This window comes from Pollachius pollachius, assembly GCF_949987615.1.
Source record: "Pollachius pollachius genome assembly, chromosome: 7".
In the NCBI taxonomy this organism is placed as follows: domain Eukaryota; kingdom Metazoa; phylum Chordata; class Actinopteri; order Gadiformes; family Gadidae; genus Pollachius; species Pollachius pollachius.
Window position 1 is genome coordinate 6,465,270 of NC_136940.1, and position 72,089 is coordinate 6,537,358.

Below are 72,089 nucleotides of genomic sequence, written 5' to 3' on the forward strand. Positions count from 1 at the left end.
TATCACCTCATTTAACCAATAAGAAACTTGTATCGTTAAACCTCAATGTACGCCAAACTCCAAAGAAATGGAAAATCAACACCATTTCACCATAGCATTGATCGAGCAACATTAGAGAGATTTAGAGGGAGACTATCGCAGATACGATGACGATCAGGTGTGCTGATGGCCTTTAGTCTTCCACAAGCTGTGTCACTATCAGAAAGTTATATAAAATACTGATTAAAAAGAGGGCGATGGCCTTGTCAAACCGTCCCGATTGGTTCATTTTAATAATGCTTTGGTGAGTTTGCCTTCTGTGACGATGTGATGGGCGGAAGGTCGCCATGACCCACGGTCACTCCGCAAAGTGATTTCACTCTTGACACATAGGTCCTGTAACAAACACACATAGTGCTAATTATCTTGTCCAAAAGGCACTTAGGCAGCCCACAGGCTATTAGAGATGTAAAATGGCCCACAGTGGTGTGATATAGGGCCCCTCCTTCCATTTCCTTTGGTTTTAAATGAAATCTCTCTCTCTCTCTCTCTCTCTCTCTCTCTCTCTCTCTCTCTCTCTCTCTCTCTCTCTCTCTCTCTCTCTCTCTCTCATTCAGCCTAACACCATCTGGCGAGATCAGTGCGGGTAAGAGAAACAGAGACGGAGGTAGTTAGCACACCACTCGTTAGTTACCGCGCGGTCATTATGTCCCCTTTGGCTCTAAAGGTTTTAAATGAACATTTGGCACCAGGCAAAGCACTTTCTGCTTTGGAAATGGCGCTTGTGTTCATTACATTGCACTCAAATCGTCATACACATAAGCTATATTGCTTATTTGCACAAACCACGTTGCGAAGGCCGTTTAGAGTCCGTCGAGTCGAACTGCCTCAGGCGTAACACGGGGTTCGAGGGTGAGGTTATGGTGACATTGAACACCGCCCAAGGTGGTTCGATCGTACTGCTCAGGGGGTCAGTTTCACCGACACACAAACAAAACTAAGCACACAAGGGCAGGTGACCCCGACCATGTAAATACAACTCTCGGCCCGCAAAGGCCGGTCAAACAATACACACACAACGTCCCGCTTTTCTTTGTCTTGACAATCCATAAACACACATGGCCCCAGCCGCCTGATTACCGTGCCTATTTACCATGCTGGGGAAACCAAACAGAAAGAGGGAGAGGAGGCCTTGGCTTTGGATTTTGCTCATTACCTGCTTAAATGGTGGCAAACAGGAAACAGCTGTTACCGCGTATTGCCATTCCAAAATCATGGCGTCTCGCACTCCCACTCGAAATCCACTGCAATGTACTCTGCGCTATTCTGTGTACTGCGTTTATAGGATGTGATAATAATCCACACTTTGCATCAGACTCCATAAAAGGCGGGTATTTGCTTTTTGCGATTTAATCGGGATGTCAGAAATGATACCATTTTATTCATCTAGAAGTCTGTCTCTGCTCTCTGCCAAAGAGGGGTTGGAAAGATTTGAATAGGGCTGTTTTTGTGTTGTGAATTTGTTTACCTTCAAGGCAAATTCTCTGAACTATGTCGGTCAGCGATAATATCGGTATTGGTGAAAACATTTTGGAAAATACCTCTAAAGAGGTGGAAAGCTTAACCAACTATGAAGGACAGTGCGTTATCTATGGCTTGCAGACAAATCTGAATCATTGACTCAAGCTGAAATGGAGCTCACTACTGTAGCCCAGAGAAAGTTGAGGCGGTACGGTAGTGTTCCACAATATCAGTTTCAAAATGGTGTGAGGAATCTGGAAGTAATACAAAGCAAACAATTGCTGCGTTGCTGCATTTTAATTTCATCAAAATAATTTCTTTAGGTGAAAAATCAGAAATGTATGACCTTGCCAGCCTCCTGGAAAAGCACATTTGGATAATTGTTGTTTGCGTGCATCTATTTACAAACTTGATTGATTGTTGATACATTTGAGTCTTCTATTGCAGTGTCCTGATTGAGACTTTCATTGGATTCTTGTCATTCTGCAACATCAAATATTCAAGTCAAAAACATACAAGGCACTCTGCTCAGACACTGCTTGCATGCATCTGGAGGAAAATTAACACAGATCACATACAATGCTTGGAACACACACACACACACACACACACACACACACACACAATCTGAACCATTTTAATTGTAAAAACACACAAACATGTATTTGTGCTTGCATACACACACAAATACACACACACAAACACACACAAACACATTTGCAGTCTGTAACATTTTAATTAAGATTATATTTCAATTAAGATCAAGCAGGCAGGTTATGAGGCTGACGTTTCTTATGCGTGGTTCTGTGTTGTGTTCCCAGTAGCCTCAGTCGCCTGGAAGTTTGCCACCGCGAATGGAGTGGAAATCGCCTGGCGGTACACTGTGTACTATTTCCAGAGCAGAAAACATAGATACAAAAAACATGAAGACCAACACCATACAGTACAGTAGGCTTATTTAGCATTGCAGTCAAGTTGCTCATCATGCTTGTTTTGGGAAGTGCGTTCTCTCCAACCCTACCTTGGGGAACCTCACGCTGACGTCAACGCTGTCGGCGGAGGCTACGACCACCGATGCAGCCATTTCCTGTTTGTGGTTGCTGTGGTGCTCCTCCTTGAAGGCCAGCAGCAGAGCCACGCCTGGGATGTATCGGTCAATACTGGGCGGGTGGACGGATTGGAGGGGTGGAGGATATTAGCCACATATGAGCACATCGTGCTGAGCCACTCGCTAAGACCTGAAGAATCATAGTCTACACACAAAGTTTATTTTAGCATTTTTATGATAGAGCTAGGTAGGAAGGTATTGGAGATAGAGGGGAGGAGCTTGCAGCAAACGACCACAGACAGGAATCGAATCAGGACTAAGCCTTAATGGTACGCGCTCTACCCGGTGAGCCACCAGGGCATTCCATGCTTCTCTTATTTTAAGCTGCTTAGAACGACTGTAAGATGAGGGGACGAACCAACGAGGAGATGGTCCTGCCTATTGTTTCGTTGTAGCAATATTGTTCGTTAGATAGTGTGTATTACACTTTGTTTAAGTTATACTTTCCTTGCCATGTGTATGTAGAATTGACTCCGGAGTATGAATGATGATGGAACATACCCCCTTGTGATTGTTAACCTCGCACTCTTGTAGTTGCTCCATTCCACGAGGTTAAGTGAGTGATAAGCAACACTGCATGAGAGGGTGTGCTTTACCATCATTATACGGGCACACGGTTAAGAATAAGGAGCTTGAGCAGAGCTATGTACATGCAAGCATCACTGAACTGCCGATAATGACAAGAAAGCAAAGAGGGAAATAATTTATTATTGAATTTAATATTGATACTATACCACAGTTTCCGAGGAAAAAATATATACAATCAAAAATAAAGTGCTAATGTAGGGCCATTCGTTCTCAAAACCAAACACTTACTGCGAGTTGTATTTATTCAGTTTCCCTGAATAATTACCTTAAAACAATCCGTACACGCCTACACAACCCAAAAGGTATTTCACTACTGGATCACATTCTGGTCTGGTTGACCAATCAGGACGCTTGGTCTGAACTACCTGTGCTATAATTAGACCTTTAATCAGTGTTGCCAGATTGGGCCAGATTTCCCGCCCAATCTGGCAACTGGCAATTGCCTGGCCCGATGGCCCTGGCCCAATCTGGCAACACTGCCTTTAATCCCAAAACCCTGCCCTTGGTTTCCGCCAATAATATCCCACGATGGCTCCTTCCTCCCCATGGGATCCGTGTCATGCTCCTCACCTCTTGCCCATGGCCACCATGTACTCCGGGACCTTGGCCCAGTGCAGCGTGGCCTTCAGAGCGGGCCTGGTGCCGTGCTGGTGGGACGTGCCCACCTGCATGGACATCGAATAGGACTGGCATTCAGCCCCCCACCTCACGTGGGCCTGCTCCACACACACACACACACACACACACACACGGATATTCATGAAGTAACACGCAACAAGAAGAATGACTCCAAATATCCTACTCACACTCTCGTACTCACACTAGGGTAGGATGTCTCTTTGTTCAGGCTTTTTGTATCCACATAACCATGTCGCTGGTTCTCATACACACACGCGTACTTGAACACACACACACGCACACACACACAAACATGCTACATCTTGTACCCATTGATTACAACTTGTGTTTTCACCTGCAGCTATTTTTTGGGATCAAAATATAAAAGCGACACACACACACACACAAACACACTAAACAGACCGAACGCCAGTCACCTGGTGGGTTCAAGGGTCCTTACTTTGGCCAGGGAGTTTGCCTTCTGCACCACGGCGTTGGTGCACAGCTTCCAGTTGGCCGCCTCGCCCGTCTGGGACACGATGAGCTGCACGTCCTCCAGGTGTGCCTTGGGGGTGTAGTAAAGGGACGCGTCGAAGCCCTCCGGCTTGATGCCGCCCATGGCCAGCGCGCGCACGTTGAAAACCGCTTCCGGAGACGCCTCCAAGATCTGAGGCCATCGAAAAGGAAGCTGTGAGACACTGGTTTGTGTGTGTGTTTGTGTGTGCGTGGGTGTGTGTGTGTGCGTGTGTGTGCGTGTGTGTGTGTGTACGTGTGTGTTGGGTAATTCAGTTTGAAGGTCAACCTCCCTTGCTGTGGATTTCATTGGGGCTCAAAGATTCTATCAAGCTGATATTTAGATTTATAATTATACAGCTTGCTGGCTTAAAGGTCTCATGGCAGCTGCTTGTTTTAAACGTATAATGCCTTTTAAAACAAAACTAGAATAGCCAATTATTAAAATATGGAAATGCACAAAACCCCCTTGATTCATTCATTCAAGTATTAATTACGAAACCAGTTTCACTTTCATTTGGTAACCACTTTAACTTTCATTTCATAAGATATCATGAAAACAGGGCTACCTCTGTGACAATATCACGTGGCGTCTGCGGGAGGTCCTCTGCGCTGCTGGACCCCGAATCGGACCCCAGATGATCCAGGGCCTCCTGGGGAACACAGGACACAGCACACGTATTAGCCCGGGTCCCCGTCCACAGAGGGGGTGGTGGACGTGTGCACGGGAACCAACGCAGAGGAGGTGACCTCGGGCGGCGGATACCTTGGAGAGCCTTCTTAGGGTCTCGAGGAGCTGCCTGGCGTTGATGGGGTGTCTGCCGGGACCAGCGTTCACCTCTAGGTGGATCTTCTCCACGGGCTTGATGGGCTGGACTGAGGAGCAGAGGGGAGCGAGATGGTTGGGAATACAACGAGGAACGGGATGTTTGCTTACGTTGATCGTCTGCTTGGTAAGATCCAATCTCGCACTGGAAAAGAAACATGCCTTCGAGGTGTTTGATATAGGTAGGTTAAAAGGTCAGGATGATGAGTTAATCCCATGAGGAAAAGTGTCTCTGCCATTTCGATCAGTGCTTTGTTTTCACTGTATACAAATATATAACAGTATTTACAATTGTGATAAGATCTAATCATTCTGTTTTAACTGTATCATACTTCATGTGAATTCATCCTTTCGAATGTAAAACAGACATGGCAGTACCTGGGACGATGTTTATGGCGAGGTGCGTGTACCCCAGGAAGTAATAGAGGGGGTACTCTTCCTGGAAATAGGCTCTCTGTAGCTTGGACTCCACGCACACGCCCAGTCCAAACACCGTACTCTCAGCACACCTCTTGGGGGCCGGAGTCCACAGGTTTGGGAACACTACCTTTTAAATGACAGAGAACATTTTCTTTAAAAAAAGACAGTGTAGGTCGGATTTAAGAGACGTAAAGAGAGACAGCAGAAAAGAGGAAGATGGTATAAAAAAATAGAAACCGTCCCCTCGTTCCTCTCTGGTCCCCCACTTCCTGCTCATCTGTGTTGCATTCGCGCACCTGTGAATGACAGGCGAAATGGAGTCTGCTAACCAGAGGCTTGAGATCAGGAAATTGATGCCCTGATTCAGCATTTCACTCCCTAAGAGCTGGGGACAGATTGTAAATTACACTGAAATGATAGCTCTTAAATCTCACCTACAGCACTTTTCTAACAAATTACACTGAGATTATAGCTCTTATATCTTACTTACCAGCGCCATTAATTCTGGAATCTCCCCAAAGATGCTTATATTACCGGTCACAAAAAGCCCATTCAAAAATGGAAAGAATTTTCCGCCAATATATTTGTATGGGCTTTAGTGCATTCACGGACCAGACAGCGGAGACGAACAGAAAAGTAGGTTGAAAAAGACGGGATGAAACGTAGCATAGAGAGCCCTCGAGCCACCGAAGTCATTCCATGAAAGGGCTTCTTAACGGTGGTCATACCTGCGGCTCGCTCTTTACAATGGCGGAGCCGTTGAGAACGATCTCGTCGTTGGAGTCCCTGGCGCTAGGCATCATCGGGGTCATCTTGGCCAGAGCCGGCGTCTCAATGTTCCTGGATACCGCGTACACGTCGGATCTGCGAAACAGCGATGCAGTGGTGAGGCTGTGTGCCTGAAGGTCTACCTTGAGGCGTCATCGAGCTAAGCGATCACCTGAACTCACCTGAGCAGGTCATTAAAGGTGACATTGTATACCACCAGGTGTGAGTGCCCTTTTGAAATTCTGCCTCGTCAGACAACACATATGGGCGTGTCCACCTAGATGTGTGCTGGATAGATCAGTCTACCAGCCTACCCAGTGGACTGTAGCAAACATTGCTCATCTATCCCTCATACATCTAGGTGGACACGCCCACTTGTGAGGTCAGAAGAGGCAGATTTCTAAAACGGCATGTAACAGCTAATCACACTTACGTGGTATAATATATCACCTTTAACGGCATGTATCTAAAGTTAAAGACAACTCTAAAGTCGCATTTGGGTTGACATTGAACATGATGTTGTGTATGTTAAAATCTGTATATTCCAGAACAGAAGCTTCAATAAAGGGAGTTGAAAGGATGAAATGCATGGATGCCTGCACTCACTTGACGGAGACGAGTTCTACAGGTGCTCTGCAAGGGGGGAAGTCCAGCTCAAACTTCTTCTCGGCGATGTTCATTTTGGCTGAGAACTTCCATGGGATGGAGGTTGGGGCTTTGGTCTTGAGCTCTGTACCGAACTGGAACAGCTCAGTGTTGATCCCGTGGAACAACCATAAGTCTTTGGTGGAACTGAATGTTTTTGTCGTTATAAACACGCACACACACACACACGCACGCACAAACACACACACACACAGACACACAGACACACACACATATAATTCATGTGTAGTTACAGTAGAATACATATCAGTTACTTTTTTTTTGTAATGTTAAATGTCCACATGTTCTTGAGTGGAAACGTATCACGTGCCATAAAGCCGTGTAAACTTAAAACATTTGGGGAATAAATATACCCGATGAAACCGTCCGTCTCCAGAGAAATGTCAGCCGTCAGGAGTTGTCCGAGATGGTCCGTCACTGGTGGGCTCACTGCCGCCTTGACTGCAAACCAGACCAAGCTTATTATGGCAGGGCTAGGGTTCAGGTTAGGGTTAAGATTAGGGTTGTATTTAAGGGTTATATGTTAGGTTTAGAGCTAGCGATAGGGTTAGAGTTAATTTTAGGGTTAAGATTAGGGTTGTATGTTAGGGTTTTATGTTAGGTTTAGAGCTAGCGATAGGGCTAGAGTTAAGGTTAGGGTTAAGGTAAGGATTATGTGTTTGGGTTATATGTTAGGTTTAGGGCTAGAGATAGGGCTAGCGTTAAGGTTAGGGTTAAGATTAGGGTTCTATGTTACGTTTGGGGCTAGAGAAAGGGCTAGAGTTCAGGTTAGGGTTAAGATTAGGGTTATATGTTAAGGTTTTAGGTTAGGTTTAGGGCTAGAGAGGCTAGCGTTAAGGTTAGGGTTAAGATGAGTGTTATATGTTATGTTTTGGGCTAGGGTTGGGACTAGTGTTATATCAGTGGTTCCCAACCTTTTGGACCCGTTAACCCATTTCTGGCTTTGAAAGTGATTGCAACACCAACTTTATCTTTCGTGGATCTGCTTCCAAAGAAAATATTTTTTATCTAACAAGATCTGCCGGTTATGTCAATGTCCAAGTGACCTTAATCGCAGTCGCTCTACTAGACTAAGTAGACTAAATGATTGCTTGCAACTTGTGAGACCTTCCAAAACAAAACTCGGTTTTCTAAAACGGATCAGCAAAGATCTATACCTTATGTTAGCAATCTCCTGCCACTCTAGTCCTGCTATCACTAGGATTAAGGTTAGGGTTATTTGTTAGGTTCAGTACTAGGGTAAGGGATAAGGTTAGGGCTATATTTTAGGCTCAGTAATAGGGTAAGGACTACAGTTAAGGTTAGATCTAGTACTAGGGTTAGGACTAGGGGTCAGGTCAGGGATAGCTGTTAGTCTTTAGGGTTAAGACTTGAGTTAGTGTTAGTGCTAGCTGTTCCGGGTCAGGGTTAGGGTTTGATATACATCCATTTAGTCTCTAAAAGCGGACAGCTTCCTTACCATTAGTTGTGATGGCGTTGACTGATTCGTAGTATTTGCTGATCTCTATGGGGAGGCCCAAGGTGCTGGCTTGGAAGTAGCGGGTCTCGAAGATCAGGAAAGCCTTGGTCATATGCGATGAGTAACCTTTCTTGAGGTCGTCAATGATTCCAAAGATAGGACTGTCTTTCAAAGCAGTGGGACTGAATGCCTGTGTACAAAAATAGCAAAACAACATTATTGATTATTATGTTCCGTGTCCTGACCTTTGCAGAATCAACGTTGGAGTGATTACAAAAATGTTTACTGTACCGCATGAGTAATTTTCTGCTGTTCAATTTGATCATAATTATTAATTAATTATCATTATCGTTTCGTATCTATTTTCTTACCTTGATCAAACTCTGGACAACCTCTTTTTTTAAATCAGCAAAGAACCATTCTTGACCAGAGGCCCGTGTGAAAAATGTCATTAGAGGCTTATCACTTGGTAACTTCTCCCAGCCTTGGATCTGAAAAACACAGTCACAGTCAGGACTGACACATAGTCCATCTTTCACATCTCACCGTGGTGCTCACACACTGGACAATTACACATTCTTCTATTCATGTGATGAAACACATTTTGTAAGAATCACATTCTTTGTTGAACATCAGTGAGCATCTCACCACTTTAAGAACCGCCTGTAAGTCAGTCAAACCCAAGTCGCCAGTGAATCCAGGAATGTCAGCGCCAAACAGCTCCTTTATCCCTTCAGGTCGAATGCCACACTTTAGTGTGAACGAAAAGAAGGGAAAAAAACCACAATTGATCATGAAGCGCTGAGCTATAGAGGGTGCAGTCTCTTTCAGCCTCGAACAGGTTTCATTCAGATACCTCCAAGAGCTGCAGAATCCTGCCGATAAAGTAGTATTTCCCTTTCAGCGTCATCTCAGCGGGGAAGATGTCTGCTTTGTCCTTGAGCATCAGGAACTCGGTGGCGGTGCCCATCAGGAAGTCATCTGAAGGGATGTTAAAGGTGATATATTATACCACCAGGTGAGTGTGAGTGTGATTAGCAGTTACAAGCCGTTTTGAAAATCTGCCTCTTCTGAAATCACAAGTGGGTGTGTCCACCTAGACGTATGAGGGATAGATAAGCAACATTTGCTACAGTCCACTGGGTAGGCTGGTAAATTGATCTATCCAGCACACATCTAGGTGGAAACGCCCACTTGTGATGTCAGAAGAGGCAGATTTTCAAAACGGCTTGTAACGGCTAAAACACCTGGTGGTATAATATGTCACCTTTAACAAACAGGGAGGGAATCCCGGTGACCTCAGTATATCAAACACTGCGTTTCACCTTACCAATAATGATATTAAGTCATTGAGCGTCCCTTTAATCCAAAACGATTTACAGTATTCTACATTAAAGAGTGAGTAGGTCGCTCAGGGATGACTACTGACAGACTGAGGACATTTGGGTTTAAACACTGAACCTTCCTGCGGGAATACACCTTGCCCTTACAGCTCGACTATCCTGCGTCCCAAATGCACTTGTTGTTAAGACTCCGTACCGCTGAACCAGTCCATGGTGATGGCCTTGCTGAAACGGAAGCTCAGGCGACCGAATTTGGGGGCCAGGATTTTGACAGCCATGTTGCAGGTGGTTGAACTAGAAGAACAAACGCGATAGAGAGACAGAGACAGAGACAGAGACAGAGAGAGAGAGAGAGAGAGAGAGAGAAAGAGAGTTACATTTGACACTAAACATACACATTACTGGCTGACGTCTGGAGGTGTACAAGAAACGGAATGCTTAGATGGTTGAATGTGAGGCATGGGATGTGATTAAGTGATAATAAATTCAGCATTTTACACAAATAATGCTGGTTTTGTAGCGCATGACATTATAATGTTCACATTTATCTACCCACTCAACTTTAAAGAGGAGTTATTCATAAAAGCAATATTTTCAGCCAATATTAAAACAGCACAATAATAAAACACTGTTGAGGGTAAAAAACTATACACTGTACACAGCTATACGCTCAGGCGCCTCACGCACAAGTAGTGGTTGTCTGATGCGGTGGAGCGGGCGCAACTCTTCAGGTAGGAGTAGGCGAAGCTGGCCACCTGCAGGTCCGTCTCCTCCATCAGGTGGGAGGTCAGCATGGAGACCAGCCCCGTGGGGGGCTTGGTCTGCAAGAGGATCGCCAGGATCTGCATGCGCAGCTCGGCCGGGACGTCCCTCTGCAGAAACAGGCTCAGGCCGATCTCCTGGACCTGGGGGCGAGATTGGGGGACATGATGTCAAGGGAAGTCCACTTTCGATTGGATGGACCAACGTTGGCCATGGCGGACATCTTGGTTCCAAATGGGCTGAATGTGGATTTCCCGGATGAGGCCCGTAGCCCTTTCATTACAGTGAGAGTCTACAAAGGCTTCACAGGCCCTACATTATACAGCCACACCCACTTACCCCACCTAGGCCATCTAAAGGGATAGAGAAAACCTCCCAAAACCCCGAGGGAGGGAACCCAGAAGAGGGATCAGTTCGACAAGTGTCAGAAAATAAAGGTTAAGTATGAAGCTGTTGGAAAAAACGCGGAAGAATCCACAAGGGAACATGTTGAATGGTTTGAATTTGTCGACTTATCATTCAAAGTATCAGCATTATTTGATCACAGCATAGCGGTCTAAGGTGCATGCTTTTAACGACTGACAATTTATAACGACCTACTTTATGACGAATTAGAGTTTATAACGTCCTACAGTTTATAACGTCCTACAGTTTATAACGACCTACAGTTCATAACGACCTACAGTTCATAACGACCTACAGTTTATAACATCCTACAGTTTATAACGACCTACAGTTCATAACGACCTACAGTTTATAACGACCTGCAGTTTATAACATCCTACAGTTTATAACGACCTACAGTTTATAACGACCTACAGTTTATAACATCCTACAGTTTATAACGACCTACAGTTCATAACGACCTACAGTTTATAACGACCTACAGTTCATAACGACCTACAGTTCATAACGACCTACAGTTTATAACAACGTAGTTTATAATGCGACACTCAGAGAACTCGCATTGAATTCTTCAATCTGATAATCACATCAATAATCATATCAACGGTACGGCGGTCCCCGGTTACCGTGTGGGGGTCCCGGGCGGCGATGAGCCTCAGGGCCTGCACGGCGGCGCTCTGCACACGTGCGGGGAGCGCCACGGGGTTGGCCGCCACGGCGGGCAGGAAGCGCAGGACGGTCTTGATGCTGGCGGGGTGGCCGGCGTTGCCCAGGGCCTTCAGGGCCAGCACCATGTCCGCCTCGCTGGCCCTCGCCATGCCGTCAAGGGCCATGTCCAACAGAGGCTGAGGGCCCCCCCCCAGGACCCCAGCCGATGGGGAGAAGGTTACTAATGCACTTTTATTTAACGTTGCCTTTATACATTTATTTTTTATTGTATGCCTATGTTTCAATGTGAGGCCCTTTGAGTGTGCCTCGTGTATGAAAAGTGCTACATAAATAAAGCTGCCTGGCCTTGCTAACCGTTTACAATGTCGATCAATGAGATGTATATATAAATTGATCTGAGAGCTGTAATGAATGTGACGTCACAATAGTAATGTATTAATACACCATAGTATAATATGTATGTATGTGTTATAGAATAGACAGACAACATAAATGTCATTTGTTTTATTGTAAAATATCAATTTTATAAATTAATTAACACATGTATCATAAATGTATAAATTATAAATCAAATTGTATTATATGATATGATGAGGTTTAAAAATATGCAAGTATGTTTTACCATGCCAGGAATCAAGGACAGAAAGCTAGCAAAGCTGAACGATTTGAAGATTTGGTTTGATTTCCCGAATGTGTGGGTTTACCTGCACAGCAGTGACGGGGCACGGTGTGTGGTAGGCGCAGTGTTTGTACACCAGGGATCCATACGAAAGCACCACGGTGTGCCACACAAACTGGTCCGACTTACTGAAGGGAATGGTCAGGAACCCCTGGGTGAATCAAAAGAGAAAACACCCCACGCGTCGTGTAAAGGCTCAGTTATGGTTCCGAGTCGACGCAACGCAATGACCACGCAGCCGCTTTTGGTTCTGCGTCGGGTTTTAGTGAGTGGACCAATCACAGCCCTCGCCGATGCGTTGCCTCGATGCAAGGTTCCAATTTTTTGGAGGTGCACGTCAGGACGCAAGGAGGGTCCACAAGGATGTAAGGGGTCCGTAAACCCCCTTGCGTTGCGTCGACGTAGAACCATAACTAAGCCTTGAGCCGTGGTCCTGTGTTCAAACACGGTGACGACATGGTCGAGATCTTACCTTGGCCATCTCGATCAGCTCGGGCTGGACCTGCAGGTGGTTGAAGGCCAGCACCAGGGTCTGCCAGGCCTCCATGGAGCCCAGGTCTCCGGCCTTGAAGCGCACCTCCAGGAACCGCAGGACGCGTGCGTCATTGACCTCCACCACCAGGTTCAAGAACCAGCGTCTGATCCACGGCGACAGATGGACCAAGTCATGGGAATGGGTGGGTGTACAGTTTTAACAATTATTTTCTAGGAACTGCAGGTGGCTTAAGATTTTGTGTTTCCGACTTGTTAAACTGAATTCTTGATATGACGTTGAACATCATGGGAAAGGTTGGGTGCACAGAAAAGGGAGTGGGGTATTCGCTTCGGCTCAGACCGTCTTTTTTTTTTTTTTTCAAATCGATGCATTCTGAAGCTTTCACAATTATTTTCGAGGAGGCTGCAGGTTGATAAAGGTTTTGTGTTGTCCACTAGTTCAGTTCAATGCTTGCTGTGACATTGAAGGTGGGGTTGAATGTCTACCTATGTTCAGCATTTCCTGCAAACTGCTTCCACATGGTGTCTAGTCCCTCGAAGGGGACGACCCTGAGGAGCTGATAGGCCCTCATCACGTCTTCAGTAGATTCGCTGTCCACCTGGTAGAGGTTATTCGCAGCCAAACGCTTGACCAGCTCCACAATCTAGGAGACAGATCAAATAGAAGATACATGATGTAATAAATGAACAAACATCACACAAATTGGTATATTGTGATATACGCCTGTTATGATGCCTGTTTTATTAATTGAAAAGCTCTCATTAGAAATAATCACACTTTCCATTCCAATCCGCCCACCTTTATTCAACATATATTAAGTCAAATGATTATGATCAAAATGTCAGATTTGTTCTTTAGCTAACTCCTCCGGCATTTTGACACTTTTACCCTGGCCATACTGCACAATACAGTACATCTCCCAGTTTATCCAGTTTTAATTTTATATATATTTACAATATTCATAATTTCTATTAAAACGTACATTGTATTTTATTTTATTCTATTTTTATTCTATTGTATTTTATTTTGTTTTTAAGCACAGAAAGTATGTCACCCAAACATTTCACTGCACATCCTGTATGAGATTGTGACAAATAAAAACCTTTGAAACTTGAATCTAACTCTGTCTTTAGTTAGATTCAATCCATCATCACCTAATCCATCATGAATAAATAGCATCCTGCTGTCATATGTAACATGTTGACATCACCCAGACGTCGCGTCCTTACCCTGGGTATGGGGTTGTCCAGGTTCTGCATCATAATGGGGAGGTTCGCTTGGTCGTTCACAAACTTGTACACAATGTTTCCCTTGGGCTCCATGGCACCTGAGGTGAGGGCCTCAGTCGTGTTCGTCACGCTGATGAAGACCAGCTCCTTCCTGCCAGAAGAAGGACACTGAGAAGCACGTATATCTCGAAAAAAGGAACCACTGTAGAACGGGTAGGCGCACCCTGAGATCTATCTCGTCTTACGTCGCCAGCATCTTGAAACTGCCGCCCTTTACGTTGAAGGGGGTGAAATGCTGTTGCTCTAGGGCTGTTGCCTTGGTGATCACCCCCCCAGCCACCGTCGGTTTGACAGCGTGGACGTACTTCACCGTCGCCATGATGGATTCACCTTTCTGGATTCAGGAACATTCACACAGAGAACTGAGAAGATCAACCATGGCGGTCTACACGACAGCGTGGACGTACTTCACCGTTGCCATGATGGATTCACCTTTCTGGATTCAGGAACACTCACACAGAGAACAGAGAAGATCAACCATGGCGGTCTACACATAAACCTCCCTTACTTCCGCTGAATTCACATGTATTTGGATGCTGCAGTGTATATATACTGCATCTTCAGTTTATATACATTAGACACTGTTTTTATGCGTATGTACAGTTGTGTCTACGGGTGTACTTATCTACAGGTATATTATAGCTATATCAAAATATTATTCAATAAAGGACGGGCAGGGCTCTGACCACCAATCGTGGCAGAAGATTAACTCCCTGTTTCAATTTCATGTTCTTTTGTTCGTTCTTTCTGTCTTTCGTTCAACACTTTTTTTATTTCTTTCTTCGTTCAACACGATAGCTACTGTCTGTTGCTATTCTTCTTGTTATGTGTCGGTTGGTGAAGTTTGAAATGTAAACACCTCATATATGCACTGAAATATGGATATGTTGTTCAGACATACGGTCCATCAGGAGAATATCAGGAGAATATAAGGATTTACACGTATATCTGAAAGCAATACGTGTAAGTCCTGATGTGATTCAGGAGTCCTCATGTGATTCGCTGGGGGGATATTGATACCTCTTTTGCCACTTGGTCTGGGACAGCGGTGGCCATTCCGCGGTAGAGTACAGCTTTCTCCTTGCAGACAGTGATGTCAACGACCTGTGTGATGATCATCTCCTTGGCGGCGTTCTCCTCTACTGCGTAGTTGCTCTGACACAGCCCGTGGAGCCCCAGCTGTATGGAACAAACAACGTACAGCGCTTAATGCTATGCCTTACTTTAATGAGCTGCCTTGCAGCCTTACATACACACACACACACACACACACACACAAACAGAAAACTACCAACAAACACACACAGTCACACACACACACACATACCAATTAACATAACAACAAACACACACACACACATACCAACACACACAAACATAACAAAAAACACACACACACACACACACACAGACCAACACACACAAACACAACAACAAAACACAGCAACACACACACACAAACACGGACACAACCAACAAACACAAAATAACAAAAACACACACACACACAAAAACACACACACCCACACACACACACACACACACACACACAAACACACACACACCCACACCATTAAGAATCTGCTTGTCACGCTTTCATGTTCTGGAACGGTGAATCTATAATTAACACATCCACAAGATCGGGGGTTCGATACCCGCTGGGGCCTGTCATGCTATGAGTTTCAGGTTTGTTATCAAACGCTTAAGCAGCAGTTCAATAGGTGCTTTAAATCAAAGCCTCCTCATGTGAGAACAAGAGGTGAGATCAACTCTGTGATGCATCGTCAGGAATTTAAAGGGAGCGTTGAAGAAAGCCATCCACCAAACAGCATATTACGATTATGTTATTATGATCGTAATGAATGTTATTATAAAATCATTGTAAAATGTAATGATTATGATTCCTAAAAAACATAATTACGATGTACTTTGATCCCCAACCTCCTCAACGGTGTAGAGGTTCTGGGTGGTCTTCACGGTGAGCTGGAAGAAGCCCAGTATTCCTCTCACGATGTTGACCATGGTGTCGGAGGTGCCCGCCGGGGCCTGAATGTTCCCCACGTGGCCCCCGGCGTACTCAAACATGAAGGGCTTGGCCAGCTGAGCCGAGATGCGCGCGGCCAGCTTGGGGGCCCCGGCAAAGGCGCTCTTACCGGGGACGCCGTTGAACTCCTCGAAGGCCACATCGGAAACCTGTGAAGTAGAGAGAGAGAGAGGGGAGAGAGAAATAAAAGAGAGAAGTAGAGAGAGAGAAAGGGGAGAGAGAAATAAAAGAGAGAGAAGTAGAGAGAGAGAGAAGTAGAGAGAGAGAGAGAGAGAGAGAGAGAGAGACAGTTAGTTGCAACAGCCCTTCCATACCATTCCAAGTACATGCGGTATATATCAGGTCTCTATGTTTTTTTTGTTTCATGTTCTGTGCTATGGATCCTTTGAGATACAAAAGGAATGCATGAATACATCATTTATTTGGTGAATGTGGTGTATTTTTGATACATGTTCTCTATGGCCAACAGCATTAGTCCACAAGTTTAACAGCTTCTCATCCTTCATCGCTGCTCAAAGCAATAAACTATACAATTTGATGTTCTTGGATCAATTAATCCTGCAGGTAAAACTGACTTCAAACAGTGCTAGAATCAACCACAATTAAGAATTCCATTGAAGTTCAAGGCTAAATTACTATAAGTGAATATGTGATATTTGAAAAGGTCTTGAAAATTCGATGGTAAAACTTTTGACATTAACATGATAAAAATTGGTTATAGTTTATTGTATACATTACCAACCCTGATTGTAGCAGTGGGTGTATTACCTGGAGCATGAACGTTTGTGCAGATGCACTGAAGATCTTCACCTTGCACGTCAGTCTTACCCCGGACTCAGCAAGATGCGGCAACCCTCGTCCAAAATTCACCAGGCCTACATATTTGTACTCGTATGTTTTCTTCGGTTCCAAGCTCAGATCTAAAAATCCGCATAAATAATATTATTGTGGCCTGCTGTTTGCGTAATTCATGGGTTTGAATAATGTTCTGGATAAATCAACATGGGACTCACCATAACGAAGACTCTGACTTGCTAAAAAGTGTGAAAAAATAATTTTTATATATTGCAATCAAAAACAGATAAATAATGAACAATCTTGAATATCTATGCCTTAAAATAAGGTTTATAATATTTTTTAAAAGAAAGATAAAATGTCTAGGCTTCCAACTTTAAACAGAAAATAAATTAATATCAAACTCATAAAGCACCTACCGGCCAAAGCCACAAGACAACAGAAGATCCAGCCCCACATGGTGAAGATCAGGACCTGGCCCTAGTCTTCCTCATGTCCCTTCTTTATATACACTCTCATCATTCTCCAGTGGAGGCTCAGTGCATGGTCCCCTTCACAAGCAGTTAGCAGCTTTGCGTCGAAGACAAAAAGTAAACAGATGGGGGTACACTGGAGGGGACACTGCCTGTCGGCGAGGTTTGATATGTTGGACGAGACAGGATGACCGGTGAGAGTGACACAAACGACCTGGTAAATAAACAACACTCCTGTTAAGCAGTTGCACAGACCAGCGGCATGGCATCATCAGACACGTTGAACTTATAGACTTGCACATTTTGTAGTGGGCCCTAATCGTTTTTCAGGAAGCTGTAAGGTTAGAAGAAAATTCGTTTTTCTTTGATTATTTGAGTTACCGCGATAATTTGAGTTACCGCGATAACTTGACTTTTCCCCCAAGCACAACAAGCCCCGTTCACTGTAAACTAAAAAAGTGAAAAACAACTAATGTCTAAACGTTAACACATAGCTGGATACACGCAACCTATATTCATGCATCTATGAAAATGGCTTTCATAATATAGTTATTATGACTATTATGAAGCTAAAAAATGAAATCTTTTGTTTTGTTTTAATTACTCAGAGCATTGAAGACACACTTGTCACTACTAGTGACAAGTGTCTTCACTACTCTGAGTAATTCAGTCACTTTGGGGAAAGGATAACAAGCCTACCTTGATGAATCCTTCATTATGTTGTGTGTTCATTAAATGGGTTGGTTCTCTTTCTACTTTTGTTTACTTATTATTGTGATGTGTGTGCGTGTCGGTCGTGGACCTATAAAGGTGTGTGGTGGATTCATCGCCCCCTAGTGGTTCCACATGCAACAATACAGTACTAAAACATGGCTTTGATAAACGGCCTCATGTCTTTCTTTAGGTCATTTATCAAAGAGGAACCTGTATATTCAACAAACCACCAATAAGAACCAATGCAAAAGGGTTAAAATGTACCACTATATATAAATATATAAAAAAATCTTCAGAAAAAAAAAAAGAATTGTTATGAGCTGGAGCAGTGAATTTCTGTTTTTCTATTTCTTGTTTGACGGTTTCAATTAATCTGTTCAAATATTTTATTATTGTTTTGTCCAAAAGCTTTGATTTGTTTTAACCGACGAGCTGAAAATCATAATAAAAAAAATAGGTATTATTTGAACTGTATTATCTAACCCTGTATTTGTTGCTTAGGATCCTGAGGATCCCATGTGTTTGCTTTTATTTTATTACTTGCATTTTACTTTACTCAGCCTTCTTGTTGCTCTTTCACGGGTAACATTAAAGTTTTCTGTCATTCTTGCTCCGGACTCCTCGATTCCTCATACTCTCTTATTTAGTTGAAGTGATAGAATTAGGACTTTCTACCACACTGTCAAATAGAATAACTGCACATGTCTTGTTGTGCTCAGATAATTTTGCGCTTGTGTTCATTGAGTGTCCTCCACCTGGTCACCCGTGTGAGCTTTGAGTGTAGGGAGGAGGGTGCTGGAGAAGACATCCCTCTCCAAAACTGTGAATCTGTGTCTCCAGTACACATTTTAAACCCTCTGTGTCAATGCTACATCCACATACATTTAAAGAGTTTCTTTCACATGTACCACGCTGCCTCCTTTTATGCAAATAATGTATCAAAACAATTACTTTGTGACTTTTTTTTTTTTTCCTTCTCTGCAGAAGATGGCGATGCCTTTGGAGACCGTAGCACGCAGTGCGGCGCCACCCCAGAGTCTGGGTGTGGACGCCCCTGGCTCCTCCCACATGTCCAGTCACAACGGGAGCTGAAGCTCCTGAGCGTCTACGGAAAAGGGGAGGGCCCACTGGCGGTGGACGGCCATGACACCCTCTTCACCCGCGTCAGAAGTGGAGGGCCCGAACTCGCTGTCTGCGGACCACAGCGTGGCCTTTACACTGGCAAATGTACCTGTCTTATGCCCACCTTTTTCCCTGCATGGTCTGCGTGTTACACTGACCAAGGTAATTTCCCGGCTTGATTTCGCACCCCAATTTACCCTCTCGGACCCTACACATATTGGTGCTTTTGTTTAGATGAATGAAATGCAATTAGACAGCTTCGCGGGAGTGGCACTTGGGTGGAGGTGTTGCTGCGTTGTCGCTACAACGGAGACAACGCAGTGATATCAACATGAGTAGTTCTAACTGGAAAGACGGTGAAATCCGCGAGCTGTTGACCATCACGGGAGAGAAAGTGATGCAGTCGCATTTAATGAAGACGTTAACGAAGACTAATGTGTCGTTAGTGGGGATCAATAAACTATTCTGTGCAAATTAAAGAATGTCTTGTGTGTGTGTTTCCTTCTTTATGTGGAAACCAGCAGACCCCAGACACCATTTCAATCAAGGTTAAAGAGGATATTGGTGGAGGCCTGCTCGCTGTAGGTTAGTAATACACATTGCATCCATGCAAGCAAACGACCTGGATCAACTTAGAATGTACTCGATTCTACCTGCGCTCAAAAGCCTGGTCCTCTTTTGAAAAGCATCATGACCAGAGCCCTGCTAACAACACGAGGACTGCTTATACAATTTATAGTATACCGATTTACATCTTCTTCATGGCAGACAGGTGTCTGGAATGCTGAATCCGCTCTGAATCCCAATATAACTACAGTATTGGTAACACAGGTGATGGGGAAACAACAGGTGACCTTGGTTGTGTCTTTATGACCTCCCCACATCCTTAAAAGGCGGAGACGTGGCGGTGCCTTCTCAGCTGGAGCCTTTGACCCTTGACCAGCCCAAGAGGACAAGGAAAATGCATAATCAACAAATAGAAGTTAGAAAGAATGTCGAAATATAATTCTTCCAATACACAAGTGTTTACAAAGTACATACTGTATCCCTTTGTGCAAATAATGACTAAATACCATTAACTTCTCTCTGTCTTTGTTTTCCTCTCTGAAAAAGACGGCAATGACATTAGAGACCGCAGCACGCAGGGCAGCACCACCTCGGAGAGTCTGCGCATGGACCCCCCTGTCTCCTCCCACATGTCCAGTCACAGCGGGGAGCTGCGGATTCTGAGCGTCTACGGAAAAGGGGAGGGCCCACTGGGCCAACTTTCATTTCTTGCTCCAGCTCTTCGATGAGGCCTTCAGCTTGTTTCTCTTGAACCGTTTGGTATAAATCATCCCGGCACTTTTCAATGCAGTGCTTCAGAGCAGTGTGGACCTGACTGGCATCAGCTATCTCTCTGTCTGCATATTTGAAAAGTAAGCAATCACTGGTAGTAATCAGTTAACTTCAGTAAGCTTACAGCTGAGCCCCTTGTAATGGCCAGGGGCTCCCCGTTTTGACAGATAAAAGCCTGGCTGTCCCATGAATAAACCGGGTCACAAAATTGTTTGCAGTTGCTTCCCCATCAGATAGTTGTTTAAGGATGCCTACTGCTTGGAACTTTGGGTAGCGTAATTTGCAAAGTCCCAACATGGTATTTCAGATCAGTTGTATTTACCTGCAGAATCACTATCAATGAAAGAATATATGCTGCTCAATAAATAATTATCCCTCCACCACCTCTCTTGACATCTAGCTTGAGAGTGAGGCTGGGGAAGAATGCAAGGACATTGAGAGCACCATTGCTGAGGTAAGTAATGAAAGGGATTTTACTGTTTAGGAGCACTTTTCTTGTCACTTTGGGTACCTTTTTCAAAGGGAAGTCACCCGGGAAACAAAAAGGGATGTAGGGAACTAATAAGGAAAACAATGAAGGAGGATCTTTAAATCTTTGAACTGTTACTGGAAAGAAATTCCAGGTGTGCTGCTATGGTAACCAACAGAGAGCTGAGCTCTGGAGAAACTGCTCAATTTTAACTGAAGAAACGACAAGTCATCGGCTGAACACACAAGAACATTCAGTTGGCTCACTGAGTTGTTTAAGTATAATAGTGATACCAAAAAATATATATCTTTATTCAGTTTAAAGTCATTCACAACAGGAACATCAATCATCAGTCTTTCCTAAAGGCTACATGCATTTATTAACAATATCAAATCTGCTTTAAATCATGTTCCATTTTCAAAACATATTACCTTTTCATTTTGTGAATCCTGCTTAGGTAACCCTATGATGATCTATCATGCTACACTTTTCAGAAGCCAAATAAAATGAAGCATTTGGAGTGGATGCAAGTATTTAATCAACACAAATAGTGTTGTATCTCTCCGCGGGTCCAGATGCATATAATCCAAGATAACTGGTCCTCACAAACAAACGTTTCATGATAAACTTTTAAACAACCCCCTACTCACTACTATATTACTATCACTATGTGTGTCTGCCAACCTTAAGCTACTGCATGTTTCACTCAGAATGAAATGATCAGGAAAACTTCTAGAAAAATAAGTATCGACGTAGTAAATTAAATCAAGTTATTCCAAGAAGCAACGATTTTCACATACAAAAAGTCCAACAGCAAAACAAAACCAGGCACCAGGAACAGGAGTATTCACACAGGTTACGATCTAACATAAGTAAACCAAAACTTGTACAAAAAGAAAGAGACGGTTATTAAACACAACAAAAAGGAAAACAAACAAGGGACTCTGCATCGTTACACACGATCTATACAGGTTAATAAATAACAGACTTAAACCCCACAGCAAATTAAGTAAATTAAATAAAATAAGTCGAAATAAACAATATGTGTAACATAAATCCTAGGGCTGGTAATAGAAACTCTAGCTACCGACAGATATTTGGTGGGGGTGGAATTCATTCATATACAGAAAAGCTATTGTGATTATAGGAGCGAGCAGGCAATCCCGACCCGAGACGATATAGGAAAAGCGATTCTTTGCATAGCCTTTAGTTTTAGCCCTGCTGCTCTGCCCAGTAGTTCAAATGCGAACAGGAAGGAAACAATCTCAGCACGGCTTGGACTCCTTGCCAGATCGTTGCTGAGGTAGTGCGAACCCAAATTCCTCCCAGGGAGAAAACCCCAAACTGATTTACGCCAAAGAACACGAATCCACCAACAACTGCTCGGACATCTTCGAGACAGTTTTCCAACTTTGCGCTTCCCCTGGTAACAACTTCTGTTTTCGACTGCCTCGTCCACGAACCCGCCCCTAACAAGACGTCACCCTTTTAAGGTGATTGACACGCACGCACGCACCCACGCACGTGCGTGTGTGCGTGTCAATGTCAATGCCAATGTAAGGCCACACAAAGACACTGAGGAACATTCACCCCATAACCCTAGCACAGGGAGGAGGTTCTCTGTGGATGTGGACTTGAAGGTGTGGATGTGTGTCAGTGTTTCTAAGGACCCTGCTACATCTCACACTCTGTAGAACAGGGGTCAGCAACCTTTTTGACTTGCAGTGCCAGATGACAGTTTCCCGTTAATGAGTGTGCCATTAGCAACAATATATTGAATATTAAGCTGAATTATGACACAGCGACCACAAACATTTCCTGAAGACCTGGGATTTCCATATAGTCCACAATCATGCATCAACATTATAAAGATTTCTTTTGTGTGTGTGTTTTAATGTGAGTGAGTGAGTGAGTGAGAGAGTGTGTGTCACTACCACCAACACAGAGACACAGAGGATCCAGATCTCCCATACCAAAACCCAGGGAGGAGGTCCTCCTGGGTGAATGTGGAATGGAAGGTGTGGATGTGCGTCAGTGTGTCTGAGGACCCTCCTACATCTGGGGTCACTCTGTAGAAGGACAGAGTGCCAGCGGGCCGGTCTAGATACACTCCGACTCTGGTAGAGCCAGCTGGGGGGAGATCTATGACTGTACTACTGTTGTTGTACAAGGCAGAGTAACCATCAGCAGAACAATGAAGACTCCAAGACCTGTCGTTTCCTCCAAGCTCGCTGTGAGGACTTAATCCTCTCGTGATCCCTCTGTATGTCACTCCTATATAAACATCTCCTTTCCATTCTACCTCCCAGTAACAGCGGCCAGTCAGACCCTCTCTACACAACACCTGCTCACAGTCGTCAAATCTCTCTGGGTGATCAGGATATATCTGTTTCTTTCCAAGCTGTTTCACCTCTCTGTGGTCCTCAGACACAGAGAGATGTCTGTGGGCTGTGTTCGGGTCCAAAGCGAGTTCACAGGCATCTGACGGTAGAACAGGACATGATTAGGCTGCTATCCCATTATTCATCATCACCACTACATTTTTTGAATACCTCTTATTCCCTATCTGCCACTTTGTTGCTGATGATGTATCCGCACAAACATTAACATAGAAAAAAAAAATCATCTGATAGGTACTGAAATGGACTTCATAAGCAATAGTTCAAGCAATTGTTTTTTAATCCTTACCAGATACCGAACCACCTCAACTGTACTAATATTTATAATAATAAGCCTAAAAATTGTTTTAAAAAGATTTTAATGGACATCACCTACTGCTGTATAGATGGACTTCCCATTTCAATAGTTTGTGTGTGTTGTGATGAATCAAACTAAACAGACACTTACACTTCTTTAGACCTGGTTTCAGCCTCCACACTCCACCGTGCTCCACACTGGGGGTAAACAAAGTGAGAGCAGCATGTTTCTTTAAACATGGAAACATTTACATTCAAAATCTGCTCTCATAGCTTTCTACACAACATGGGTTACAGCTTTGGAACCACTTCATACTTATTGGAGACATTGTCACTGAGTGTTTAGCTGTCCTCCCCATACCTGAGAGTGTCCAGTCTCCAGCGTTGATCCTTCAGTCCAGCAGAGAGCAGCGCAGCTCCTGAGTCTCCTGGGTTATTATAGCTCAGGTCCAGCTCTCTCAGATGGGAGGGGTTGGAGCTCAGAGCTGAGGCCAGAGAAGCACAGCCTTTCTGTGTGACCATGCAGCCAGACAAGCTACACACACACACACACACACACACACACACACACACACACACACACACACACACACACACACACACACACACACACACACACAGAGTTAATATTAGTTATTCTAATGAATATGCTATATTTAGGAGTTTGTTTTAATTTGTATGGATTTAAATCTGTTACATGTCCTCTGATATGGGACTTTTTTATGTAACTGTACACACATTGAGTAAAACTGACCTGAGAGTTTCCAGGGTACAGTGTGGACTCCCCAGTCCAGCAGACAGCAGCTTCACTCCTGAATCCTGCAGATCATTGGTACTCAGGTCCAGCTCTCTCAGACTAGAGGAGTTGGAGCTGAGAACTGAGGCCAGAGCTTCACAGCATCTCTCTGACAAATGACAGCCATTCAGCCTTCCCACAAAATAAGCAGGAACATGTGAGGAACTGTTTATAAACAACGCAAGTCTTTTACTCTTTTTTTCCCCATAATGAATACAGAAGCAGTTTAGCCAATGTAAAAAGATATATCTTCAAATGGTAATAGTTAGCCGTCAAAAATATGTACAAATATTCAACAAAATGATTATACTGACCTGAAAAAGCCTGTTTTAGGAAGAGGCTGTTATAAAACTTTACTAAACAGCTGTAAACTCCACATTACTTTTCATGACTACATGGTAAAGAGTAGGATAGGAATAAAACAACAAACATCTTACATCGGTAAAATATAATTAAAAAACGTAGACCTAATACTTTCATGGCAACAATAATAGAAATGTGTTGAGTTATTCCTATTAAATTATATATTGAGCTGTCGGAATAAAATGATGATGACTGATATGGAACCATTTAGTGTAACTGTTTGCATATTGAGTTAAACTGACCTTAGAGTTTCCAGTGTACAGTATGGATTCCCCAGTCCAGAAGAGAGCAGCTTCACTCCTGAATCCTGCAGATCATTGATACTCAGGTCCAGCTCTCTCAGACTAGAGGAGTTGGAGCTGAGAACTGAGGCCAGAGCTTCACAGCATCTCTCTGACAGCTGACAGTCAATTAGCCTTCACACAAAATAAAAAGGGGAATGTTAGGAACTGCGTTGAAATGTTTTATTAGAACTAAAACAGTTTAACGAATAAATGTGATATTAAAAAGGTTAATTTTGCATTGTAATAAATATAATAGCTTTGTGGAATGTTTTCTATATAATACTGCAATGAACAATTAATATTTTTCGGTTGTGTGTTTTGTAATACATGTTATAAGGGGACCTACAGAGATTTTATATTAGAATTATATATATATATATATATATATATATATATTATATTCTAGAATTATGTATATGGTGTTGGGTGAAATGTACTACATGAAAATAGTAAACCTACAGAGATATTTTGGAGGCTTTGACCACTGGCATCAGCCTCCGAAGACCCTCCTCTGAAGCAGAGTATTTCTTCAGGTCAAAAACGTCCAGTTCCTCCTCAGATGACATTAAGATGAAGACCAGAGCAGACCACTGAGCAGGGGAGAGTTTTTTTCTGGAGAGTCTTCCTGATGTCAGGTACTGTTGGATCTCCTCCACTAGAGAACTATCATTCAGCTCATTCAGACAGTGGAACAGATTGATGCTTCTCTCTGGAGAGAGATCTTCACTCATCTTCTCTTTGATGTAAGACACAGTTTCCTCATTGGTCTGTGAGCCACTTCCTGTCCCTCTCAGTAGACCTCGTAGGAGCATTTGATTGGTCTCTAGAGAAAGGCCCAGAAGGAATCGGAGGAACAAGTCCAGGTGTCCATTCTTACTCTGTAAGGCCTTGTCCACAGCACTCTGGTAGAGGAGGAATTCATCATCCCTAGAGGTTGGTTTTTCTTCTGAGAGCAGATTGATCCCAGTGTCGATGAAGAACAGAAAGACATGAAGGGCAGCCAGAAACTCCTGGAGGCTCAGATGGACAAAGCAGAACACCTTGTCCTGGTACAGCCCACACTCCTCTTTAAAGACCTGGGTGAACACTCCTGAGGACACTGAGGCTTCTCTTATATCGATGTCACACTCTGCCAGGTCTGCCTCATAGAAGATCAGGTTGCATTTCTCCAGCTGGTTAAAAGCCAGTTTTCCCAGGGAAGCGATGATCTCCCTGCTCTCTGAACTCCAGTGTGGATCTGTTGCAGCTCTCCCATGGTACTTCCTGTCCCCCTGTATTGACTGAACCCTCAGGAAGTGGCTGTATATCTGAGTCAAAGTCTTGGGAATCTTTTCTCCTCTCTGGGATGTTTTAAAGCAGTCCTCCAGAACTGTAGCACTGATCCAACAGAAGACTGGGATGTGACACATGATGTGGAGGCTTCGTGATGCCTTGATGTGGGAGATGATTGTGCTGGCCAGCGTCTCTTCTCTGAATCTCTTCCTGAAGTACTCCTCCTTCCGTGGGTCGGTGAACCCTCTCACCTCTGTAACCATGTCAACACAATCAGCAGGGATCTGATTGGCTGCCGCCGGTCGTGTGGTTATCCAGATGCGAGCGGAGGGAAGCAGGTTGCCCCTGATGAGGTTGGTCAGCACCACATCCACCGAGGTCGGCTTTGTAACATCAGTCCAGATCTGGTTGTTCTTGAAGTCCAGAGGAAGTCGACACTCATCCAGACCATCCAAGATGAAGACGATTTGGAACTGATCGTATCTGCAGATTCCTGCTTCTTTGGTTTCATTAAAGAAGTGATGAAGAAGTTCAACCAAGCTAAACTCTTTCCCTTTCAGTAAATTCAGCTCTCTGAAAGTGAGGAGAAATGTGAAGTGTATGTCGTGGTTGTGTTTGCCTTCAGCCCAGTCCAGAGTGAACTTGTGTGTTAAGACGGTTTTTCCAATACCAGCCACTCCAGTTGTCATCATTGTCCTGATTGACTGATCTCGTCCAGGTAAGGGTTTAAAGATGTCTTCACATTTTATTGGTGTTTCCTCCTTTGCTGGTTTCCTGGAAGCTTTTTCAATCAGTCTGACCTCATGTTCCTTGTTGACCTCTCCACTGCCTCTCTCTGTGATGGAGAGCTCGGTGTAGAAGTCATTCAGACCCGTTGGCTGTCCTGCTTTAGCGATTCCCTCAAACACACACTTGAAAATCTTCCTCAGATGATACTTGATTTTATGTTGGCACTCGACAGCAACAGTTCCTAGATTAGAAAAACCAGTACACATATTCAAACACGATATTTCCTCATCAATATCATGCAATGATACATATTATGAGTCTCATAACATGCTAAGCAGTGATATCATTGTTGAGTATCAGAAGAAAGTGACTTTCTATGCTGATATAACAAGAGTGTTGCATCTCTTCCAATGGGTTATTCTGCTGCTGATCTGCAGTTTATTGTTTAACATTCTTTAACCTGAGAAACCAGACATTGGCAACTGTTGACATGGGTCACTTAATACGGCCCGCGGGATAGTTGATAGTGAAAGGACGCAAATTAACATGATCCGTTGTAATTACTACAATCGACCAATAGAGCGCGCTCTTGAACAACAAGTGCTTTTGTAACGTTGTCCGGCCTGCACATGCTCTAATGTTGTGGCAGCAGGCATAGTACAGCTTTAATTAAGTTATACATGCATGTAATAAAAGCATTATTAAATGCATTTCAATGAATAACTTATCGTACATGCCGATTTGAAAGATGTCAGAGGCATGTGGAGATGCAGTTAAAAACCCTTCATTATAACTTTTGTCAAACTTTTAGGACACAATAATACACTGAAATGCATATTTAGCACTCAGGGATGTGGATTTTTGTTTGTTAATTAGTATCGCTTTATTTAAGTTCATAAATAGTAAGTAAGTAATAGAAGCATCACTCAAATAATTTGAAATTGAAATTACACTCAATAATAATTGCTAATGTATTGTATTATTATTATTATTATTTGGAACTAGCAGAGGCAATTTGAGTGGTGGTGTTAACAGTATCCTACTGGTGAGAGGGCAGGTGCGCAATCTAGTGGACAATGTATGAAACTTTAGTGGCCCTCCCCACTATTAAAGTTGCCCACCCCTGTGATTGACCCATAATAACTCTTGATCAAAACATTTAAACTGATAACCCCACAATAACCATACCTATCTGGATCAAACCATTTCACCTGATACCTCCACAATACCCCTGCATATCTGGATCAAACCATTTAAACTGATACTCATGATAAGAGTGTCTTACCTCCCCACATCATCTGCTCCACTTTCTTACTATCCACGTCTTCTCTCTCTTGCTGGACTCTTCAAGAAAAACAAGAATGTAAGGTGGATTGATAGATGCTGTGTTTTAATAATCTTGGATGAATTCTTACCTTTTCTCAACACACACACACACACACACACACACACACACACACACACACACACACACACACACACACACACACACACACACACACACACACACACACGTATTTCTCCTGACCTGTAAACATCAGTTCCAGTAAAGTCTGATAACAACAAACTGATCTGTTTAAAACTCCTACCTCTCCTCTCTGTAAGGGCGTTCATCTTGAAAATTAACAGGTATACCAATAGATTGGTCACTCTTCATGGAGACACAGCTGGGTCCAGGGGAGTCGGCTCTCTCTTGCTGGACTCTTCTAGAAAAACAAGAACGGGAATGTAAGGTGGATTTATAGATGCTGTGTTTTAATAATCTTGGATAAATCCTTACCTTTTCTCAACACACACACACACACATATTTCTCCTGACCTGTAAACATCAGTTCCAGTAAAGTCTAATAACAACAAACTGATCTGTTTTAAACTCCTACCCCTCCTCTCTGTAAGGGCGTTCATCTTGAAAATTAACAGGATGAGGCATAGAGTGGTCACTGTTCATGGAGACACAGCTGGGTCCAGGGGAATCTTCTCTCTCCTGCTGCTCTGGGCTTCAACAAAACACACAAACAGCTTTTGTTCAGACTTACGAAGGTCTCATGATATATCACTGCTGAGCTCTGAGGTGGACAACATTCACAGGCAGTTAAGAGATCTTCTTCTTATACCTCTGGTCTTTGCTCTGGCGGCCATGTTCCTCTTTCTCCTCATTCATAGTAGAACGGAGACCTAGACACAAACACATGTGGATTCTATTTGAGTACCGAAGATAAAATCACAATCATGTAATACAAACTTAATATCCTCCTCCAAATATATTATTCACACATCATTTCTCTTTCTGACTCAGAGAAACTAACTGAAGGCGATGGAGTGACGTATCCGTTAAGGGATATGAAGGGGCTGGTGATGCGTAGGTAAAAGGTGGAGCATATACTACAGATTAGTAGGTATTGAGAAATATTAACCTCCAGCCAGCATATGAAAAAATATAATAGATAGATCTTTTTTCATTAAATGACGGACGTTATGTTATAAGCGGTAAATTGAATCTCCCTGAAAGATGCATTTCAGTTAGTGGGGTAAATTTGGGGAATCATTCAAACAGATTTCAGAGTAAAAATAGAAAACATATCAGCTCAAAATGTTATGGATTATGTATTCACAGAGTATCTGTGGATACAATATTGTTACTGGTGTGATATCTCAATCCGTAAATCAGTTTCAATTACACTTAGCGTAATACACCACTTTGCACATAGGGGGCACAAAATCACACAAACGGCATCTACTACCAAACCCGTCTGTCTGCCTTTATGCGTGAGTCTTTGTGTTTGTGTCAGCCTTTGTGTGTGTGAATCGCTTGAAAAGGGCATTCGCTCAGGTCAGTTGCTGGTTGCTGAATACCTCTCGAGATTGCTTGCAGTCCAAGTGTTATTTATTTCTCCTTTTGGTCAACGGTTCACATTATATATTGCTGCTTCGAGTGTGTTTACACAATTTAAAATGTATACAATGGTTTGTATACCATATTAAACCGCACAGTCCTAGACCATTTCTGCTGATATTGTATTAAAAGTTCAACCTTAAAAGATAGGACGGAGCGAATAATTGTTTAAATTCCTTGTACTTCTAGTCAGACATATAATTATGGAAATGTCATTGCTGCAGTTATTTTTCTGTTTATTGTACATGATTGAAATAAAACGAATCCAAAAGGCAAAGACGGAAACAGGACATTACATTGATGAATTTGAAAACGTTGATATTTGGCCGTTTTCCATTATAGGCCTACTACTGAGTAGCAGCCAGCTACAGCCCCTGAGCCTCACACTGTGGTGTGGCAGGTCTGCTTTTTTCAGCTCTTTTTGACGCTTTGCGTCACAGTCGACGTTGTCCGACTAAACCGAAGACAAAGAAGAAGACCTGTAACGTACAAGAATTTAGCGTCTTTATATGAAGAGTTGAGTTCAGATGCAAAAGCCTCTAAACGCCACCTCCGTCAAAAATTAGATAAAGACATTGAGTGAATGCTCTCCGCACGTAGTATACGTTAATCAAATAGTTTCATGTCAAAACCCGCTATATACCACTCTTTTCCTGGTCTGAAATCCTCTAAACGCCACTTTCCTTTGTCAACAAAAGCCTCTACGTTCTTAGAACCAATCACAACGCTACGTAGGCCTATACACATTACCAGGCTATCGAATAGCGCGCGCGCGCGCGCACACACACACTGCGATTGTTTAGAAACACGTAACCGCATTGAACTCTCTGCAAGCTTGAACAGAGTGACACACAAACACACACTTTTAATGAGTTTTCATCCGCTCTGAATTAAGAATTGCGTACAAGATATATTTGTTAAGTTTTCCCACCCAGCACACAACGTCTTTTGGACGTTGATATCTGGGCTAAATCCCCTCTAGCCCAGATATCAACGTCCAAAAGACGTTGTGTGCTGGGTGGGTTTCTTTGCAGGCTGTTACGTATAGGCTTACTGAATCAACCAGATGGCAAAGCATAGTATTGTTATAAGCAAAGGGGCAGAAGAAATATATATATATATATATCCCGATATACCCCTACCGATGTCAGGACCGCAGAGTCGCTCACCAGCTTCCGCAAAAGACTCAAAACTCACCTGTTCAGAGTTCATCTCGACTCTGCATAGAAACCAATGCACAGCCACCATTGAATGTTGTACGTCCTGGCACTTGTACATTGCACTTATTCAAGGTACTTAATTGTGTAACATCTACAGTAGCTGCTATCGTTGCTTTACACGGGGAATGGGTTAGCCTAGCGATTGTAATACTTGCACTTGGTTCTATGAACATCTTTACTGTACCGACAGCGATATATTGTTTCACTTCTTATGACAAATGTACTTATTGTAACAAATGCACTTATTGTAAGTCGCTTTGGATAAAAGCGTCTGCTAAATGCCCTAAATGTATGTATGTATATATATATATATATATATATAGACTATTACTACCTCAATTCATTGGTATCTCACATTGTCCCACACAAAGGTAGCCTTTGTCCCACATCTGGTGAATTGGGATCTGGTCTGCCTAATTTTATGTATCATGGATAGTAATCATTAGTAAAAAATCATCAAATTTCTTCTATTCGTTGTACTCACCTTATAATGTTTTGGGGCTTGTGGGATTATGTTGTTTACATGGTGTTGTTCTTTGTCTCCAGAAAAAGTCCTCGTGCTAATTTGGTCGTGTGTTGATTAAATTTTGTTTTCAGTCAGTAGCCTACGGTTACAGGCACCGCCTATTCAAATGACCATTGCCATAGTTCCGTGTTGCCGGATCGGATTGCAATTTCCAGGAAAAGACCGCCCACCAAACACCAAACAGGTGGGAACCTTTGTTTCGGAGGTTGACAGACTAAACGTCCTCCAATATCAGAAGAGGCGCTCTGTAAAAAGGAGTATTATTTTTTTTTGTGCCTTCCTCCCAGCTGCTGTGAATACTGCACAGATACAGTAATCGAAGCAGCCATGAGTTTACACCTGAACCATGCAACTGCAAGGCCTGGGGGGATTAAAGTTGTATTTAAATTGTGTCGTTTAAAGAAGATGCAGGCCTACATGGGTGAAGATAAAATGTTTTGGATAGTGCACTGCATATCCTGAAATCTGTCTTTGTTGAAGAGTATTATGACATGCATTAATGCTTGATTTAGAGTATTCATAACTAAAATAAATATTATAGATTATCTAGCCTAATATTGCTATCCTTTTGATATCAACCAAATGATCTAGGTGTTTAGCATTTAAGCCACATCATATTTTACAGTACGGGTGAAATTAAAAAGTAAATTAATTAAATGACACTTTATCACAGGTGTGGTTATTCTGTTACAAGTTAAAACAAGTTCACATCAAAATCATCATCCCCTTAAGTTATGTTCTCATGGGGGTCGACGTCTAGTTGGACTTGTTTGTAACAACGCAGTTTGAGGAAATGTTTGCTGGAATTGAGAAGTAAAGTCTAATGGTCGTAAATATGTTTAACACAAAGAAATATTTAATTATTGCATGCAGCACAAGAGCAGCTTGTTACAGGTTTGGTGGTGTCAATGTCCTTCTAATCGAAGTCGAAATGTTTGCTAGGTGATATTGATCTTAGTTATGACGTTATTCAAATTGTATGTCTGAGAATGAGATCCTATTTATCAGTCTTTTTTTTTGAGTATCAGTCAGAAAATAACATGCAATGTTCAATTCAACAGAGGTAGATAGAGCTTTTAGGTCACTGGAACGTTCCTTGATACAATAAAGGCACGCACAGTGACCACCTAGTTATTATCTATAGTAATCATTTCAGTTTATACTGCTAACCTTCCTTGAAAGGAACTCAGACGCAGCAATACCACAAGCTACACACACACACACACACACACAAACGTGCTGTGTGCTTAGACTTATATCGTATACTATTATTACCCTTTATTTTAATAAATTCTTTACATTTATTCTGAGTTGCGTTGTCAATGCAGCCCTCTATTATTTTGATAGTGACACAAATAATTATAGAAAACTCATTTTAGAAGCGCTCCTCGTTTGTTCCACTAGATGGAGCCATTTACCTTAACAGTTTGGTTGCAGGTTCTCTTGTTTGGAGACATCTTTGATGCTAGATCTTTACTTTATTTTAACAGAATTCATGATTTTCAGCCCTGCCGTTAGTTAGGGCCTTGGTGAGACAAAAAGTACAATGTACAAGGATCCAATGTATATGCATAAATGAAGAAAGTAATAAATAAAAAAGACTAGTTTATTACTTTTATTTAAATAATTTACCATAAAAGAAAATGCAAAACGTGGGAAGATTTAAAATGTGACACAAATATAATTTATTAACCGGATCACCATAACAACAATTACAGCTGTATTGCATAACATTGAATAGAAAATACATGGAAAGGCGAAAGAAAGTAAGCCATTTGGAAAATGATTCAAATAAAAACAAGGTTATTGAACACCATGAAACTATCAAAAACAGTTCATAGAATTCTGTATGACATAGTTGTCTTTCATTATATACCCGGTGCTATCCATTTATGCAACAAGACTGGTTTTGGTAAAGGTTCAGTTAAACGCAGTTTTGACCTTGATCACAATGGCTCATCTCAGGCATTCAAAGCAGCACGGAACGTTTTTGAAAAGCCTGTAATACTCTTCTTGAACCTGCACAGTCAAAGAAAAGAAAAAATAATGAACATAATTTGAAAATGTGTGTTGTTGAACCGTTCAATGCGAGTGTTGTGCGATGTGATACACGTTCAAAGGAAATCTGAAGGACGAGGGCTGTTTTCCAGATCGTCACGGCTGAGCTGTTTGATCGCAGCTTCTCGGCGACCACATTAATATAAACAGTCTGAGACGAAAAATCGGTTCTTCTAGCACCGAAATCTCACAGGTTGGAAGTAACCAAGACATTTTCGTGGAAGACTCAATAAGGTGAGTAAGAAATGGCATAAACGAGAGTAAAACTCATGGTTTCGAAGATCTATTTAATACCTTCCCAGTACGATATGTTTATTGCGGGGGGACCAGAGCGTTTAATCCGACACTCGCGGTTGGAAATGTAAACTCTACCGAGCAATAGTATAAAAGTGTGAAAGTATGATGGATACATTTTTATCTATGCAATATATATGTATATATATTTTTTATTTTATTTTAATGCAATATGTACACGTGTCAAATGTGGATATACAGACACAACGTAATGCTTGATGAAATTATGAAATATTTTCCAACGATATATATTATTTTCTCTTACCTTTCTTGACAAGACGCAGAGGAAGATGAAGATGAACATGCCCTGGAAGGTGTTGGCGATGGTGAACAGGTAGGCGGTGAGGGTGGTCTCGTGGAGGATATGGAGCAAGCCGAACGTCCAGGTGGCCCCCAGCACGAAGAGGAGGGCCAGGGCCCCGCGGGCACAGGACCTGGGGGGGCACCGGCACTCTTTACATCACCATAATGACAATGCATAATGAATCACATCTGTATTACATCACCTAATGCATCACATCTGTATAACATCAACTAATGCATCACATCTTTATTACATCATCGAATGCATCACATCTGTCTAACATCACCTAATGTATTACATCATATCTGTATTACATCACCTAATGCATGACATCATCCAATGCATGACATCACATATGTATTACATCTCAATAAAGATTTACATCCCATCTGCATTACATCACATAACTCTTAACATCAAATCTGTAGTACATCTGTGATACACCATATCTGCATTACATGAATAATGCATGACATCATATAATGCTTTAGATCAGTCGTTCTCAATCTGTGATACCGCCCCCTAGTGGTATGCGAGCGCCCCCTAGTGGTACGCAGAGTATGCACGATTGTTTTTATAAAGTTGAAGCAATCGTTAAAAAAGTTAATTTGCATGTACACCCACACACAAACACACTAAACACACAAGCCACAAGTTCCCTAATCTGGAGACTTTTCTCTCTGACAATAACCTCAGGCTCGCTGATCAAGTCAGGGACAACATTGCGCACCTGAACTCTCTCCTACAACAGTTGACTGACTATTTCCCTGCTATTGTGCAGGGTAATACCTGGATGCGAGATCCACTTCTCATTAAGGCTTCTGACGTCCTGGAGGAGAACTTATCGGCTCTTGAGCAGGAACTTTTATTTGAACTGTTCTGTGACGAGACATTGAAGTCTGCCTTCAGAGGCGAGACATTGCTTTACTTTTGGATGCAGCGAATATCCTGCGCTTTCGGACAAGGCTGTGCGCTTTCTCATTCCATTTGCGATCACGTATTTGTGTGAGAAAGGCTTTTCTTCCCTTGCCTTCATTAAGACTAAACAAAGAAGCAGGTTGGATGCTGAACCAAGTCTGAGGCTAAAGCTAACCTTAATCGACCCAGACATCACATAACTCTGTTCACAGAGCCACGCAAACCCCTCTCACTAAGCATGATAGGCCCAGAGTCGCCATTACCAATTTCTTTTTTATTATTATTCATATGGGTACATTCCCTTTGAATGCATTACTTTGAGAAGGTCACAGTAGGGGCTACTATTCTTAATTTTCAATGTGTGCCTGAGTACATTCTCCTTCAAACCTAAACATAGTTTATATTCTGACCTTATGGCGCTTACTGCAGTATTATTAATACTGAAGATTAAATATTTCCGTTATTTTTCTATAATACACTTGATCTTACTCATGATTGTTTGATTATAGTGTTTTTGCTGTACACATGATTTCTCTCTTTGTTGTGCATGATTAAGGCACTGCAATTGCTTATAACAGGATTGTTTGACTCCAGTATTTGAATATTCATATTCAATTCTTTGAATGTTTTGATGTGGTACAATTTACCTCACATGATTGGTTGACTGCAGTTTTTAAAATTAATATGCAGTGCTGTGAATGTTTTAATGCAGTACACTTGTTAATAACCTCACTAGCATGACTGGTATGTTATATGCCGGATGATATCCCCATTTGCTGGGTAGGCCTATTGATGCAGTTCAGTTGCTAGTATTGTCACGTTGCTAGTGTTTAAATACAACACATGAGTTTATAGACAGTTTATAGACAGTTGGTTGCTTAGGTCAAGTAAAGTTATGTGAATAATAAATCGTATTATTAATATTAACGCCTTCTGTGTAAACTCTATGTAGTTATAGGCCTATGCCACTTTATTTTAATTCCGGTGGTACTTGGAGAGCCAAATCATTTCTAAGGTGGTACTCATGGTAAAAAGTTTGAGAGCCACTGCTTTAGATAATATCTGAAATATATCACATCTTCATTACCCAATAGTATAGATCATCTTTGATACTTTTACACTTCTGTCATTGTTAAGTCCAATTTTACCTGATGTTTACATAATGGCTGATTTGACCAGATGTTTTCATAATTGCTGATTTTACCTGATATTTTCATAATGGCTGATCTCTGGCTTTTTCACAGCAGTGTGTCGGAAAACTTTGTAGATGATGACTCCGAAAGCGAGAAGATTGACCTGAGCGACGGGAAAAAAAAACACTCTTTAATAAACATACAGTAATACAAATCAGAATGAAAAATGGATGCATCAAAATATACGTCATACCAAAATGATCAGACACGCGGGCCCAATGAAACTCCAAATGAAGTTGTTCTCTGTACTAAGCCAGCACCTATAAATCAACACAATAAAATGCGTTACTTCGCAACACAGTTACCCTAACAACAGTTTCCATTACACAATGCTCAAGCTTCAGGTGTGTTTCCCCACATAAAGTGAACCAAACGCACGGCGTTCCCTGATGCCTTTCATCTGCAGCCTTCCCTCAATGAGGAGGACACAGCAGAACCACAACCTCCCTGACACCTGTTGACAGGCTGAGCACCAAAGCCTTGAAAACAAGTCCTCAAGGGCCCTCAAGGGACTCCCAAAGAATGCACCCCGGTCCGCCATCAGCATCATAAAATAAACAGCAATAACAACAACAATGTGTATGAATTCATGTGTATTTGGACGCATGTACTTGTATGTATATATGTGTATATGTAGATACTATATATTATGTACTGCATATACTTCATCTTTAGAAAACATGTTTTGTGCTTCCAAGTGGACAACGTTTACTTCTTCCCACTCCTTTTCAAATGTTTCAAAAGAAAAAAGGAAAAAACATCAGTTGATGACATGTTTTTCTTGCATATTTGAAATAAATTACAATCAATCAAAAGTCAATCAATCCAAAAACAACAACAGTCGGTCGGTTTCCCACGTACACTTTATCGGTGCCGTAATACTTGGAGCCGAGCGCGGCGGAGATGGCCACCACCACGGCGGGGCTGCCGTAGCCGAAGATGTAGAAGTTGCGGTGCAGGAAGCCCTTGTTGTAGATGACCCCCACCACGATGAGGTACAGGTGGATGCCCTCGATGCACATCCAGGCGAACGCAGACAGGAAGAAGTAGTGGAGCAGCCCGGCGATCACAGAGCAGAAAAGCTGGAGACGGGGAGAGAGGGGGAGAGAGGCGAAGAGAGGGAGAGAGGGGGAGAGAGGGAGGAGAGAGGGGGGGAGAGAGGGAGGAGAGAGGCGAAGAGAGGGAGAGGGGGGAGAGAGGGAGGAGAGAGGGGGGGAGAGAGGGAGGAGAGAGGGGGGGAGAGAGGGAGGAGAGAGGCGAAGAGAGGGAGAGGGGGGGAGAGAGGGAGGAGAGAGGGGGGAGAGAGGGGGGGAGAGGGAGGAGAGAGAGGGCGGGGTAGAGAGAGGGGGAGAGAGGGGGGGAGAGAGGGAGGAGAGAGAGGGGGAGAGAGAGGGGGAGAGAGGGTGGCAGAGAAAGCGAGGGAGTGGGAGGAGGGAGAGGGGGACAGAAATGGGGAAGAGAGGAAGGAGAGAGGGTGGAAGGAGAGGGGGGGGGGAGAAAGGAAGGAGAGAGAGGCGGACAGAGAGGGAGGACCGGAGAGAGGTGGAAAGAGAGAGGAGGAGAGAGAGGGGGGAGAAAGAGGGGGAGGAGAGAGGGGGAAAGAGATGGGGGACAGGGAGGAGAGAGAGGGGGGAAGGAGAGGGAGAGTGGTACGACAAAGGTGGAGCAGAGAGTGGGATATGGGCAGAGAAGGAGAGGGAGGGGAGTAAGAAATTGGCGCCGAGAGAGCATATAAGATAAACCGGGGAAAGGCATAAACACTGTAACAAACCGCTTTTATGATATCACCCAACGGTTTAAATTAATTGCCGTTTGCATTTAATGAGCATGTGTTACTTTGATCATCTTTGTGGAAATAAAACAATGCCTTGGAAATAGAGACGCTTGATCGAAGCAATAAAGCCTGTTTACTTTGAACTGGAATTTGCCGACAAATTAAATTAGTGGAATTTAATAACATTGCAGTGAGTGAGGAGAAACGAGAAAACATACTAATCCTGGCTAATAATGTTATTATCAACGTGGTACCGTGTGCGTGTGTGTGTGACGCATTTGCTTAGGTCATCTCCGTGTGTTTTATGGTAGGTTTATTTGTACACACACCTGAACCACGCACACGCTTTCTGTCCAACAACATGGTACCGTGTGTGAATGAGTGAGTGTGTGTTTGCCTGCCGTCATCTCCATCTCCAAATGTGTAATTGTGCTTATATTGGTATGAAGGCACTAACACACACACACACACACACACACACACACACACACACACACACACACACACACACACACACACACACACACGCACACACACACCCACCACCACGCCTCCTCCTCCTACGCGCGGGTACCTTGTGTGTGTTCATGTTGATGCCGACCAGGAAGATGAACTCGGCCATGAAGAGGCTGCAGCAGAGGTTGTTGTGGATGGTGGTGCGGGTGCTCTGGATCCCGCTGAAGAACCAGAAGGTGAAGATGCACATGGAGAGGCAGATGAGGGAGATGATCATGCCCAGCTGGGTGATGCGCATCAGGACGTTGGAGTGGGCCACCAGCTGGAGAAATATGTTAAAAACACGTTTGGGTCGTTTATCATGGAGAGATGGATTCATACAGCTTCGGTTGTGAAATCCTGTGGAGACATGCATCGATATGAATCAGAAGAGGACCCAAACACAACAGCGGTCTAAAGCCGTTTGTCAGCTTGAGGCGGGCGATAAACTAAAACGTTTGCAGGCGGTAAAACGTGAGGCGCGCTGCACTGCCTTTCTGTTGAAGCCTGGGAAAAAAGCAGAGCGAGGCTGCAACAATGCAACAACTCCAGTATGTACAGTCTAAATGTGCAGTGACGTTGGTATTTTTTTTTTTCTTGAGTTGACATTTTATTCAACTCGGGGCGTCTGGGGCGCTCTGCCAAAAACACGAGGCGCTCACTGCCAAAAAAAAAGAGGCGCTGAGCTACGCAAAAGCAGCGAGCAAAATGCTGATGACAGTTACAAGGTATAGTGGGCCGGCGCAGCTGCACGCTGTTGGCTGGGATTGGGGCCTGCACGTGTACGTTTTCAAATCAGCACCCTCTAGTGGCTGAGTTATGGACTACAGCTATTTAAACATTTTCAGAGAGGATGCGTAGAGATTTTCCTCCCGTAGGTGAAAGGGCCAAAAGTGCCAAGAATAAAACGATTTTTAGATAGATATTCCCTGGATGTATTGAACCGTGGGCGAGTGTTAGATTTTTTCTCTCCATTTCTAGTTCATATGTTTTAAGGGAATGTTTTAGGCAACTATTTAGGGCAATCAATTATTTGAAGGCTAACCACCCATAAGGTCTGTGCAAAATAAGTAAGAAAATAAAAGAAAGAAAAAGTGAGGGCTTACTTTGTTTTACAACAATGATACGGTCTAAATATGTTTTTATTAAATATGTTCCTCTTACTTTTACTTCATTTTTTCATGTGTGCCCATCCAAAGTTCCCTGAATCTATTGAGTATTTTAGTGTTTACTAATCTAGCTCTCATTGAAAGGTTCAGAGTGCTCCAAAACACACGTGACCATATTTGCAAATCACAAAGGCTGCGAATCAATAGTTAAATAAAGATGTTATAATATCACTTCATGCATCAATTCATCTCCACACATAAGCCTGAAAACGCAGTTTATATGTTGACTGCTTCCAATGTTGTGTTGGTCCTACTATAGAATGATTTATTGCTTGTTTGGTGAATAATAAAGAACATAAGGAACTTTAAAAAGACTAAATCGCAGTATTGGTCAAAATAATCGCAATTCGATTACTTGCCCAAATCGCTCAGCCCTCACCGGAAGTATGACCCACTGCCCAGCGTCACGCGTCCGGGAGGCTCCGTACTTACATTGGCACGCCCGGAGGACATAAGGATGGCGAAGTGGGTCAGGTGGTTGCAGGAGCAGGTGGTGGCGGTGCTGTTGACCAGCTCCCTCGTGCAGCCGTGGGTGGCCCAGTGGCCCTGCAGGGCGTCCGGGTCGTACTCCCAGAAGGCACACTTGGTCACGTCAGCGTCCACGTCGATAGGCTGAACGGGGTGAAGAGAGGAGGGTGAGGTTGGTGTGAGAATGCGGTTTGTTTTCGGTGTGCCGGGTGTGGTGCCTCTAGGGCCAAGGGACTATGTACGTGCCACAACCACATTTTTTGTCACTATATATATATTAGAGATGTAGAAATATAATTTTATGCTTGCTTTCGCTTTCTGCTGAATCTTAAATACATTGGCCTTTCATTTTTTAACTTTGCCTTTATTTTATGTATTTATTTTATATTAGGTTTGCTTTAGCTTTCTGCTAAACCTTAAACCTATCTATTTTATTTTATTATTTCATTGCCTCGTCTGCCTCGTGTATGAAAAGTGCTATATAAATAATGTGGCCTTGCCTTCCTTTGCCAAATTTCTTATCCTGATGTTTAATACCAATCAATCTATCAATGACGCTGCAGCTCTACGTCATCATCATAAACATTGCGCATTGGAAACAATTGTGGATGGAAGAAGTTGTCAGTTCAACTGTCCCCTTCCACTGCAGCCAAGCCATTGCTGTGCAAAATTTCCCAATTGGCTTTGTACATATTTGCGTATAATTCCTTATAGCATATTCCTCATGCATCCTTGAATGGTTCAACGTTGCGTGGAGATGATTCATATTTGAATGGCAACACAACATTATGTTATGAGAAGAAAATACAAACATTTTCAGCAGCTATAACAAGCAAGGCAGGCTTGTTGGTTTGTAAGGGAATGTTTACGGTGATTTAGCAAGCATGCAATTCAGAATAAATTAGTTATTTATACGTGAGCAATATAACAGGTATTATCAGTTTTCTATAATGAGTAACCATTATGTTGTGCATCTTCACGCGACAAACAAAGCAAATAAACACACGGATGGAACAAATATTGGAATTGACTGTAATTGACATTAATAGTGCAATAAAAAAACACTTCCCCAATAGTTCCAGTGGGGAAAATATCCACGAGTGATTAAGAAAAAAACAAAGCACTGCGTAGTTCTAGAACAATATCGTTCTATAACAATAACGTCAAGCAGGATCTGTCATCTTCACGGTGGAGTGATGGGAGTGATGGGCTTTTGATGACCTCTCAAATCAGATACTAACGACTTTAAAAGCGCGCAACAACAAGCCGAAGTGCAAAAGACGCAGAAACGCCGGCAGGCGACTAAAAAAGCAAAACAAATCGTAACTTTTTAAAGTTTTGCTCTCAGATCCGAAGTGACGCACTCCGCGGTTGCTACGCTATATTAGCAGAGAACCGTACGAGTCAAGCTAGCCTCAGCAGTATGCAGCAAAAGGTATCAGCGACCGCGGTCCCCCTTTACCTCGTTGTGCCAGAGAGTGAGGGTGATGCGTTCCAGTTGGTAGACGTCAGCAGGTTTGATGGCGGCCGCGACCACCTGGGAGTGGACCGTGATTTCCCCCGATCCGGCATAGCGCGAGTAGTCGGTGACTCCCGGGTCAGAACTGGGCTTCAGGATGTCACCGAGGCTGTCATATCGCACAAACACCACGGAGACGCTTCCTGACGGACCGCGAAGGCGAGGAGAGAAGGGAGGAAGCGGAGGAAGGAAGGAAGTGACTTTATTAGCTGACCTGAAACGATGACGGGGACGCTTTTAACCGTAACTCGGGTGACTCAGGAGGTTACTGACTGTGACCCACAAGTAATAAAAAATCTATATATAAAATAAAATCATTGTGTATCTTGAAAACTCACCCTCACACACGCACGCACGCACGCGCACACACACACACACACACACACACATACACACACACACACCAGTATATATATATATTTAAAAAAACTGTATAATTTATAACATTCTGTGTAAATAAATATATGAATAAACATCTCACCATTACTGCGGTCTTTCAGACCATCTTTGGGTTCAATCTTAATAAGATCTCTACTTAGGGACACAGACAGCGGCTCCTGGGATTGATCCGCGTCGAACGTCACCACCTTCAACTCTGTGTGTCAGAGAGGGAATGCAAAGAACAAACTCATAAGAATCTCGAAAAATACTACTCAATAATAATCATAATAATAATAATAATAATATATATATATATATATATATATATATATATATATATATATATATATATATATACATATACATATATATACATATACATATATATATATATATATATATATATACATACATATATACATATATATATATATATATATATATATATACATATATATATATATATATATATATATATATATATATATATATATATATATATATATACACACTATCCAAAATTGGTGGGCTGGACACCCAACCCTGGGTCCTAACCCACTTTACTACAGATGAGGCATCCACCGAGAAAGACACTTCACCCCTTTCTGCTGCTCACGACGAATGACCAGCATATGAACTCACGGTAACACCCTTAGCACCCAAACCTAAATAACTACACCCCATCCATTAGGATCATCGTCAGAAATACTGTCCACATGTGAACCGGTGTGAGGCATAACCCGGCGGCCTCTCACCCATCTCACTGGCTCTGATGTCCAGCTGGACGGGGGTCCTGCTGCCCCGGGCCACAGCAAGGGCACTCTGCTCCACCGCGTGCATCAGCTTGGTCGCGGTGTTCTCCCTCAGGTCCTCTGCCATCCGGCTCCATGCCACCAGCTCCTCGTTCTCCACCAGGTTGTTCACCGCCGCCACCAGTTTCTGTCCACCAGCGCCAGAGGAATGCATGAATGCATGTTGCATTGGGACGGCTTTGTGTTTTGATGCATGCTGGTATGGTTTGTATTTCAGATGTGTTCTGACTAACAATTCAGATGAAAGGCCCGTTCAATGTGTGTAGGTGTGTAGGTGTGATTGTTTGCATGTATGTGTATGCATGTGCATATGGATATAGATTTGTATATAACTGTATATGTATGTACATATGTACGTATGTATGCATGTATATATGTCTGTTTGTATGGACTTATGTATTTACGTATACACATGAATGTATGTATGTACATATGTAGATACGTATGTATGTATGTCTGTCGTATGGTATTGTATTGTTTTCCGTTCATTTACTTTTATATTGCTGTGAGCTATGAGTAGTATAAATAGAACAATGCAATAAAGAAAAGTTTTCCTAAAAGGATTTTAAATCATTTAATCATTTGAATAAACCACTTTAATCTCAGACCGTTTTCAAGCATATCCTCCAAAACGTTGGAAAACAGAGCTCACAGTGAGAGTGGCGTTGACAGCCCCGGGCTTGTTGACGGCATGGTTCCCCTCGAAGCGCCAGGCCGAGCGGGACAAGGCCTCCACGTACGAGATGACCTCCACCGAGGTCAGGTCTCCGGACGTCTTCGCCGCGATCTCTCCCAGCATGCTCCTGGGCTCTGTCAGGTTGGCGATCTTCAAAAGGAATAACACCGTCAAAAATAGAGAGATTGGGCTTTGAAGTTTTATTTTTTAGAATCCCAAAGCTATCATCTACAAGAAGTTGATGGTCGGTATGACAGAGGCAGAAGATATCTTGGGTGTTTATGATAGAATATAGAACATTTTATTTTTTTGTGTAGAACATTAATTTTATGAATTGTTTTCGGATGGTATGCTGACGAAAACACAATTTCCCTATTCATATGGCTATAAATGTATCTATTTATTTGCAACATATAAATCTGGAAATGGTGAGAGATGCAGTAGGGCGAGTAGAAGCAAGCAATAACATTGCAATACATTACAGCAAATCAAAATAACCTTTCACTAAGCAACTAAAAATGATACTGCATGTAAAATTCCCATGCATTGAATTCTTTGATACAGATATCTTGTAAAAACGACAACTCTGGGTAGGCGAAGTCTTAATTCATGTCTTGTCACATTCTCACCAACAGAGGGCAGTGTCCGACTATGTTTTAAAGCACCATCCATTGAGAATAGCAGCACTCACGTATTCAAGAGTTCTGTTGACAGTCTGTGTGAGGCACCCGGCGCTGTCATGGCAGTCTTTCTGAGGGTGCACTGAAAGCAACAATTAGTAAAAGTGTTAGGTTGATAAGTGGGTTTTCTGATCTCACAGGCAAAATAAATTCACACATTGTTTTTAAATTGCACTGGAAATTGTATGGTGCTTAATATGTGTCAGTTTTCTTTATCATCCCAATAGCCTTAAACTTTGGGAAATGAATATTGCATAATGATTTCCAATGAGGCTCCCACTTGTGTAGCTCTTATTATGCTGTGTATGTGTGTGTGTGTGTGTGTGTGAGTTTGTGTGCATGTTGGCCTACGTGGGCCTAAATGTGTGTGTGTGTGTGTGTGTGCGTGCGTTTGCTACGTGTGTGTATGTGTGTGCGAGTGCATTTGTGTGAATCTGTGTGTGTGCCTACATTTGTGTGTGCCTAGGTGTGAACCTATGTGTGCATGTGGGTCTGTGTGTGTCTGAATATGTGCCTGTGTGTGTATGTGTCTGTGTGTGTTTCCGTGTGTGTGTGTGTGCGCGCGTACGTGTGTGTATCTGTATGCGAGTGTATTTGTGTGAATCAGTATGTGTGCCTACATTTGTGTGTGCCTAGATGTGTACCTATGTGTGGGTGCATGCGTGCCTAAAAATGTGTGTGTTTGCGATTGTGTGTGCGTGAGCCTTTGTGTGCCTGTGTGTGCAAACATGTGGAAGCGCAGCATTTACAGAGCTAAAGTATATACATCATTGTCCCGCGTACCTCTGCAGTGTGTGCTGTTGTCGGGCTGGAAGTGTGCGGGCCCTTCGGAGGGGCTGAAGTCCCGCTGGCAGGTGCAGTAGAAAGATCCGTTTGTGTTGTGGCAGTTGGAATACTGGCCACACCGCTGTACCGCCTCGCACTCATCAATGTCTTTACCGTAGCGCCCAGGTTGTAAACGGTCACAAGAAAAAACAAAAAAGCAGATCATTTTTTTTTAACTTTAAATGTATTTTTTTTTGGGTGTCATTTCATTTCATTTAGCCAGCATTTGCAAAATCTGTTGTGATGTTAAATTCTCGGGTCGGCAAAAGAGCTGTGTTTATAGCACAACTTTATAGCTCCATCCTTCTGATTAAAAGCCACAAAGTCGATATAAATGAGATGCAAATATGTGGTATCGTAATGGAATTTTAAGTGTGCGTGCGTGCGTCTGTGCGCGTGTGTCCGTGTGTACGTGTCCAATATTGTAATGGGTTGCATTCCATTGCACCGCATTGTGTTGCACTGTTTTGAAACGCTAGGAAGAGAATGACGCCACACTGGCGCATGCATGAAGGCAAAACAGTGAGCTGTTAAACGATCCATTGTCATTTCAGACCAATCAGTCCGGGATTGTCCTTAAGCGTCCTCCCCTCATGCACCCAGGGGGACTGGGGGAGTTGGGGAGATTGAGGGAGGGACGTTACCGGTGCATTCTGTGCCGCCGTTGGTCTGGAATTTCTCGGGTCCGGTGGACTTGTAGCCGGGAACGCACGTGCAGTAGTAGCTGCCATTGGTGTTGGTGCATTCCGCCCTCTCCCCGCAGATATTGGTCACGTTCTGGCACTCGTTGTCGTCTGTGGCGAAGCGGGAGGAGGAGGAGGAAGAGTATACGTGGAAATAAAATGGAAAAAAACTGGGTTAGTTGCAAAGGAAAGCCTAAAGAAGAGGAGGAAGAGGAAGGAAACAGAAACGATCCGAAAGCTGCTGGCCTACTTGGGAAGGTGGGGGGGGGGGGGGGGGGGGGAGGGGGGGGGGGTTGGGTGTAAGGGTTGTGGTATCTCAATGTTCTCGGGCCGGCGTCTATTCCTAACGTCATGTCTCTGAAAATAGTTCTGGTGGTTTTTGCAATTATCTTTGCGCTACATCTGTTAGCTCAGTAGACGCGTCTCTCCGTATCGCAGATAGCCGACAACACTAAACCTTCCGGATTTATTTAAAAGGGAGCCTTATTTGTCCCTTCCGCGCTAAAGTGACACAGATTGCTAAAGAGCCACAGACGCAGAAGTACAACTTTGAGAAGGGAACAGACAATGGGCAGGGTTTTTGTGTTGCTCAAAGTTTTCATTGTCTGCTGACAATATGAAACATTTTGTTTTATACCGAGAGTCATTTCTGAATCAACCAAACGACATGAGTTAAGTGGTGGGCCTCCTCTGGGTATAATCTCGGGGTAGTTTTTGATGTGATTTACTAATTAAATCATTAATCTGTGGAACAACTTCATTAAAACTGACGCCATCACAGGGCTGACTTGTATTCCTTTGGTCCTCTGGTGGCTGCATTATTAGTAAGTCCTAGAGAATATTATTCCTCATCTTATCGCTCTCGGAGGGAGATGCATACCACACTGTACAAATCGTCTTCATTATTTTGTGCCAAAAAGTTCTTTAATAACCTTTCAAATCGGTTCTGGTCGTCAGGGAGAAAAAAAAGAAAAATAAATCACTTGGAGTGAATAAGAAAGCCTCTATTCCTTTCTTCTTCTGTGGCGCTGTAAAGGCGTCCATTTTAAATGACCTTCCCCCAGTCCCACTTTGTTGGACTTGACCCTCCCAGACTTTCTGCTGTTGTCTCCTTTTCAGTTGAGCCATAATGGCCACATCAGTCTTCCTCCCCCATGTACTTTGTGCATAAAAACCTGTCCAGTAAGGGATATCCTGAGCTCCCAGAATGGGTGGGGACGCGGGATTCAGGGGAAATATCTTCACCACATTCCAGAACCTTTTGAACCGTTATTGTCACAAACACACAAACAGCGCCCACAGGAACCCTCAAATAAACCCCCTTTGGTGTCTTCTCCTACTGCAACTAATGTACAAGAATGTGCTCTCTGCTCCATTAGATTCAACATCCACTAAGTGAGAATAAAAAACAATAAAAAAACAAACAATGGAATAAAGGGGTTTGCTTTTTTGTGGAGACGATCTCTAATTGGCGTGATTTGGATTGATCCAAGCCCCCATCCGTTGATTGAGTTTCTCCGAGGGTCGATGAGAGATTTCCGTGAATCAACTCGTTACTTGATACGAGTAAGCCTGAAGTAGAAAAGTCCACTGGTGCAGACACCATGAACTACGCCATGACATAGCATTTATCAAGGAAAGGAAGAAAGAACCAACGAAAGAGGCAACGGCCGCGACATCACTTCATTCAGGTGTTATGGGTCAGGTCGGCCCACCGCTAATCATACACAGAAGCCCTCCAAACCCCGCCCCTGCGTCGGTCTGTGTGCGATTGTTTGGAGGTCAGCGACTGCTCCGTGCTCAGATTGCTCACCATTCTGTTAGGCCCCTGAGATGTCTAAAACCTGGCCGTGATTAAAATCAAAGATGGAAGGAAACTAGAAAAGCTACCAAGAACGCGATTTAAGTAGCGGCTACTAACAAGAAAGCACAGGGCCATCGAAAGTTCATGGTCAGTAACAGAAGAATATCTTTTTATTTTAATTGCTTTTCCATTTTTTTTCTCCGTACTTCTATTAGAGATGACCTCACTGAGGTTTGGATGCCAGCTGGTAGTCACGGTGCAACAAGCTACTTCATACACTGTTGTTTACAAAATAACCCCAGCGCAGCTGTTAATATGGTGTGCACGGATCAAACCTCATGCAATGCAATCGTTTTAACAATATTATTCATCATTATAATCATAACAATATTTATAAAGCTCTTAACGTTTAGGAGAGACGGAGGTTCTGTAAAGTGGTAAAACATTACAAAACGCTCATGAAAAACGAACTGAAGTCCGTCCTATACAAAAACGTCAGTTGAAACGGCGAGGGTCACGGTGCACTCAGATGGCCAGGGAGGGCCTTCTAAAGACGGGGGCGGCAGAGCAAAACGTCCAGTCCCCCATGGAGCTTTGTCCTGGGGGTGAGGAGTTGCAGGCGGTTGCCAGGCCACAGACTGCGGGAGGGATTTGGGGAGTTGAGGGTTTCTTTGGGTAGGGTGGTGCTGTGCCGAAGATGGATTTGAATGTCAGGAGGAGGGTTTTGAGTTCAAATTCGGGAAAGAGATGGGGAGAAAGAGTGCAGTGATGATAGGATAGGGGGTGATGTGTTGATGTTCTTTCGCACTCTCATCGGGATACAGGCAGGACCATCCACCGTATTCCTACTACTTCTAGCAGTAATACTGTTGTACTGAGTATGTGATGTCTGGAAAAGGCAGTGCTACATTCATAATTTAAGCAGTGTTGAGCAGTGAAGAAAAAAAAGAAAAAAGATTAATCATGTTTTTCCTGCAAAAAAAGCTGTGTTTACTCTGGCAGAATCACAAGTCCTCTCTCTCACTTAGCAACGTGTCCAATCCACTTCTAATTCTCTACACTTGTAAACCCAACAGGTGTGGTTACCTTTTTACATGTCATGTTTAGCAAACAAGTAGTTTAAGAAAAGCCAATATTTCAAACTGGTTGAAGAGATAAACACCTGCCGAAAGCCACAGATCCATTGATGTGAGAAGTGGAGAAAATTGTGATATAAGGCATCTATTTCCAATAGCTCTTGTTGTTGTTGTTGCAATTTCAAATCATCCACTCGCTAAGCTATTTCTTTTTCCATCCAGGCCTAAAAGTAATTACTTTTCCACTGATACATGTATCAACCTTGTGAGGGAAGCATTTTGCTAAAAACATGTCATTCCTTTGCCAACCCGCGCGGTTATATGCGCACAAAAGAGCACAAACGCACACACGCACACAAAAACCAATTACATCTCCCGCCTAATGTTTCAGAAATAAAGTTCTCCACGCGTAATGACAATCGCTCTTTCTAACATCAAATCCTCACATAAAACACCAATGTAGTGTAAATCCACACAAACACACACACACACACACACACACACACAGACTATAGGGAGTCGTGGGCCACCCCTCCACCCCAAGCCCCAGACGTTTGTCTGTGTTAAGGCGTTGTTTTGCAGTCACGGCTGGGTGAATGGCTGGTTCTATTTACCGGAACAAAAGGTGGTGCCGTCGCCGGTGAATCCGCGGCTGCAGTAGCAGCCCTTCGGTCCGCCGCGGGATTCGCACACCGCCAGCCGGTGACATGAGGAGCAGATGTCAGCGCGGCACAGTTTCATCGCACCGTAGAGCCATGCTGCGCGGCCAAACAGAGGGAACACACCTTCTCAATTTTTGGGGGGGCGAACGCATTTGGGATCACGGCTAAGGTAGAAATCGGGCTTACCGGCTCGCAATTTAGTTTCACTTAGCAGTTTGACTAAAGGGGGCTAGAAGCAGCTAGGGGGGGGAAGTCTCGCTTAAGGACCCCCTGTACAGTCAGGTTGGACCGCTTCGGACATCAGGGATCGAACCCGGTAACTCTCGATCCCCATGGATTCAGAGACATTAGCCGCTACTCTACTAGCCAATTCTATCCTAGCTGGTCTCCAAAGGTTACATGCGAAAGCCAGCCTAGAATCTGTTCCTATTCCTCTTCCACGGTCACACTGTGAGTGTGTCGTCGTACGGTTTTATCATGGGAGCTGGGCCCTTAGTGGGGAAACCATTCCTTCAAGCCACCTGGAGTGTTTTGATGTATGTTACATCTGGTTACAAAACGTTAAACTACCCCAAACCCCAGCTGCTTGCATCAGTCTGTACCTGAAAGCCCACCGTGCTATGCGGATAATGTATCATTTGGTGGTATGAAATAAGAAAAAGCCCTTACCTGTTAAAAGTACAAGTTTCATCGGGGACTTGAGCAAAGAGTCCATACTCTTGCGCTGGCTCAGGATTTCACTTTCAGTGGAGGAAACCGGGGGGTGGGTGTGTGTGTGTGGCTGGTGACGTGGGCCGTTTCCCCGCATCAGGCTTCCTGTTTCCCTAAACCTGGCCCTTCCTGCCCTGATCTTTAATCAGCTTTCAGAAGCACACACGGAGGAGGAGAAGCGGAGGGAGAATGAGGAGGCCTTGCTGGTGTCTAAGCACGACAGAGAGTCTCTTTTTGAAACACACACTTTTTTCCTTTTTCTCCTCCCAACATTCATCTCTCGCCGTTGTTCCCTAGCCCACTCCTGGCCTCTGTAGATCACTTTTATTTCACCGTTGTTATTTTTAACTTTTTTTCTTTTATGGCTGAAAATGGCCAGAAAATAAGTTTTTAACGGCAACGTGACTCTGGTCTGCACCATGTTCTGGCTAACCTTGTTCCATTGTTCGCGGGAGCCGTCGGCGGTACAGTAGGCTATGTAAACACTGGGCCAAAACAACACTGACTGACAGACTGACTTCACCGAAGGACAGCCCCCACCCTCTGTCCCACTCCCACACACAACCTCCCTTTCCTCAGTATGGTCTACGTGCACGTAGACGTGCAAACACACGAGCGTGCGCAAGCACACACACGCACACACGCGCACACACACACATATTACTCTGTGTTTTGTGTCCTTCACTGTCCAATGTCGATGTTCCAGAGGGGTAATATATACCGTGGCTTAAGGAGATTTGTAAACATAATGTGCCTTCGTTCCTTTAATTGAAGGAGAGAAAAAGTGGAAGGGTTTGACATTGACTGTGATGTTTAATAAGTGCAGACTTCTAGAGTTATAGTCGTGAGTTTCATATTTACTGTCCGCGTTTGCATGTCTCTCTCTGGACACTTATTTGAATGATGTGCGGTAATGTTTTATGGTTATTCAGGGGGCATTCTTGTCAGCTGGATGCAAATCCAGTCGCATCTTCACACATTTGGTGTGTGTAAGGGAGTGTGTGTGTGTGTGTGTGTGTGTGTGTGTATGGGTGTGAGAGACACAGACACCATTAGGGGGGAGACACAATTGCAATGTATTCTCTGTCTGATATAATATGGCGTCGCACTTATAACCATCACTTCAATGAGTGAAAAATTACATAGTTCAACCATTTTGTTTGGCTTTTATGTTTTACATCTGGGGAATACAAAAGTCACTTGGATAGCACTTATTCAATATTTTCCCTTTTTTATTTTATACTTTATAGTCTGGCGAACATTGCTTTCTCGGTCTGAAAGTGCATTCAAAAGACCCACGCTGTGTAAATACTTCGGGACAAATATCGTTCAATTCGCTATTGTTTACATTTTTTGTGTGTGTTTGTGTCCGCGTGTACGTGTGTGTGTGTGTGTAACACGTCAAAAATAACAACGTTTCGATAGCTTTTCGATCAGCGTACTTAAAATAATTTGCTGTGATGTCTCACAAAAATGGAGGCACCAGAGCAAGGGAGAGATAAGGGTCTTTGTGTTGTAGTATACACTGCGCACTGTGTCTTTGATGATAAGCAATAAAACAACACGGCCAGCACTTTTTATTTCGGGTAGTTCAACACCAGCCATGCAGTAATGACCCTATTCTTCGGCTGGGAAATGAGAATGGGTGGATGTCGGTCGTTGCTCCAACAAACGTCACGGTGAAAAAGCATAACTCACAAACCAACAAAGAGCTGTTGATTGTACATTGCTGGCACATCTTTCCACTCTCTCTGTTCAGAATCACCTTCTCTTTTTTTTTCCGGGTCCACAATGACACTGCCAGGGAAATTAAATCACATAACACGTTCTCATATTTTTTTCAAGAGGTTGTGATATTCACAACACCCCCCTTCCCCCTTCCAAAAAACAAAACAAACAAGCATAAATATTAATTTGTGTACAATTGAGCTAAACGCTGAGCTGGGTTCAGTGTGAATTAGCCATGGTGGTCAAGAGGGGGCTATAGGACCAGCCCAGGGGAGCTGAGACGCTGCCTGACACAACAGGACACAACTGGGCGTCTGGCTGGCACATTCAGGTGTGAGGGAGGCTCACCACAAGGTATTCAGGTGTGATGGAGATTCATTCATGTTGTCCCGCACAACAAACACTTGAATAGTTCCCACTGGGATGGGGGGGGGGGGGGGAGGGAGGTGGGGGGGGGGTTGGTAAGGGGGGGGGGGGGGGGGGGGTGGAAAGAGTTCTTTGTGGCCTGCATTGAACCGTGGAACGTGACTGCCTTTGGGGGCCCTGGGTTGAATTGCTCAGGCAGCGCAGGCATTGAGCAGCTCATGCCTTGCTGTTAGGGAGAAAAAGGCAGCTGCTCCCAATACCAGCCGTTAGAATTACTCTGCATTTCTGTACTGGGGAAAGCGATTGGTGGGGAGAAATAAAACCCGGAGACATCTGAATGTCTCTCTCTCTCTCTCTCTCTCTCTCTGACACCAAGCCCCCCCAACCCTCCACGCCAACAACCCCGTCCCGATGACGAGGAAGGAAGGAGATGTTATCTGGAACAAACCTGAGCTGATTGCTCCTTTCCTTCTCCATCCTTTTTTGTTTTGACTCAGGAAATCTCTCCTATATTGAAGGCATTTCTTTCGCTAAGCTTATAACGGCAGCTTGCTTGCAGCGTAACGAACGTCGGGGCGTAAGAAGAAAATAAAAGTAAAATAGCAAAAAATCAAAACACCTTGGAGAGATGATTTCTTTGAGAAGGTGAGAAAGCAGCGTCGTGTGTAAATGTTTTTCGTTTTTCCTTTTTTTTCTGCACTCCTCTCCTCCCTTATGAATATGGAGATGTGGTCGTCTCTACGCCGTGGCAGACACTTTGCGGTGGTGGTAGAGAGTCTGTGGGTGCGCGCAAACAAAAAAGCACACCCGAAAAAAAAACAAAAGGCGTTGTTTACGCTATCGGGGGGAGCTATTTCGGATGGAGAACACTGTATACAGTCAAACCAGAGATGTATGTTATTTGGACGGTTTGCACACACGTGTTCAGAGGTTGGGCCCTGATGGGGAGACTGGATGGGAGGGCTGGATGCTGGGGGGGCACAGATGGCAGCCATCGTCTCATGAACTTAGGGGCTCCTGAATATTTCAGTGAGCAGGGGTTGAGCAGACAAAGCAAGCGTGCTGCTCAGGTTTCACAGGGCCCAGCTGGTGTGTGTGTGTGTATGAGACGCGGAGACGTGGTTTTGCCAGGCGCAGCATGCATGCTCGCACTTCTTCCGCGATCTCCGAAGCAGTTTGAGATTTGGTAATTTTTTTTGGTAACATTTTTTTTGTGGTTTTTGCATTTGGAACGAAAACAGAAGGAAAAAAAACACATTATTTATTCAATGTTCACACAAATCTTGAAACCCTGATGAAATACGAAAAAAAATAAAGGTCAAATTAATAAATAGATAGATATATTTATTTTTTAGATTACAAGGCATGGACTATTGTTAGTAGGACAAAGTGGGTTACTGCCTGAATAATTGATGGCACTGCTTGGTACCAATTAACATCATGGTGTAAATTGCCCCAAACTGTACCAACAAAGCATAGTATACTAAAATTGCATTAGAGAGAAGGCAGCTGAGTGGACGATGTACCTATGGGGGATTATCTGGTGTAGTACTCAAATGAAGCCAGAGTGGTTACTATAGTAGGACCATGTATACCAGAGTAAAACAACCATAAAGCAAAGCAATTTATAGTACTTGTTGTGATTGCACAGGTTTCAAATTAGGATACTATTAAGTTATTGTTGTATAGATTTGTATATTTATATATATATATATATATATATATATATATATATATAGCACTAATGCTACTTCTATAATTCAACTACTTCTAGTCTCTTATTAATACTCATATTTACTTATGTTAATAATAATCCTTCCTAGTCTTTGACAATGGAGGGTAATACGGTCAGCGGTCTTAGTCTTCTTTTATTAAACAACAAAAATGCATTGCATTTTGCACATTAGTGACAACTACCTAAGCACACTACAGTACTTTACTGTGCTGGATACTAACAAGTACAACTTCTTTAGAAACTAATAACGAGACAATGGTCGCCCAAACAATCAAAACAATTGAATCAATTGAAATAAAAATGTAAAATGACAACATGAACAGAGAATATATAAATTTATATTTTGTGTAGTGATGGCCAAATGATTCATTCAACATACGAAAGTTTGACATTGGAAAACCCTGAACCAATGAGCACAGACTGGGGGATGACACGCAACATGTAGAACACACAGGCCAGCGCATGATTCATAGAGTTCACACCAAAACAGCTATAGCTACAGCAATTCTTCCACACTTACTAACAGCATTGTTCCCGTCGCCTTCAGGAAAGCTGTGCAAAAAAAACAATAACAAACGAAAACGGGTTTTGGCTCTGGCTTCAGTGTTGGCCTCAAGGAGTTATAAGTGGTCTGGACTCAGGACAGAACCCACTTCCTGTCACAGCTGCACAACAAGGAAGTGATGCTCCGCATTCCCCTTTGAAGATAGTGTGTCTCGCACGGTTCACCTTATTTCATGCTGTACAAAATGACAGTGTATCTGGGCATGATTAAAAATTTATATGTGGCACGTGATCGATTTTAGGGTAAGGAATGCACTGAGCATGTGAAAACGGCTTGTATACTCCCTGTCCTTAACGTGGATGTTTATTTGGGAAGAATAATGTTCAAATTAACTGTACAGATTGATTCTGGTCAGCAAAGCTACAGGACAGCTCAGCTCACGACTATTTCCTTTTGTTTTTTAAGACAACAATGGCATGGCACAAAATCCAAGCAAGAAGCGGATGTTCAGCGACGCAAAACCAAAACCGTCCTTCCTTTTTGTTTTGGATATGGACAAAAACATAATGCATAAAATGAAACCTTGATAGAATTATATTCTCTTTCAACTATTAGAATGTGTAATTAATTCATATTTAAATCCCAGCAAGACTGATTTTTAAGTTAAGCATTAAAGAGCCAGGATAAAATTGCAATGAAAGCAAACTATGTTTATTAAAGTTGAGTGAGATATTGTGGGTCACACTCACAGATAAAAAAACTATACTTATTATATATTATACTAGGTATTGGGGAAACCTTCATGTGTGTGATTATAAAATATCAATTAATGAAATGCCTTATCAGTTTTCTACAAACAGCAACAATTTTTAAATACTTTTTCTTTTCACATGCCATCCTCCAAACACAGGCAACTCAAAGGTAAAATATGTAACATTCACACAGAGCTTTCAAAACGGGTATTGAAATCCAAATTCACAATATTTGCAAAGAGTTGCCAGGTTGTGGACACTGAATGAACACAAGCAAAAGATAAACCGAGCGCAACATTGTCTTTTGAGATGACAGCAATTATTCTATTTGGACTAAGCCTTGACGAGTTCTACACTGTAATCGATCCACAAATTTATACGATTGCAATTTATTTATTGTTTGTAATTATAAAGCGGCTGTGGCTTGTGGCATCTGTCTTGAAATCCTTCTGGGCTCTAAACTGTCACCATCTTTGAAATGCAACTCCAATATTTACCTGTCTTTCAGCACTGCTCTGAACATGGAGCGTTTCCAAAAGAGGACGAGGCTTTTCAGGTCTGGTAGAATCTAGTGCAATCTCAGTTGATCCAGTTCGTTTGCTTGCATCAATGGCTGTGGCACGCTGTGTATGAGGGGCCAATTTGTCTCATATCTGGCAACACAGGGTACTCGGAAAAATACAGAATCATAATTCTGTAATTCTGACCCGGAACCGAAATTAAAAGAACATACTGGCTGTGGGATTCTTTTCGGAGAAGATAGTATTTATCTTTGATGATATTTCATGGTCATTTTAGGATTTGGTACAGGACAATTGCTAGATTTAGCTCCTTAAAAAGCATTTTGTTCATTGTTTTAAATGTGGCCATTTCACTTCTATGTTAAATGTATTTTCAGCTCTGTGTATATGTTGTGATTACTGAACTATACAGCCTATTGGGATTGTGCAATTTATGAAATAGTACCACACTAATGTGTCCATTCTCTTTTGACATTTGAAATGTTCACAATACTATCACAAAGCTACTATTAAAATGCAGCTTTTACATTTCCAATGGGAAGCATTTTAAATATAATAGTGTCATATCCTGAAATGTATATAATTCCACTGAGGAATGCAATCCCAGCCCCAAACAAAACAGTGAAATGAAATAGACATTGCCCTGTGACAACTTGCCACTGGAGTTTTAGTGGCTTTACTCCAGAAAGACCTGTGTGCAATTTACAAATGAATCTCCCATCCGCGCTTGGCCGCCTCATAAATGCATTTGTCCTGAAGCAGATTGAACACAGCTGAGTGATCTTATCCATATTCCCTGAAATCTTTTTTTACGAGACAATGTTTTCCATTTTTGTCAAACACAGAACTCTTACATTTCCATGTAGCGCAGGTGCAACAAGTGTTACTGATTGGGCTGCTTCTCTTTCCCCCCCTCCTCCCTCCGCCTCCTGACACCAGCCTCTTGTTAGGTTAGCGACTGGAACCGACTGGCAGCAGTCAGAGAGAAGCGGGCCGCTCGAGGGGAAAATTAGCTCCCATTGAGTAAGCGGAGGGCCTCCACTGTCAATCTTCAAAATGTCATGTTATAAAATAATCAATAAATCCCTCTTTTTGTGTGTGAGTAACGTCAACATTGAAATCTTTCAGAATGCTAGGGTGGCGTACAAAAGTCCAACTTCACGCATTAAATACAGATTAAACGCGTGGAGTAAAATGTATTAATCAGTGAGTGATTGGTATTCAAATACAGAAATATTGAATTTGGTATAATTTATCATATTTTATAATATATTTCTGCACATATGCTAAGTTACTTTCAGGCACACGACCACATACACACGTGGCACACCAAGCAAACACATACGCACACGCACACGCACACGCACACACACACACACACACACACACACACAAACACACACACACACACACACACACACACACACACACAGCCACAATTACAGATACAAACAATTGTCTGCAGAGTTACTGGTGGTGCTTGTGCGCTTCAGACACACACTTGGGTAACATCGCAAACACTTTAAGATGTCTAGAACAGCCCCGGACAAGCCGTGCCAAGTCTTTGGTGTAACCTTTGGTGCGATTGATTTATGCAAAGTTAAAGGTGAGACCATTAGTTTCTTGTATAGGACCCCCAGCCTGTGAGGCCAATTCTGTATTTATAAAATTTCAAGTAGCTCTGATAATTACATTTAGCATGCCCTTTCATAGGTTGGGTCACCTGCGGAGAAGAAGCCTGGCAAATTGAATTGAGGGAGAAGGCAACAGAGAGCGAGATGTCAGGTGAGGCCGTCTGCTTATAAAATCATTAGCATCGCTGTGTCTTCTCCCATAAAGCTGAGCATTTGTTTGGTGATTGAAATGTTATGAAGGTGTAGGGAGGAACTTAATTTATTTTTCATTATAGATTAACTAAAAGCTGGAGATTCTCTGGGTGGGGTAATGGGTACGCGAGTGCTGTAATCTGTTTAAGTAAATGAGAGACGCGCAGCCTTTTCGCAACTTTAATCCTACATTCGGCGTCTACTTTCCGTTCTACTTCTTTCCATTCGTCGAACTCGCAGTTCCCAATGTGCAGCCGTATTATATGGGCCGGTTCAGGCCGTAAAAGTCCAACAGAATTCAGCTAAAAAGTTCAGGTTTCAGAACCCCAAATGTCTGTAATCTGCATCCTTTAAACAAGAAAGCGAACCCCTAACTACTCCACTGTGACGCGGATCGAAAGTAGCACAAAACAAACTCCCAGTCCCCAAAACTATCAAAAATACTACATCAATATTCAATGCAAAACGCATAGGTTTAACTTCAACTAAAACGCCAACCTCAGCCCGACAGGATAAAAAGCCCAGAGTAGATGCATACGGGGGGGGGGGGGGGGGGAGAGAGGGGACTCTTGCGTGTACCCCCTGCATGGATCTCATGCTGATGGCTGGGGTTTAGGGGTCATATCAACATAATACAGAAGCCCCACCAAATCCTCCTCATCCACCACAGCCTGACACAGCCTGGGCCCCCGGTGCTCCATGTGTGTGTGCTCACAGCATGACACGAGCCGCGGGGCCCCGGGAGCCGGCCAAACCCTGCCTAATCCCCTCAGCGCTCTCACAAATATCTATATTTCCTCACTGGGTAGATCTGAAGATTACCTCCAAGGCCCGTGTTGCTCCGGACAATGAGTTATTATGGTCCTCGCATTGGTGGGTCCTTTTTGTGTGTGCGGCTGTTTGGGTCTGTGTCTGTTTGCGCGTGCTTGTGTGTGTGCGTGTGTGTGTTCCTGATTTGTGTCTGTGTGTGTATGGCAGTGAGTGTGTCTCTATAAGTCTGTGTGTAATTTGTGTTTGTGTACGTGTGTGTGTGTGTGCGCGCGTTTGTGTGCATGAGATTGTGTGTCTGTGTGAGCATGTGTGTGTTTGTGTGTGTGTTTGTGTGCATGAGATTGTGTGTGTGTGTGTGTGTGTGTGTTAGGAAGGCCAGCAATATATTTTATGGCTCAAGCAGATTTTCCCTCTTCCCTGGAACAGGGGAATACACAGGGTACAGTACGGCAGCCTGCAGCTGCGAAGGGGAGGCCTTTGAGTTGTTTCTCCTTCTGCTGCAGGTTTGAGTATATTGTTGCCTGGTGGTGTTTGTTCAGAGGCTGATCTGGAGGGGGGCTGGGGGGTGCAAGCTCTCCTTAAAAGAGTGCTGTTCCTACTGTTCTCCTTATGGTGTGCGGGAGCACTGCTGTTGCATGTGCAGGGATGTTACATTTGATGACGGGAGTTGTCGTTTTTTAGCAATGGAGTGTGTTTTGTGCCTTTTGTATTTCATAGGTGTTTTGCATCAGCGCAATCCCAACTGTGTTGCAAAGTCAACATTGCTTAAGAACAATTCAGTATCACAGATTGGGGACTGCACACGGAGAAAGAAAGAAAGAAAGAAAGACAACACTTTTGTGTGATTGGGAGCAGCACAATTTTACACCTCTGGTGTGGGTTATTCAGTGTGGGTTATTATGAATTGATCGCCACGTAATGCTATCTTTTAACTTTTCAAAGCTTGCTCACCATGACCGAGTACTACACGTTTATAAACATATCTTATAGGTAGGCTGTGTTGCATGGTTTTCTCTCCTGTTGAAACCAATATGGTGATGCGGTCCCATCTGGATTGCTTTATTTACTCAATTAGCACTTCCAAAATGAGCGGCTCATACATAATGCCTGGCTTTATTTCCCCCGCCTATGCAAACACGGCGCTCGTTTGAAAAATAAAATCCGGCAAACATTACACAGATGTGTCTCGGACAATCATCTGCATACAATACAAACTTAATCTATATTCCCGTTCGCTTCAAACAAGAAAATATCCTTTTCAAACCGGCAGTTGGTTTTCCTACTTGGTTTGATTGCATTATAGGAAGATTATACAACATCGAACATTGAGAGTATACATATATGGGTAATTAATGCAGTTTGTGTATTAATTAGCACCAGCGCCTCGACGTCTGTGTTTGAATATAAGCCTGTTTGAAGTGCCTCCCTGTCCAGCGGAGGATGCTAGCAGCGCTACGCCCAGCTTCCGTCAGGCGAAGGCCCCCCTCTCGCCTCCCTCCCTAGCAGGGGGCGGCCACCAGGGACAGCCTGCTAATAAGTTCCCTGGGCTGCACCTGACGCGACCCGCTGGAATAAACCACAGCGTGCTCAGGTCACGTGCCTGTATTTACTGGTGACTATTTTGTTGTTGTTTTTTACCAGGGATCATAAGCATACATTGTAATATGTTAACCGGAAATATTTTTTTTGAGGGGCGTTGGTGGGTAGGTAGGGGGACTTGGAATTGAAATATCGTGTTAAAAAAGTACATTTAATCAATTCTCAGATATTCTCTTGCACTGGGTATTCATTCCCTTCATTTGCCCTCAATGGGGGATAAGAAGGGAATGAATTGGCCTTCCCAGGGATTGGCCTTTTACGGCATTTCACACAGCTTCAACTATGAAAATGGAAATGAGTGGGCACATTCTTTTTATATACATATTGGCAATATTATAGGCCCACAGGGAAGCTTGAGTTCATCCGGTCCCACTTTTGGCACATGGAGGTTGTGTTGAAAGTCACAATGAGTCATAGTTTAGTTTTCTGTATGAAAGAAGGAATTGTCTTGTGCCTCGACCTTTCAATGGATTCTTTGTGTACTTAGTTCTCTCTCTTCTTGCTCAGCTGTGTCAGGGGTCTCTCCTGTCCACTCAGCATCCACTCCGTCAACTGGCGTAGGTCTTAGATGACGGCGGTAATTACGATTCATTTTCCCCCCCCCCTATTTACTTTGAGTTAAATGGAGTTGTTTCATTCAAATGTAATTATATTGGAATTAGGATATGTCATGCTTGCCATTGGTTTTTATATTTTTTATACACCGCCTCAATACACATTTAATCATGCTTTTGGTCTCAAATAAGTGATCTTTTGATGTGGAGAATCAGACATTACAAAGGAATAAAAAACAATGAATAAGTAGGCACACAATTTATTTATCAATCAGTGTTAGTTATCAGTATTCAGGTGGCCCTTCCAACGTATTAGCCAACAATTATTTATGCTTCCGCACTACTCATTGACAGATGATTTCTCTTCATTGCATTCCCCTTGATGGCAAATCTATCTTTTTTGCTAGCACGTATTTGAACCAGGCAGCACCTTTCTCGCACCGTGGTTGCTGGAAGGCCTGTTTCTGCACGGGCAGTAATCACCTCTTACGGATCAAACGCAGTGGCCACATTAGCCATTCATTGTGAAGAGATGAGCCACTCAGAGCAGATAAAACCACACTGCTCTTAAATAATGACTTTCCCTTGAACGTGTGAAAATGAACACGCTATAGTATGTGTCCTTTGCTGCACCCTTGTCAGGTAGCAGTCAAACATTGCTGAATTTGAGCATGTTTAATAATTCAATACAGATTTGCTTACAAGACGACACACAACATGTTTAGTTGTCACGATGTAGGTTGCATTTCGTTTTGTATAAGACGATGACTGCGATCTCTGCTTCTTCTACGTTGTAAGGAGACGACGTAGGCCTTCGAATCATTCTGATTGTCTAAACCGTGGCTCTACATATACTTGTATTGTATATATATAGTCGATTGGTCCTATGTTGTGTTCACCTGTCACGTTTGTTAGGACACAGCTTGAGACTGTAAGTTCTTGCTCAGGATCATATCCAGCAGTAGCTCTATGTAACCCAAATGGGATCTGTGAGTGGAAGCGATTAAACAGCCTCGTCTCTGAGTTGTTTTTTTCAGGTTGGGATCTGTTTGTACCAACTGGTTTATCCGCGATTAAATCTTATCGTTTTTATTTATTTTTCTGATTCTTGCTATCTTAAGACAAGCCTTTTTACTTAAAGGTCACACAGCTAGGATGCAATCATCAAGCAGTTTTTTATTTATTTATTTAATATTTATTATTTCCCTCGCCCCTCACAGCTAAGTGTTCTGCACTCAAATACACCGGAGGGACACTCGAATGACTCCAGAGTCTATACCGGCCAGCACTTGTGGTGGGCCTTACTTATTTATTAATTTGAGGCCTGTCTACTGACACATCTGAGTGGTCTAATTGCTGTGAATTGACACCGGTTACTGTCCATAATGGGAGCCGGGGAGTCTTTCCTGACCGCAGTTCATTCAGCAGCCCCTCGCTGCAGCTTAACTGCCCTTAAAATGTCTGATTGCAACACGGGAGCTGTGGGCCAAGACAGGATTATCAGTCTTTGTTGTGTGAGTGTGTCTATTATCCTGACCCACCCCTTCCGACCCCCCTCTCAGCCCACCGCACACCCCCACCCTCTATTCACAGAGGGCCCTTAAGAGTGTCGCTCCTAACCATGCAGCAAAACTACCCGGCCCCTACAAACAACATGCGAGAAGCTCTCTCTCTCTCTCTGTCTCTCGGCCTCTCTTTCTCTCGCTCTCTCTATGTCTATCTTTCTGTGCTTGTCCCCCAATGCACCAGACCACTATCGGCTCCAACACACTGAGCCCCGAGTCCACTCCAGGTAAGGCTATCGAATCCCTATTGATTTTAATAAAGATGAATGGCAGCCCGGTTCTTTCTGATGTTATTGTCGTCACTGCGATGGATAGTTTGTTGTTGGGGTCGACCGGCCCCGATACTGCCACAGGAAAAACAATTGAGTGACTGCCCCTTAAGTTTTGTGACTTGGGTTTGGACTGAACTGAGTTAAAAAACAAAAGTTTTGTTGTTTGGCTATTTTGTAGAGAAGTGGGCTGTCGTGAAGGAGTTCAGGATGGCTCCCGCTTCACCAGGGTTGAAAGTTGGGTGTGAGTCATTTGTGTGTATTCTGCAGTTGTTGAGCCTGCTCTTACCCTAACTCTGTACATGTCGCTGTGTACGTGTGCGCATGTGTTTACGTGTGTAGTGTGTAGGTGTGTGCCTGTTGATGTGTGAATGTGCCTGTTTGTTAGTCTGTGTATATGTTTACGCGTATGAGTGTATGTGTGTATTCGGTATGTGTGTATGCGTACGTGTGTACGTGTGTGTGTGCTTGTGTGTATGTGTTTATGTGTGTGTGGTGCTGTTCCAAATGGATTACCAGTTCCATATCGGCCCAAGGGAAAGCAAGCACGATGATTTCATAGAATAACATAAACATTACTTAAATGGGAGGCAGTTTCCTTGAAAAAGGGTAGTTGTTGTTGTTTTTCCTTGGTGGTTTCCTCTAGGTGTTTTAACCGGGGAGCGTATCAGATAAACCATGCTTAATGAAGCATAGAATAAAAACAGATGCAGATTTTATTCACTTCTCTTTCAGGAAAGGGCCCTGGAACATGACTAGGTCAGCCTTTAGTAAACAGTACAAGTACATGTGAACTGCCTGAGTATCTATTTGAATCAATGCTTGTTGGGGGGGGGGGGGCACTACTGAAGTATCTTGGCAATGCCATGGAAGATAAATTATATTTATGAAACATTAAATGTGATTAATTTAACACATGATTTGTTTCAGTGTTTTATATGACTGCGTAATTTACAAAAGTGAAAAAGGATTGTAGTATAATATTTTAATGGAAAAGCCTTGTTAACCCTTTCCTAAAACCTAAAACGTGATGCCTCTATTAATAAACTATATTGATTTATCTATGCCTAGGAAATGATGGCTATTTCTGTTATTTGAAGATAGTGCTTTTAAGCATCTATTCATTTATTATTATTATTATTATTTATTTTTTACTGGTCTCACTTCATCCTTCAAATAGCTTCATTCAAATAAGTCACTTCTGGTTGACCTTTAGTCCAAATGATTGGATAATTATGTCCGATTAAGTCCTGTGTCGGTTTGTGTTGCTAACCAACGGTGCTAGAAGCTTCTTCACAGACCCTGCTCCCAGAGGTTTTAGGAGTGAGGCTTGGCACAATTCAACACATGCTTAGTTAGTGAGCTCTGGAATCCTTCACGCTTCCATAAATACATGCACATTCAAGCCCAACTGATTAATTCATCATATTTCTTCCATTTTGTTTTTCATGGTGGATGTCACGTTAGCACAAATATAAATAATATAGAAGTAATCATAGACAAGTTCAGGCCCAGAACCTTTTAAATATACATTGATGTTGTTGTATGTTTAATGTAAAATAGAAAAATGTACTTATGATGAATCCAAATGGAAAAGAAAAGAAAGATTAAGATCTCTCTCTATTTTAAGAGTCATGGAGGATTTGTTTATGATGTCATAGCAGGTCAAAAAATGAAAAGCCCAATCAAGCAAATATCATCACTAATTGCGCTGGCATAAAACCAAATCTGGCTAAAGAGTGTTTTAATATTCATTTAGCTATTCTTTCAGCATACATGGGGCGACATATGGATTGTGATGGATGGATTGCGTGACCCTCCATGTTTTTTTTTGTAGCATTAGAACTCAGCTAATACATCTTGAGATCAGCAATGGTTTAAGCAAAGTAGAACGGTTGAACAGACTGTGGCCATCAAAGATAATTATTCAGGCGTTACAATGGTATCAATGTGTAAAGAAAACCCCTTTTTCAGCGCAACACAAGGTGAATAAACAGCAACGCATTACAGAACTATCTCCACAACAAACCACTTCAGCGGCTGCCATCTTTATATCAATTAAGGTCACATAGTGAACATCCATCTTTGTTATGTGTCGCAAACCAAAAAATGATCCGCAATACTAAAGCTCAAACCAACCGGCGACGCTAGCGAGACAGATAGAGATTGTCGGTATTTTGTTCTCCCTGTACGTCCATTACGGTGGAGGGCTTGTGAAGTTATCTCTCTATAGCTCGCCCTGATGTCAACTGGAGCCTGCCAGCCACTGAACGGCGCAGGTTTCTTATCGTCTCCTCAGCCCGCTACATCAGATGGAGCCTGATTGCAGTGTTGAAATCAATGAAACCACAAACCTCGCTGATAATATTCCCACTTGGGTGGGTGTGTGGGTTGGGGAGGGAGGTAGAGGGGATGTAGAGAAGGATACAGTCACTAGGCCCTTCTTCATTCAACCGTCTATTTGACTCCTATTTGGCAGGGCTTTGACGGCTCAATCTGAGATGACCGTTTTAAACAAACTAGCAATGAATGAGTGAGGACATTAAATATCTGCAGAAATCTCACTCGGTAACTGTTTAAATTTCCACCTTTAAAATTCCCAAGTATTCTGTGGGTTTGTAGTTGATGATGAGCTACCAGAAAAAATCTGCTGAATTCTTTCCATTGATAAAATCACCCTATTACCCACGTGATATCTCCACAGCAGCACAACCAATTAAGAATACATTTCAACACATAAAAAGAGAAATATTTATGTGTATGTACTTGTGGCCTCTGGCGCAGGAGGGACATGCCCGGGACCCCATAGCACTTTTGTTTTGTTGATTTGTGAGATCATGTCCCCGGGAGGGACATCCGCAACACTCTAAATGGACCTGGTGAACAATATGAAAGTCTCCCAAGCCCTCCGATCAATCACACCTCTCCACGGCATTATTCCCTATACAATAACACAAAGACAATCTCAGATTAATATATAGTGGAAGTAGAGAGTTATCCTTGAGGGGGCGGGAGATGTCTCCTTGTCTGGAGTCACCAGCCAGTGAGGAGGATTCGGTTGACGGAGCACGGCGCTGCTTGTTCTCGTTGAACACACTGAAGGTCACTGGTGAATAAGCCCAGCTATCTAAAGCTCTCCTCCGCCCCCCCCCCCCCAACCAAGGGCCCCGTTTCGCGTCGATTTCCACCCAATCACCGGGGTGTAGTGTCAAGAGATGAGCGGTGCATGCATCCCTCATGACCTCCGGGGGCTAAGGAGACACTGATGCTTTTTCTCTTTTCGCCCTCTCTGGTCGCGGTGTGACGGGTCAGACAATGCGAGGGCGACCCATGTCGTTCCGATGCTATGCTGTGTTGCAGGACGGGGCCTTTGTTGGCAGGCTTTGTGTCGGGCCTCCCATTGGAGGGTTGGCGCTGTAGAGTGGCCCATTTACACACGCTTTGAGAAAACGCATCTTTCCGTCTTTATTTCCATGTATTTGTAAAAATAATTATTATAATATGTTATTAGTACTAGTCGCAATAGTAGTAGTAGTAGTAGGAGTAAAAGTATTTGTATTTTCACGTTATAATGATGATATTAATAATATATAATATTATATATATATATATATAAGTTATACATTTATAAATAATACACATTCAATAAATATATATATATATATATTTATAATACATATTAATAATCTATTTTATTACTTACATTTTTTTAAGTTAATATTTATTTCAATATTATCAAAAATAACAGTTTAGAATATGGGTAGTCATACATAAATAGAAAGCTAATATTATTATCCTCTCCATGTCACAATGTTCTATAAAATACAACTATGTCAAGTCATAAAAAACTAACTGAAATTCACAGTGCATCGCCGCTGGTCAAAATTTCCCTTTGAACGAGATGATTGTCACTGAGTAAACGCTCAAACTTCCCAGATGATTAATTAATATACATATTAGACCTAACCTGCAATCACAATCACCCGTTCATTTTGACTGGCAACTCTGGCAACTCAACTCTGTGGCGAGGACAGACCAAAACCAATAGAATTGGTGTCAAAATGTCAAACGGACTGTGTCTCAAGACCGATGGAACATCAGCAAAACGTCTGTATTTGGTCTCTCTAAGGACTGAATATTCCCCACACAAAACCAGGATACTGGCAGAAGAACCACAGTCAGAGATCTGCCTTTCCGATTCCTCTAAAGCTGTCAGGTTGTCTTCTGGTTCTGCCAGTTGTGGATGTTCAGACAGCTTCCCCCTAAGGAAGCAGGGCTATCCAAACACTATAGAAATCATCCAGTGGTAGTGCTGGTCATTTCAGGGAGGGATTGCACTATGGCATGTCATGTTAGTACCAAACCACTATGTGACGTCTTTCCATTTAAATATCAAATCCCTTTTTGGAGGTTATATAGGTAAAGTAGGTTAAGTATCTGTTTTTGGTATTTATTGGCTTTTTCAACCATGTGTTTCATTGAAGTTCAAATAACAAGTGAATAATTTATGTGAAGAGCTGTAAAAACATTGACATCAGATGAATTTAAGGCAATGCATTATTGGATTTGATAAATCCGATAATTCCTCTCATGTTTAGTCGCAAAATGAAATATTTAGTTGCTTGAGAATGAAAAACAATATAATCAAGTGTGCTAAAAAGTGTGCTAAAATAAATAAAACATGAATAAATACTGATAAATATGTTAACACTACAATACAAAAGTAAACACAAAATAATACTGGATCGATATGAGTTCCAAGCTCTTTATAATTTTTTATAAAATAATGAATGAGGGCATACAGTAAGCAAAATGTTGTTTTAAGGGAAATATCTTTCGATATTGCAATAATTCTTTCGAAAGTCTTCTATATTATCGTAGGTCATAATGGTCCTTTTTTGCATGAACTACTAATATTCCAATAAGAAATGGCTTATGACTGCAATTAAGAATAACGTTCTTATAATTTTTTCACTGCATATTGACTGCTTCTCAGAATAGAGAATTATTGTATTATGAAGCTATGTTTAGCTATGAAATATTTTTTAATTAAATAAGATATTTTTCATTCTACCTTTCTTCAAGGTCTCTATAGGGCTAGGAAGGACACACAAATAATTAAACTGAATGACTATAATGACTATATTGTATCCAATTCACACATTTCTTGTAACAGTAGCTTTAATATTATATACATATATATAGTTCAGCGGCCATTGTTTGCCTGCTAAACGTAATAGTAGATTGCAGATTTATTTCCTTTTAATGTTGACATTGAGTACAACCTTAGAGCCTTCGTTCACTCTGATTGTGTGGATATGAAAAGAAGACGTCTGATCACAATAAAATATACGACGTTTTTTTGTTAAATAATTCACATGGAACTAAAGCTGTAGTGTAGGGAAGTCCTCTGCTTGAATTTGTTACCTGGCCCAAACAAATCATTGCTGTTCAAAGCCCTTTCTGAATCGTTATTTTCATATTGACGATGAGATGTTGTCTGAAGTACCATCTTTAAGACCAGGCTACGCTGAATAAATTCAGCTCTGTGATAGCGAACTACTGAACTCAACAATTTAAAAGAATGGCACAGCAAACAACCAACCACAGTAGGGTTAGATGGGGCATGGGAGGGGCTAACAGTATAGCTTACTCACTCTAAAAAATGTGGTAAGAAGCAAAGCACAGGTTTCCCTATAGAGTGACTTTAAACTATGGTACACGACTGGAATAAGTGGAATGAAATTAAATAACCGGAGCGTTTCATCATAGCTTGAACTTCTGGGTGCCAAATAAATACAAAACTGTGTGGGTGTTGTGTGAAGTTGGTGTGTTTGAAGGTTTTAGCTGTTTTAAACTGTGTAACCATATACTTCCAATGATCAGCTACAACACATGCACCACATAGAGATGGCCTTTAAAAAGGAAAAGGTAGGACTCTAGTGAAGCTATTAGCTTGAGTACCTCATTCAAGTTTGCATGTATTAGGGTTTCCATTACATTGCTACTTATTAAAAAAAAATACTCACACTCTAACACTTACAAAAATAGGATTCTTTTTATAAAGAAAAGGGAAAAGAAGTTTAAAAGGCGGCCATTTGCGTTGCTCCTTAACTGTGTGGACCAGACAGCGAGAACCTGAATCACACTTCCAATATTCTGGCACTGCCTCAATTACAGCTGTAATGATATGCCTAGCATTGAGCAGCTAATGATCAGTATTGGAAATGCGTGTGTTATCTGAGCTGCGTTCTCTTCCCAAGATCACCGCTACATAATATACTACCTGGGCCCAAGGCAGGATCTCTGTTGGTGTCTAGATAGTACCGCCTGCTGGGTGTAAAACTGAGATAGCGAACCACAAAAGTAGCCATGACCAAAGTGCCCGATAATGGAATCAGTGACATTTGATGTGTTAGTCTAATCCCCCCACTCCCCAGCTACCCACCCCCCCGTACCACTTTGAGACTTTCCTCACTATATTTATCGAATCATTTTGTGGATTTAAGTTGGCATTGGCTGAGAACGGTTTAAATTCCTGGCTCAGGGTGGATAATTCAGCTCAGCTAAATATGTAATTCATAAAGATGAGTTATGATTCAATGTATACAAGGGTGTAGTGATGTGCTCCAACAGCCGGACCCTGGGAGATGTATTTGAAATTTTGGCCTGGTATTTCAGTTCCTTCTAAGGCAGTCATTACTAGAAAAAGAAGATTTGACAGCATGACATTTCAGTAAACTAATAAATACTCATTAATGGAGCTTTGATGAAATATTAAGCTTCCGGTCATAAAGTAGCTCATTAGCTAGTGGGTTAAGTGTCTACCACTGACATTAAGTGTCCACATGAACAAAAGTGCCAGAGCCCTTGTGATTGTAAATATCTGATAAGGCAGAAATTGCAATGGATTGCGCAATGCATGCTCAATTCACAAGGGTAGCTTCCCTATTCTATAATAATGTGAAAAGTGAGCGGGCTGTACTGTAGCAAAAGGCAGTTAGCAAAATTGGCTCCAAGCTGTAACAACAGCATTGAATGAAACAGGTTTGCAATGCTACCAACGCATTTGGCTCCATTCAACAATTAGCACAATGATGTTGATTGTGTCTAAACGGTGCAATACATTCCAAATGATCAAAAAGAATAATGAACTGGATGAGCCCAGACGCTAGGAGATGCCACTGAACACTGCTTGGCTTTAGCTTGATGTTTGAGCAGCTCCAGATGACTATGCACAGCACAGCAAGCTTCTCTTCCTTGAAACCTCTTCAGAGCACCTTCATTTCAGATGCTTTTTCAAATTCTACTACACGCGTCGGTTAATTCAACCATAATATATGCTAATGTGTGTTAATCTCGGTCACTGATATGCTAATGAAGACCTAAACTCCCACAATCCAACGCGGGAAGGCGAAGCTACACACACTCATTGAAGAAGTGGCTAAATTTATATGAATCGGGAAAACACTGGGTAAAATACTTTTTAATCTAGAGTTCTATGCAGTGTGATTATGTTTGGTGGTGGAATATCAGACATGTTTTCATTCTTTCATAAATTTCTGTAGATTGGCAGAATAAATACTGCAATGCCTAAATTGGTTTGGGAATGTTGTTAAATCCAACAGCCAAATATAGTTGTATGTCTGTCTATCTGCCTATCAAGGTTATCCATGTTTAACAACATTGGATGGCACTAAATCATTGTGTGAGTATAGAAAAGGATTTATTTTAGATTACCCATTATATGTGCTGTATCTTACAATCCAAGTCATTTATTTATTTCAATTATATGTATTTATTTGTATATTTAATGAATTATTTATGTATTCATTTTTCATGGATCCAGTAGATGGCATTAAATTAACCTGCAACCGTAAAATAAATGTGTTGTTTTGAATTACAGCTTTGCAGAAACTACATGTGCAGAATGCAAGATTGATTTGTTTACACTCTGCAAAGAGCATTCTTTTTCTAAAACCTCAATCTTCAAAATGATATATTTTTTTCCTCAATTTTGAAAACCACTACATGCACCCTGAGTTTTAATTTTGCAAAATGACAAGTTGATTTCAATATAATTAGATGCTTTAGGCCGTATTTCTCAGTCCTTGCCACAGCTTTGATACTTTGCTGCAGCTAGTTAGTGAACCATACAAAATATTTGTTTGTTTAACATGTGTTCAATGTGTAATGTTTAACAAGTCGATTCTTTAACCAATGATAAACTGTGATGAGGTGATTGAGCTGATCCTGATCGAATAGACCAAATAGATCAAAAAACATCATGGTTCAGACAGGATGTTGAACTTTTACAAGTGCAAAAACTAAACGTGATTTAAAGGAATATTATGTTATTTCTGCCGTTAGGGGTCTTTTAATCAAAACTATAACAAAAGATGAAATCTATTAACGTCATGAAGAAGCATGGGATCCTTGGAGTTTTTGTCTTCACCACCATTGCCGGTGGAAAGCCATCTGATGTGACGATGGGAGAAATCATGTTGACGGACTCTGAATCCCAACGATGTGAGGCTGGGAACTAAAACTGGAACCCCAGGATGAGTCCCATGTGTCAAGCGGTGTGACCCCGAGAGGACGCGGTCGGGCCTCAGCACCCCTCTCTATAGAGCCCTCGTTTGGTCAACAATTCTAAACAATAAGCGAATAAGCCGGGACAAAATGTTTCCCCATGGATTCAAAATGTTTCAAAATATTCTCCATGGATTCAAATCGCTGTTTAGAAGTGTCTACTGCTAGCTCACCAACAGCAACAAGGAGGTGAAAAACGGTATGGCCAGTGGAGTCCCACTGTATAGACTGTATATAATACAGTCTATATATAATAAAAGTCAGATTCAACTGACTTTCCATGCGTACATTGGTGGACTTTTTCACACGAAAAAGACTCGCTAGTAAAAAAAATAGTGCAAGAGTCCAATTGTTCCTGTTTAGATCCTGTATTTTATCAGTGTATTTAAGTATTTCTGGCATCCCTCATACTGAAAGGTGAACTCTGGATTGATTCTATCCGTTCTCTGCAGGGAAAGGCCAACAACAATCTCCTTCCCTCCGCGCATGATCATGTGTTGATTCAGGATGGGCAAGGAGAGGTGGGGCTATTCACCGATGGTCCATGGTCGATTGGTGTGTGTGAGAGAGCTCGAGTGAATTAATGTGTTTCCAGTTATACGTGAAATAAGATTTAACCCATTTGAAATATCGCTGATGGCATCGTTCTCTCGGATTGATAAAGAAATTAAAATACAAAATAAACCGGCCAAGTTAAGTCTATATGTGGGAAACACTGGATTAGGTGGGTGGCTGAGATACTTGTCAAAGAAGCACATTGTAGTAGCCTGGATCGATTTAAATATTATATCAATGGATTATGTCTTTCCTGGATAAGGTTTTTTTTTTTTTTCAAGGGCATAAAATGCCATTGAAAGGCTACCAAATGTCACAGACTGTAACTTCGAATAACAATAATAATGTTATAATGTTAGTACACAACTCAACAAAATATATAACAATAATCTAGATATTTATAGAT

At 42.5% G+C, this 72,089-nt stretch overlaps 3 protein-coding genes across 3 annotated transcripts; all 3 read right to left on the bottom strand.

Annotated features, from left to right (window-relative positions):
- Positions 1–2,292: 2,292 nt before the first annotated feature.
- vtg3 (vitellogenin 3, phosvitinless) lies at positions 2,293–17,407 on the bottom strand (the record flags this gene model as incomplete). The annotated part of the gene is made up of 26 exons (XM_079739319.1): positions 2,293–2,388; positions 2,522–2,660; positions 3,767–3,912; positions 4,275–4,481; positions 4,897–4,980; positions 5,094–5,203; positions 5,532–5,700; positions 6,302–6,437; positions 6,948–7,133; positions 7,361–7,448; positions 8,467–8,656; positions 8,838–8,957; positions 9,115–9,216; positions 9,323–9,447; positions 10,006–10,103; positions 10,497–10,714; positions 11,603–11,821; positions 12,350–12,475; positions 12,797–12,962; positions 13,306–13,463; positions 14,050–14,200; positions 14,295–14,443; positions 15,130–15,288; positions 16,051–16,302; positions 16,922–17,073; positions 17,368–17,407. The coding sequence occupies 26 exons, from the start codon at positions 17,405–17,407 to the stop codon at positions 2,293–2,295; spliced, it is 3,786 nt and encodes a 1,261-aa protein (XP_079595445.1).
- Positions 17,408–21,364: 3,957 nt separating this feature from the next.
- LOC307078436 (NLR family CARD domain-containing protein 3-like) lies at positions 21,365–31,933 on the bottom strand. The gene is made up of 11 exons (XM_079740236.1): positions 31,802–31,933; positions 29,319–29,379; positions 29,085–29,201; positions 28,794–28,910; positions 28,490–28,548; positions 25,663–27,445; positions 25,162–25,335; positions 24,515–24,688; positions 24,122–24,295; positions 23,912–23,958; positions 21,365–23,545 (listed from the first exon to the last, which is right to left on the bottom strand). Exons 2-11 carry the CDS (start codon positions 29,363–29,365, stop codon positions 22,995–22,997), a joined length of 3,243 nt encoding a protein of 1,080 aa, XP_079596362.1. The 5' UTR covers positions 29,366–29,379; positions 31,802–31,933; the 3' UTR covers positions 21,365–22,994.
- A 1,589-nt stretch (positions 31,934–33,522) lies between these two features.
- Positions 33,523–50,361, bottom strand: adgrl4 (adhesion G protein-coupled receptor L4). Its single transcript, XM_079739458.1, has 16 exons — positions 50,304–50,361; positions 49,587–49,730; positions 46,054–46,203; positions 45,368–45,517; positions 44,596–44,666; positions 43,881–44,054; positions 43,172–43,355; positions 42,517–42,630; positions 41,979–42,178; positions 40,481–40,660; positions 38,959–39,162; positions 37,472–37,692; positions 36,804–36,870; positions 36,622–36,713; positions 34,461–34,629; positions 33,523–33,862 (listed from the first exon to the last, which is right to left on the bottom strand). The coding sequence occupies exons 1-16, from the start codon at positions 50,347–50,349 to the stop codon at positions 33,800–33,802; spliced, it is 2,229 nt and encodes a 742-aa protein (XP_079595584.1). The 5' UTR covers positions 50,350–50,361; the 3' UTR covers positions 33,523–33,799.
- Between the last annotated feature and the right edge of the window lie 21,728 nt (positions 50,362–72,089).

Coding starts and splice junctions, on each gene's coding strand:
- LOC307078436 (XM_079740236.1), bottom strand. CDS start 29,365: ATGAATGAGGAGAAAGAGGAACATGGCCGCCAGAGCAAAGACCAGAG. Junction 29,202..29,318: donor CGCCAGAGCAAAGACCAGAG/GTATAAGAAGAA, acceptor GTTTTGTTGAAG/CCCAGAGCAGCAGGAGAGAG. Junction 27,446..28,489: donor GGAGCAGATGATGTGGGGAG/GTAAGACACTCT, acceptor TTTCTAATCTAG/GAACTGTTGCTGTCGAGTGC.
- adgrl4 (XM_079739458.1), bottom strand. CDS start 50,349: ATGGACTCTTTGCTCAAGTCCCCGATGAAACTTGTACTTTTAACAG. Junction 49,731..50,303: donor GAAACTTGTACTTTTAACAG/GTAAGGGCTTTT, acceptor TTGGCCGCGCAG/CATGGCTCTACGGTGCGATG. Junction 43,356..43,880: donor CTGTCAACGCCACTCTCACT/GTGAGCTCTGTT, acceptor GCTGGTGGACAG/AAACTGGTGGCGGCGGTGAA.